General features: G+C 36.7%; 1 pseudogene; it reads right to left on the bottom strand.

Moving 5' to 3' along the window:
- Positions 1-36444: 36444 nt before the first annotated feature.
- Positions 36445-37162, bottom strand: LOC117695325 (protein phosphatase inhibitor 2 pseudogene; annotated as a pseudogene).
- Positions 37163-72089: the final 34927 nt, after the last annotated feature.

The raw sequence follows: 72089 nt of genomic DNA, 5'->3' as shown, positions 1-72089 counted from the left end.
TTTTTTCTCCTGCTTCAAATAAATCCAGCTCCTTCATAAGCAGTATACAATGTGTTCTCACTCAGTGTAGAATAAGCACACTGAGTTTCTGGGTTGCAATTGTGTTTCCATCATCGACCCAATTTTGTCTTATCTGTCCATGTGACTTTCTGTCCTTTCTCCATTGCTTCCTCAATGGGAGCTTTATTCTTACAGCCTTTTATTCATTTTATCTCATGCTTTTGTTATCCTGGATTGAGGAGATTAGAGACCATGCTAATAGTGTTCCCTGCACATTTCCTTTCACTGTTTTAGAAGACATCTTTATAAAAAAAATCGTTATATATCACTACATAGACAAATCATTTTTTTTTCTTTTCTTTTCTTTTCTGAGACAGGGTTTCTCTGTGTAGCCCCGGCTGTCCTGGAACTCACTCTGTAGACCAGGTTAGCCTCGAACTCAGAAATCCGCCTGCCTCTGCCTCCCAAGTGCTGGGATTAAAGGCCTCTGCCACCACTGCCCGTCATTTTTTAAAATTATGTATGTACTTTATGCATATGAATACACTGTAGCTGTCTTCAGAAACATCAGAAGAGGGCATCAGATCCCATTTACAGATGGTTGTGAGCTACCATGTGGTTGCTGGGAACTGAACTCAGGACCTCTGGAAGAACAGTCAGGCAGTGGTGGTGCACACCTTTAATCCCAGCACCTGGGAGGCAGAGGCAGGTGGATTTCTGAGTTGGAGACCAGCCTCATCTACAGAGTGAGTTCCAGGACAGCAAGGGCTATATAGAGAAACCCTGTCTTGAAAAACCAAAAAAAAAAAAAAAAAAAAAAAAAAAAAAAAAAAAAGGGATCATTTAATCCACTTGTTATTTCAATTCACATCATCTCTCTCTCTCTCACTCCTCTTCTTCCAGGGCTGAGAAGCCAAATTACCTTTCATTTTTAGAGCCAAAAAATTACTGACGAATCACTGAGTCTAGTAATGTTTGCAACAGGGAAACGAAATTCATCATTTTCATTCTCTTATTTTCTTTCCTTCTCTTTATATTTGAAAACCCCTTATACCACATAATACTTTCAAGATACCTAAAAATCAACCCCAATTACACTATAAAAGGGCTACATACTGCATAGTTACTCAGTTGTCTGAGCTTCATATTCCTGCCTGGAAACATTTTAGTTTCAAGTATTAAATGAAATAATATATATGGAGTGTTTAAGTATAGTGTTTTGGAAAAAAACTAAAATGTTTTTTTCAATATTTTATTGGTTATCTACAACCCTCCCCCTGCCTCCATGAGGGTGCTCTCCTACCCACAAGTCCACTCCTGCCCCACCTCTCTAGTGTTCCCCTATGCTGAGGCATCAGGATTTCAGAGGACCAAGGCCTCCTCTCCCTTTGATATCAGACAAGACCATCCTTTGCTACATATGCAGCCGTGGGTCCCTCCATGTGTACTCTTTGGTTGGTGGTTTAGTCCCTGGGAGCTCTGGGGGGTCTGGTTGGTTGATACTGTTGTTCTTCTTATAGAGTTGCAAACCTCTTCAGATCCTTCAGTCCTTCCCCTAACTCCTCCATTGGGGTTCCAAGAACTAAAATGTTAAGTATACTAACATGATAATATTGACTGAAGCAAGTACTCCCAGGTTTCCCTATCTGAGAACACCTCTGTCTCATTCCTGATAACTTCTCAAGTTCCATTTAACTATATAACCCTTGTAAAAAGAAGGGTGGTCTGACTTTTCTGAACAGCTATTTTTTACATAAACCCAGACTTCTATTCTCACTGCTTGATGAAAAGTGTGCTCTTTTGGAGGCTACAAGTCTCCAGCCTTAGTCTAATGCCTCCTGGCAAATATGGTGGTTGATACTGTCATGTTTCTTCAGGTACATAGGATCTTTTTTGAATCTGTATTAGCATTCCTTCTAGGCTCTGTCCCACAATTACCTGGCAACAGCCAGGTATGCCCAGCTTACTATAAAATGGGCTGTTTGGCCCCTCCCCACCGTCTTACTCTCTTATTCTGTGTCCCTTCTCTTCCTGCCCCTTCTCCCTCTCTCCCCATCCCCTGCCCCTCTCTCTCCACATGTTCCTGGATGCCTCCCACTCTGTCTGCCTATTTCTACTCCCATCTGAACTCTCCTTCCATGCCTGTCTGTGGCTGGTACCTCAGGAGGAAGGGATGGCTCAGCATGGGCCCGCAGTGGCACCCCTCTCCCACGTCACTATACCTAGCTCTACCAAACATATCCTTGGCTCTCCTTCCTCTTCTTTGTTTTTTTTTTTTTTTTTATAAAACACAACAATCTGGACTTTACAATTGTTATTATATAAGATAGCAGATAAAACAAACAGGAAAGTGATCATCTGTCAACTGTCATTTCTTGAAGTACAACAATACAGTGCTCTGATCCAGCTTTGAGTCATTTTCCTTCATTCCTTTTATTAATCATATCACTCTTGATCTACTTTATTTTTTTCCAATAAAACTTTTAAAGAAAATATTCTATAAAGATTCCCAAGAAATAAAATATTCCTAAATTAGTAGTCACTAGAATGCAGCATTTCTAGAGCGTCTACATTTGATGGCAATGAACTGCTTCATACTTGGTTCATGGCATCCTTTTTTTTTTTTTTAAATTGAGCCACAGCTTCATTTTCAGCTGCCTTGAGGTAGTGCTGAAATCATTCCACCATTTCAGAGGTTTAAAAAGACCTGCTTTGGCAGCAGGAAAAAAATCTAATTGTAAAGTCTAATAAGGAAATCTGTGCCTATGAGTACCATGGAGCTGATGCTGATCTAGCTGAGTGCACTTCGGAATTAAAACTTGATGGGAAATCATTGTGCTTCAGGGAACAGGACTGGCAAAGGCTTAGAGCACAATCTGAGGATCAATAGTGGAAGAATAAAATAATTGAATTAGCAAATCCTCTGGACAAATTGACTGAAGGGAGCAATGGGCAGCAAAGCTCTGACTAACTTATGAAAGTTAACGGGATCCAGCAAAAAGAAAAAAAAATGGGCTTACATCAGAGTCTGATGTAGGAACAGTGTAGCATGCCACAGAAAACACCTTATCCTATACAGTGAAATTGTTCCTCCTGTAGCTTTGACAACTAAGGTCTGATTATCTCACTTTTAGGGGTGTTCAGCAACCCCAATTCAGAACTATGTAATGAAAAAAAAGCAAACAAATTGTTTTAATTTTTGTTTCAACCATTTAGAGATTCAATGAGTTGGGGCTGGTGAGATGGCTCAGTGGTTAAGAGTATGTATTGTTCTTACAAAAGAGCCGAACTTAGTTTCTAGCAACAATTTTCAGCACCACATGATTGGGCATAACTTTTTCTCCAGAGGTTACCATGCTTTCTGCATGTCTCCTCAAGCACTGAGCTACCCCTCCCATACCTACATATAGGGTCACCCGTACACTTACAAATAAATCTTTTAAAAATGAGGTAATACAAGTAATAGCATAGCACATAATAGGAACACCATGAATATAAATTTTCCTAGTTATCTTTTAGGTGCTATAATAGAACATCTAAAATTGATCACTTATATAAAAATAGGCTCCTAATTCTAAAGGCTGAGGATTTCAAGAAGAGTCTTTAGACAGTTCTGCTGAATAAAAGGGTGGGAGAAAGTGACGGCCCACTCTCATGGTAAACTACCTTCCTTCCCCAAGAAAAAACTTCTACATGGAAGAATGGCATTAATCTGTTCATTAAGCTGGAACCCTCCTGATCCTAAGACCTGTGGACACTGTTCTATTGGAGGGGTCAAACCACAGCCAAACCACAGAAATTTCCTGATATTATCTAATATCACTTGCCTAAGACTGTAGGGGAAAAGCTAAAATGTTTCTATAGCATCATTTCTAGAACCTGAGAACATTGCCTCAGACAAATGCAATAACCAGTGATGCCATCAAGAATTCTCATAAAAATTCATAAATATAGATGATCACATATTATATTATTTTAAATTAAGATGGTTGAACTATGTCTTGTACCCTCAGTTTGCAAAAAGAATTCTCATTAAAGGGCCATCATTGAGTGTGATTTTAAAAAAGGACAGTCAGTTACCATGGAGACCAAAAAAGAATGTTATAAGATCAAAGTAAGTCATGCTTGTGAAGATGCCATAGTGATCCTCAGGTTTTTTTTTTTAAACAATTAATGGAAATTAATAACAAAGAAAAATAGAAATCACATACAAAACATATACATACTTTATAAATAGTATAAAAAAGATTTCCTTTATGAGTCATCTTTACCAGTTGCTGAATGGCAGGTCTTCTTAACCATGTTTGGCTAGTGGAAAATCTGAAAGACATAGGCATTATCCAAGCCAATCACTAAGGCTACATAGCCCTGGTATCTGTGGTCTTACATGCCAGGCCTTTTCACTTTTACTAGCAGTAGGTTAGGTTGGCTATTAGCCTGTGTCTAATTATTTAGATTAGAGGACATTAATTTCACCCATAATTTGTGTTCATTGGTACCCCATTTTAAAGGGAGAATAGGAATTTACCCTTTATAATGATAGTCAAGCTACTTATTAGTGAATGTAACACATTCTATAAAAATACATTCTTTACTGAGATTGATATGTGGTTTTGTTGTATTTCTTACTTGCATCCATGTATTGTGATTATGCTCTCTTCCATCAATTTCTCCCACCCATCCCTCTCAAGCCAACTACTGGCTTTTTCCCTGAGTACTTCCTCCTACTTTGATATGAGTCTTATGGCTGTGTACAGGTAGTGACAACTGTTGCATGTCCATGGCTATAACAGCTGTGCTGAATCTACAGAGTATTTAGACAATTGTCAATCCTTTGGTTCTTACAGTCTTCTCACGTATGCTTCTGCAGTGCTTCCCTAGGCCTTGGAGTGGGCAATATAGGCATTCTGTTTAGGGCTGAGGACATATATATCAGTTCTTCATTCTCAGCACTTTGACAAGTTAAAAGTTTCTGCGTTGACCATTTCTCCTTTTTATGCACTAATCTATGAGTCATGACTTTATGGTTCAAGTTTGTGTCACAATTGCTGTTGGCTGACTATACCATTGAAGTTTGCAAACTGTGCTTAATAATGACCAACTTATGTCTCTCTGATAATGAAAAAAAGCTGGAATTGTATTGAGATTTAGTATTGTGTTGAAGGTTTAATGTTCTTTTTGATGCCAACATTGAGAAATTTACAGATAGAGAAACCAATGCATAAGGATACTTTTTTTGTATCAACATTGGCAACAATGGCAGCAAAGGCAACTGGGAAGTGGAAGAGCCTTGATTCAAACCAATTCTTACTCTAAGACTCATGCTCTCTACCTGCCTGTAGTAAACCACAAAGCACAAAACCTGGTTGTGTGTCAATGCTTTGTTTTGCACATATGCATTGAGTTTTCAAACCAAATATTATTACTGCAAAGCCCAGGTTTCTCCACATGATAAAAGCTGAAGTAAATAGTAGCTATAGCTACATCAACACTTAATTAGAAAAGCATTTTTTGAAAGAGGCCCTTGCTATCTAACCACAAGCCCACGATTCTTCTTGCATAGCCTCACAAGTGTTGGGATTAGATGTATCTGCTATCATACCCAGCTTAACCAAAAAATTCAAGAATAACTAATTGTACTGACTTAATCGTTTCTTATTAACTGTAAACTCATGTTCTAGTCATACCAACCTGGCCATTCTCAAATTTTTCTTTTTAATTTCTCATTTGGCTTTCTATAATTATCAAGCACTCCTGGGTTTCATTCCTCTTCCCTATTTGTGAAATTGCTTTTAATCAGTTCAACAGTTCTACCTCTCAGAATATTCCTGTCTAGTAACATAGGGTGGAATATTTACTTCTTAGAAATTGTGCATGAGGAGCCATTAATTAGAATACTTGGTCACTGCATTCATGTTTGGATGTTCAGTGAGTTCATTTAGAAATATAAAACCCACTGGTTTTCTTTTACATATTATTTGAAATCCTTTTAGGGTCTCTATGGTGGTCTTCCTGTTTAGTAACAATAACAAATGGCTTGTGAATAATTTGTTCTTTTGTTTTTGTTTTTATAATGACAAAGTGTCATTTATTAACTTAGAGCCCCCAATGTCTCAGTTTGGATTTCTTGTTTGCAGTGCATGTTATCATATTTAAAATGCGTGTTATTTCATTGGTTGATGTGAAAGTGAAATGAGACCTTATAGGAACAGGATTTTTTTCCGTGGCTAGTTTACATGTATTTTGCATGTAAACTAACATGTGATGTTGAACTCTATGTTCCTTCCCCATAGCACTGGTAACTAAAACAAAGAAGTGAGTAGTTTGTGACTCATAGACAGGCCATTGAAATCTTTTGTTCTTCCCTTTTGCCATTTCTATTTCCATTGCATATAAAATGTTGGGAGAAACTTGGATATCAGCAATTTCCTTAGTTAACTGAGGTTTTCAAGAGCTTTCTCTAACTATTGCTGAGATACATGCATCACTTATTTTCTTAGTCATGATTTGACCATTTTTTTCTCTCTCTGACCTCTCTCTGATTCTCTGTTATCTGTACCAGCCTTTTAGAAGTGGGTTTTTGTCTTTATATTTCTAGAGCAATGCATAGGTAGACTCCTGCTCTACATGCACTCACACACTGATAATAAATGTAAGTAAAGGGAATGTCTTGACGTTAGCCCAACTGCAATCTCTTATCTAACTTCATCACATTTTGCCCTTCTGCTTTGTTTCACATGAGGGCCTTAAGCTTCCTGGTATGTGTGAGCTGCCTAGTGCATACTGTTCAGACATTAAGTTAGCTTTCATTTTTTTCATTCTGTGGTGATGCATGTTGACTTTTACTGCAGCTCCATTTTCCCATTTTCCTGGTTGCATTGTAAGAGAGAGTACTTAAGACTTGTGCTTTTCAGTACATAATCCTGACATCATACTTCAGGAAAAATAGTAAGAAATTAACTCTATCTCTTCCTGCCAAAGGTCTGGAAGTCATTCCTGCCAAGTGTCTGGAAGGCATTCTTGAGCAAATAGTTATCTTTTGGCCTGTAGAGTGATTATAGCATATGACCAGTGTGAGATAGGCCCTGCCTTTATGTGAAGAAAGGTAGTATGGGGCAAAGAGAGGAGTATAAAGGATAGATTTTGGTTTTAGGAATATCCTTGATGTGCTCATGCCATGGAAGATGTGTAGTCAACGAAATGAAACTGGGCAACTATTTTAGCCTTATTCTTCGAACTCTCTCAGGGCTCAAGCTAAGAGAAAATGGCCACATATCTTTGAGCATGTATGAATTTCTGCAGGCTATAGACATGCACTTCCAAGCTGGAGCCTTTATACCAAAATTGAGATAGGTTCTCTCTCTCTCTCTCTCTCTCTCTCTCTCTCTCTCTCTCTCTCTCTCTCTCTCTCTCTCTCTCTCTCTCTCTCTCTCGTTTGTGCGTGTACGCATTTATGTTGCACAGATTCATAGAGAAACAAGTTCAATCCTTCCCTCTTTCAGTTTCAAGACATAGTTATGGTTGTAGTCAGTTTCTTCTTAGTTAAAATAGTTTAAAAGTTTAATCTGAAATGATGAATGTCTAATATCTTTTATGTCCGGGGAATTTCTCTGGAGGCTCTTGCTCCATCTCTGCATGCCCTGTTGTACACACACTTTCCTATCAGATTGTGTATGTCTCTCTCACTCTTTTCCATTATGTTTCTTCATCCTCCCTCATTTCTATAGTATTTTTATGCCTTCTACATAAAAAACACTTTGGCAGTGGTACTCATGTTATACTGAAGTTAATTGAAGTCAAAGATAATAACAATTATTTTACTTTAATATTGGTGTTGTTTCTGCCTGGAATCATGCCTATGGAGCAATACCAAAGTGAACCAAACAAGAAGTATAACATGAGGAACTTGCAGACTGATGGCTCAGTGAGTTCTATACCTAAGCAGCTTACATAAGCTATCCTATATTTCTTAATGTAGATTCTCCTGGTTTTTGAACTGAGGTCTCTCTTCGTCCCTTCAAGACCCCATCATGCTGTCTGATTATGGCCCTACATGGTCACAAGGCTCTCTTTTCAAATCAAGCTCATCCTGAAGGATAATTTGGTGTTAACTTCTTTTCTAGGAACCAACCTATTCTTTTGTTATGGCAGTTGCTTTCTGACCACAGGTTTAAGGACCACTGTGGTCTATTGAAGAGACTCTGCAGTTTCTGTATTCTTTATTAGTATTCTTAGCTTTTATATATACATACATCTTCTTTTTCTGTATAGAAAATTCCTACCACCATTTACTGGGAGCAGGAGCTGTCTCTGACTCTTTTGCCTGCTTCTGAGACCCTTTCCTCCTTCTTGGTCACCTAGTCAAGCCTTAATATAAAAGGTAATGTGCTTAGTATTATTGTATCTTGTTATTTTGTCTTTGGCTGATATCCCTGGGAGGCCTACTCTTTTCTGAAGGGAAATGGAGGAGTGGAATGGGAGGAGAGATGATGTGGTTCAAGGGCTGGGAGGGGAGAAGGGAGGAGAAAATGCAGCTCAGATATAATATATGAGAGAAAAATAAAGAAATAAACATAGTGAATAAATCACCAAGCTTTCAGGAGGCAGGGTACTTTTTTTTTTTTACATATTCTGAAAAAGAGTAAAATAAAAAATAATTTCTGAAATTAGATACTATTGCAAGAACTGCAAACATGTAGCAATAATTGATTCCTACTCACCAACAAAGAAAATGCTCTGCCTACTCTTGTGTTTCTAATGCCTTTTTATTTTATTTTATTTTATTTTATTTTATTGCCATTGCCCTGCTCCTCCCTGGAATAAGAGCTCTTGCTGGAAAACTGCTAGAGCACTGCTATTTCCTGTTTTTTTAATTAAAAATGCCTAAGTGTGTGTTAAAGCAGAGAGTGGCAAGAGAAACGGAAAGAGAGCACAGCAGAATGGATAAGCCTTCAGGGCTTCAGAGCCGAGAAGATCTGAACTCCTATCCGAGCTTGTTTGCTTCTGCTTATTTTGTAATTGAGCTTTCAGTTTCCTCATCTACAATATAACAATATTAATAGTACCAATTTCAGAAGATTATTGTATAGAAGCACATAAAGTCCTTCTCATCAGTACCTGTCCATATAATGTGAGTTCAATCAATAGTTGGAGTTATTATTTCTGCAATTGCTGACCAGACTTCTAATGTGGAAACAACCTCAGGGGCCATCATGCTGTTTGCTGCTTCTGTAAATGCTCCAGGCTGTGGGGAGATTTTTGGTAACTTTACAATCATCTATTTCTTTTAATACAGACTGTCTCCTATGATAGCTTCTTCACACAGCTTCCTGTTTTCACTACATTTTTTTTTTTTAAAGAATCTGTTGTGAAATGCAATCTCAGGTTTAAAAAAAAAAAAGCTTTGATTTTTTTTTTTTTACTTCCAATAATTCTGTATAACCCAGATCTGAACTTGAGATTAGTAGAGTGGCTATTTTCCTTTTGTACCATTAAAAATTGACTTAACAATTTGCAACAAGGTTCAGCAGAGAAAAAAATCTCATAGCTTCTGATGTTTTATCTCCATATATCATGGTATTTTTTTTACACAATTATCCTTCCTCAGCTTTTAAACGTTCATTTGTGAATTTGTCTTTCTCTTTGGGGAGCATTTCTTTCCATCCCAATGGTTATTTTTTTTATGAAGGACGTGAAGGGTCAACATCATTTCAAACCTTTTCTGAAACAGTCAAGGTTCCCAATAGAAAAGAATAGTTGAATTGTGTCTTATGTAATTGCAAGTGACAAAAGCATCCACAGCAACATAGAAATAAAGACTTGGCTAGGATCACCTACGTGCAGCAGGTCAATAAGTGATTTTTATAAAATACAAGTTACTAAATTGTAATTTATTAATACTGAAAGAACATTGTGACTCAATTTTCCTACCAATAAATACACTGGAGAATATCCTAGGTCTGCCTATTAATAGCATGCTATATAGAACCTACCATATAATGAAGCAGCCTGCATTCAAATATGTTAATTCATTCTGTTCATTTTGCAACCAGATGTCTATGTAGACTCAAGGACAGAAAAGAGCAGTTACCTTTTTTTCTTTTATAAAAATCATGCATTTGAGCCTTAGAGAGGTTAAGTGCATTCTTACCCAAGCACACAATTATGGAGGTTGAACTTACAAAATTATATATTGGTGTGTATATTTAAATGTTCTAGCTGCACTAAATTAGGGGATTTGTGATAGTTTAATGTACGCATACAATGTATACTGATCAAATCAGAAAACTTTCCATTTCCATCTCTTCAAGTGCTTTTTCATACTTTCTGATTAGCATATAATTACATATTTCTGGATTATTGTGAAACATTACAAGTCATACACAATATGTACTAATAAAATCAGTAAAATTTATACTTTCATCTCTTTAACATTAAATTTTGTAGTGGTGGTACATGCCTTTAATCCCAGCACTTGGGAGGCAGAGGCAGGTAGATTTCTGAATTCAAGGCTAGCCTGGTCTACAGAGTGAGTTCCAGGACAGCCAGGGCTATACAGAGAAACCCTGTCTTAAAAAACAAAACAAAACAAAACAAAACAAAACAAAACAAAACAAAACAAAACAAGAGTATTTGAGATAAACTCTTCTGGCTATTCATAAAATGTAAAATATAAAATAACAAAATACTGTGTTAAAGAATACTAGAATAGTACTTACATACGAATTATCTAAACTCCTAATCTCCCATCTCTTTCTACTTTGTTCAGTGTTTATTTCATTCATGTTACCCCCTTAGTGATTTCTCTCTTCATTCACTTTTTCTATTAGGGTTTTGATGTATACAATTTGTAAGAAGCATATTATAATCACTTCTATTCCTAAGCTTATTATATATTTATTGCTTTATATTTTATGAGTTTTTGCATACATTCATTCAGTAGTTGGACTTGAATATATTACTATGTTTGTAAAATAAAGTTAAATTTGTCTTTATTTTCAGGTTTTAAAATTATTTCTTTTATTTTTACATGCTTATTACATAATTACATTATCCTCCACTTAGTTTTTCTCTTTCCAAACTCTCCCATATACCCCTCCTTGTTATATTTCAAATTCATGACCTGTTTTTTTCATTAATTATTGTTACATGCAGTTATGTATATGTATTTTAATATATTTTCTTATATAGCCTGCTCAGTTTGCATAGGGTTGGTTGTATGCATATTTTCAGGGTAGAACATTATTATCAGATAAGCTATTAGTATCCTCTTTCCTGGAGAAGACTGTACATTTCTTAGTTGTTGATAGTTGTTTGTGTAGGGTTGAAGCCTTATGCATTTTGCTCTTTCCGTATTACCATGTCTATTGTGGTCCTTCTTCAGATCATAGTTAAGCAATCAATATTGGTGAGATTTTATGAATAATTTCTGGTATTCCTGCAAGACACAATTGCATAGTAAACTCTCTGATATTCTGACTATTACAATATTTCTGTTTCCTCTTATGCAGTGATTCCTGAGCCTTATGTCTGGGAAGTATATTATATTCATTGGGACTGGGTTCCAGAACTCTCCATTTTGACTGATAGTGGTTTTCTGTAATGGTTTCTGTCTGTTCCAAAGAGACATTTCCTTGATAAAGGGTGAGAAATATACTTATCTTTTGGTGTCAACAAAAATGTTGCAATTTTTGTTAGGAATTATGCTGGTTTGGTGATGGCTATAGGTTCTCCAAGATCTATGACTTCCTTAGCACTCAGTAGTTCCTTATCAGTTCCAGGTACGGTTTCCCACTTGTTGATCAGGTCTTAAGTCCAGTCAGAACTATTGGTAACTAGTCAGGCATGTGTGCCATTACTGCACCTTTAGGGTTATCATGAAATGCTTTTGGTTATTGTGGTTCATAGGAGTCATATCTAGTAGGACTATGGGTTGTTTCTATCCTTTGCTAGCCTGCATGGTACGTTCTAGTACAATGAAAGCTATTCTTCATGGAAGAGGTTCTCAGGTCCAATCCAGTGCATATCATCTGGGTTCTCTGTCCCAAATTCATGCCATATTCAGAAATTAGGATAATAGCCTATAGTTCTGTAGGAGTCTCTTGGACAACTCAAGGTTTTATTAATCTTTTGATAACTTTGTAAAATGTTATCATCATTTTCAGTGTTTCTCATCACGCTTTCCTACCCTCTCAACTTTGTTTCCTCTTCTTCTATGAAAAAAAAATTAATTTGTGCTGCCCGTATCCTCTTGGATAGGAGGACCTGCACTGGAATAGTGTCATCATGCTGACTTTGGCTTTCCCATAAGCAAACAATTGTCAAAGCAAGGCCAAGAATGGAAAGGGGGTTAAACGTGGGTTCTAGTATATTCAATTTAAAAATAATTATTTTTGAGGATTTCATACATGTATATAATAAAATATGATTATGATAATATTTCCATTTTATTCCTCCAACTAACCCTATATCTAAACTTCATGGTCTTTTATTCTGCCTTTACATGCATGATTGTAGAGCCACCCAATACTGTACTGGAAACCTACCTGTGGTTTCATGTCCACTGGAGAATGAACTTTGCTCTCTTTATTTACCGAAATTTATTGTGGTTAGAGATGCCACAATTGGGAGGATCTGGTCCTGGGGCTTGTACTGGAACTCTTTTGGGAACTGAAATGTTGGTTATTTCAAGAACACGTCTCTGAAGCAACCTTCCATATAATCCTGGGGTTTGACCTCTCAGAAGCTATGGAGCTCTTTTGCCTAATGTTGGCCTTTCTCATCTTCTTTGGCATATGGAACAGTAGGTTCTGCTTCCATCTCTCATAATTCTTTTGCCCATATGTCATTTGCCCTGTATGCTCCTTCTCCCGTATCTCCTCAGGAAGTTTGGGGAACATGGTTGGCACTTACATTGACTGAGATATTAATAAAAGTTAAAAATGGAAAATGGTCTGTTATCATGTAAGAGCTATACCACTATTGCCTCGTTTGCCACATCTTGCCTGACAAGGTTGTATAACAACATGAAGGGTTTAGTCCTGAGAAAGGACGATGCTTTCTTTTCTTCCTAGCAGCCTACATAGCACCTCTGGTACTGTGAAAGATAGTCAGCAGGAAGAAACATTCTGTTCAGTTTAAAAAGATTTCTATATCTTCTGAAACCAATGTGTCTTACCATGTAGTTATGGTGTGTAAAAGAGAGTCATGGCAATAGCTTGTGTTGTTTTGCCTTGCACTAAAATTTTTGTTTAATAACTTATGCATTTTTAGAGTAACATTGCTTACTAAGGCAAGATAAATTGTGTTCAAGTTCTTTTTGGAAAGTTGTATCGTAAAGCAGGTTTCTGTAAAGCCTTTTCATACTTCCTCCTGCTACCACCTCTACCCTCATCCCTGCTTAATGCTTGTCTTAGAGTCAGTATTACTATGATGAAACATCATGACCAAATGCAACTTTGTGGGAAAAGAATATATTTGGCTTACATTCCCACTTCACAAATGATAGTAGAAAAATGTCAGGGCAGGAACTCAAGTAGGGAAGAAACCTGGTAGCAGGAGCTGATGCAGAATTCATGGAGGAGTGCTACTTACTGGCACTCTCTCTTTTCCTCTCTTCCTTCCTCCCTCCCTCTCCCCTCTCTTATTTTATATATTTACATTCCAAATGTTGCCCCCTACCTTGTCTCCTCCACCCAACCCACCTTAGTCCAATGGTTGGCCTGTAAGTATCTGCATCTGTTTCAGTCAGCTGCTAGTAGAGCCTCTCAGAGGACAGCCATGCTAGGTTCCTGTCTGCAAGCACAACATGGCATCAGTAATAGTGTCAGGGTTTGAGGCACGCACTTGAGATGGATCCCAAGTTGGACCAGTCACTGGATTGCCTTTCCTTCAAACTCTGCTCCATTTACATTTTTTTTATTTTTTGGATATTATATTACATTTCAGATTTTATCCCCTTACCCCATTCCCACCACCACCCAGGAACCTCCTATCCCATACCCCTACTCCTGCTTCTATGAGTATGTGCCCCCACTTACCTCCCCCACTCCCACTTCCCCACCCTTGAATTATCCCCTACTCGGTGTTCAGTCTTCATGGGACCGAGGATCTCCTCTTCCACCTATACCCAACAAGGCCATCCTCCCTTACATGTACAGATGGAGTAATGGGTCCCACCCTATGTGCTCCCAGGATGGTGGTTTAGACCCTGAGGAGCTATGGTTGGTTGATATTGTTGCTCTTCTCATGGGGCCACAAACCCTTTCAGCTCCTTCAGTCTTCTTTCTAACTTCTCCATTGGGAACCCCTTGATCAGATCAGTGTTTAGCTGTGATCATCTGCCTCTGAATATGTCTGACTCTAGCAGACTTCTAAGGAGACAGCTATATCAGGCTCTTGCCATTCTGCTCCATTTTTGTCTCTGCATTTTCTTTTAGACAGAAACAATTCAGGGTCAAAATTTTTGAAAGTAAGTGGGTATGATACAACTCACAGACCTTATGAAGTTCAACAAGTAGAAAGGCCCAAGTGAGGAAGCTTTAATCCTACTTAGAAGAGGGAAAAAAATAATCATGAGAGGCAGACAGAGGGAGTGACTCGGGTGGGAGATGGGAGGGGGAAGGGAAAGTGGAGCAGGATCAGGTATGGGGGTGGGGCAGGAGAAAAGTCCAGAAAGCCAGAAGAATGAATGGAAATATGCATCTGTAGGGGGCGGAGAACCTCTAGAATGTACCAGAGAGGCTCCCAGGACTCAATGGGGTTGACCTTAGCCAAAATGCCCAAGAGTGGGGAGATAGACCCTGAAGAGATCACCTCCCTCCAGTAGATAGACAGGGCCCCCAGTGGAGGGACTGACTCTCTTAATAGCTTCCTCAACCTGCTTTTTATAGCAAAAATGGCACGATTCAATAAGTTGGGCCCTTCCACATCAGTCATTCATGAAGAAAATGCTCTAGAGACTTGCCTACATCCAGATATTATGGAGGAGTTTGGTCAAGTGGGGATCCCTCCCCTCCAATGACTCTAATTGTGCCAAGTTGACATACAATTGGCCAGCACAATCCTTTAAACTTCCACCAGTCTTTATTTTCCATACATTCTCTGATCCTTCAAGTTTTATAAGTTAGATTTCATACAGCTTTTACACCTTTCCTTTAGCATTGCCCTCCCCTTTACCCTCATCTTCTCATACTCCCATGACCTTCTCTGCTGAAGTCTTTCTGTGCTATTCCCCTCAGTATTTGACTACTTTCTTCTGTTTATATTTAATCTCCTATACCTCCATTCTTTAACATGTGTTCCCTTAAATGACCTTTTTTGACTTTGCTGACTTGCACTCCAAGCTAAATACATAGAAAAACAGATTTAAGCTACAGTCTACATATGAGAAAGAACATATGGCATTTGTCTTTTAGGACCTGAGTTACTACAGTTAGAAGAATGTTCAGTTCCATCTATTTACTTGGAAATTTTATGATCTCATTTTTTATTTACAATGGGTAATATTCTATTCTGTTTATATACCATATTTTCCTTACTCAATTCGTTTTTGGTAAATAGGTTGGTTTCATTTCTGACTACTAGAAAAGAGTTACAATGAACATGGATTTACAAGTCTATGGTATTCTCTTAAATCTTTTGCATAGATGCCTAGGAGTGGTATAAATGTGTCATATAGTGGTTCCATTTTTAATAAACTTCCAGACTGATTTCCAAAGTGGCTGCACAATTATTTTATTCACTGAGCTCCCAATCCCCAATGTCTTTATATTGAACACTTTGTTTTCCATCATTGGAGGTATACATTTCATTTTTCTCATTAGCCTTTTAATTGGATAGACTATATGCACAATTTTCTTAATGTTGATGCATGCTTGTGAACTATAATCATGTTAGATTTGCATTATTATTCCCCTACTTTTATTTTTGTGTCATTTCAGTTAGGAGTATATAGTAATAATGTCTATATTATTGGTGAGATTTACCTTTGTTTCCTTGAGGAAAGTTTAGTATTAGAAAATGCTATTCTTGACTATTCTATTTAAAGTAGGTTGCTACTTTATTCTTTTTTATTGTTGTCTTGGGTTACTATTGCTGTGATTAAAAAAAAACATGACTGAAAGCATCTTATGGAAGAATGAGTTTATTTCACTCACAGTTCCACATAACAGTTCATCAACAAAAACAGTGAGAACAAGAACTCATGCAGGGCAGGAATCTGGAGGCAGGAGCTGATGCAGAGGGCATGGAGGAGTGCTGCTTACTGACTTGTTCAGCCTGCTTTCTAATAGACCCCAGGACCACCAGCTCTTGTATGACACCACCCTCAATGTTCCATCAATCACTAATTAAGAAAATGCCCTACAGCTTGATCTTATGGAGACATTTTCCCAATTGAGGCTCTCTTCTTTCTGATAATTGTATCTTATGTCACATTGTCATAAAACTAGCCAGCATGTAGTATACTATTTCTTTCCTTTATAATCGTAATGCAAATTTTGTAATGTATACATTTATATTTGAAATAGTGGGTCATTTCTTATTGAATAATTATTGCTCCATAACTAGTGTTTTGACATTTATCTATCTCATAGCTTTTTTACAACTTGCATTCAATTTTATAAATTATATTTATTAAATGTTGGTGCATGAACTCTCCTTGCTATGTGTGCTTTCCTTTCTTTTTTGCTAAAGCATGTCTTTAATGTGATATCATTAGTTTGTGGGGTGAGATTTCAGTTATCAACAAAGAATGGAGGAAGTAAAACTTGTACTCTGTGAATAAGTATTTGAGATATGGGAGAAAAGTAAGTAATGAGTAAATATATTTGGTAACTAACAGGTTCTCATGTGAATATTATTGGACAGAAGGTCAATTATACTTGGACGTAGGCAACGTTTCCATACATTCTTAAGGATAAATTGATGAAGTTGTGAAATACACAATTGCTACAGGCAAAGCAGACACAATAAAGGCAGTTTCTTAAACAAAAATAACACTTAGGAAAGACTTTCTGTAATGAGCAGGTCATCGTGCCTTGTTTTCATGATGACATAACTCTAAAGACAATGAAGTCTATTAAATGCCCTTCATCTTCTGAAAAAAGATATTTGAACTTATCATTAACTGAAACAGCTCTGGTACATCAAACAGAACTTTATTCCAATAATGAAAGGATGTAATTAGTGAAATGGTAGTTTCATTTTCCAGCTGGGATAAGTTACTATGGTCTGGGTAAATGTAAAGCTTCTTTGAAATGTGTTCTTTGAGAGTAAAATCCTCAAAAAGCCTTTTAGGGACCCTCATTTATACAGATGCCAAATAATCTTTTTAAAATGGATGACCCATTTTTCCAATGCAGTGTTCATAAGCAAATACATAACACTTGACAAAAGTTGAGTGTGAAAAATTTTGTTTTATTCTGCACAAAAGACCAGAGTAGACATTAATTTAAATAGTCACAAAGAAATATTAACTCATAGATCAGGTGTACAGTGGGAATTATATGAAAGTAAAATCTACACTCATCATTTGTGGGAAAGGTACATGATTCATGATTCATAATTCTAACCTAGAAAATTCTCAACATTTCATTCACAACAAGATCCTAATGAAATTGTTATCATTATTTGTATTTCTATGCCATATTGATTTATAACAATGAAGGATTTTATTGTGTTCTACAGTTGAAAGTTGGAATAAAAATTAGTATATGGCATATTTTACAAATAAAATGTACTTTATGTCACCCAAGTCTCTAATTCATAGAAGAAACTAAATAAACTTTAACTCTCCAATTTTATTTAGAGGCATTAAATAAAAAAATAACACAAAGGTAGGTTGCATGAATCTTTCTTTTTGCCATGTGCTTTGAAGAACTACATCTCTTGACATCCTTTTTCTCTAGGTTGAGGACTGAAATTTAGTAGCTTCTTCAAGGTTTTGAGATGAGAACTCAGTTTTAAGCAGCATTTGAACTGCTTTTATCTTGTCTTCTGATAATGGGTAGGGTAATAATTATTTTCTTGTCTATATTTTTTCTGTTTTTGTCATGCTGGGTATAACTTATGGTCTTACATATGTGAGGCCATTATATTTCTCTGTCTCATAGTGAGTCTCCTACATTGCCTTAAAAATCCTGTTCTGCAAGCAACTGTTTCTGAAACCTTGGGTAATAATGTTTTTTAGGAATAGATTCATTGAAATATGATTCATGTACTATGATATTTATACAAAATTTACTATGTTCTTATTAAATTTCAGTTTGTGTAATGAAATGTATTTTGAGTTGCATATATTAGGATGGCATTTACATTATTTCCCCTCCTCCTCCCCTCTCCCACCCAGGTCACTCCCTCTGTCTGCCTCCCATGATTATTTTCTTCCCTCTTCTAAGTTGGATTAAAGCATCTTCACTTGGGCCTTCTTTATTGTTAAACTTTATAAGGCATGTGAATTGTATGCCACTTACCTTCAAAAATTTTGACCCCGAATTGTTCCTGTCTAAAAGAAATGTGGGAACAAAAATGTATCAAAAATATAATTATTTTATTACATTTCAGAAATAATAATTATTATTTCAAAATAATTCTTATTATTTTGTCTTTCAAGCCAAAGACAAAACCAGAGTCTCCTATTATAAATTTTTGAAGGTTGGGGGTAGTGGTGAGTAAGTAGGTTAAAGTCTATATTGCTTTGTGGTCAGGTTAGGTTGCCTCTGTTGTTCAGGTAGTGGAAGAAAGAGGGAAGGACTAGCCTACAAGGTCACTTCATGTAGCCTATCAGCTACACAGAGGTGTGTCTACAGGTAGACACTGTAGGGCACGTGGCTTGGCCTTTTTATCCAGCTATACCTGGAAGGTCTGTGATCTAATAACCAGTAATACAATTTTTTTGTCTCTCAATTATCTAACAGAAAACACTTTTTAAAAATGGACTCAACTCAGCAATATTTACCAGTGTCTATATGTCTAGGAAATCTTGCAGCAGAGTTCATAAATCATAGTCTTAACAGGAACATCTGAAGGGCTGGTACTTCCCACCAGCTGGATAATGCATGGAGTAGTCAGAATTCATTTTGTGTTAATCACTACTGTGTGAATAAGTGCTGTTAAAGACAGAATGCTTATAAAGGATTCTATTAAACATCACTGACATTAACACATATTATAGTTTACCCTATGAGAACATAAAGATGATTTTGCCTTATCATTAAAAAATGTTCAGTGAAGGGAAAGGTAACCTAGCATGTAGGAAAAATTAATCTACAATGTTGGCATGGCCAAAAACTCCTTGATATGAGAACTGACTCTGCTCTTGTATTAGTTTTCTACCTGTTTTAAAGTTAGCATAAACTTAGTTGCTTAGAACATTTGTCTCAGAGTTTTGAGCAGAGAAATATAATATGCTTCTGAGTGAGCAAATATTAAGGTGCCAGTATTTCTGTGTTCTTTCCAGAGGCATCAGACAGCTTTAAAGCTGTCTACATTCCTTGGCTTATGGCCTTCTTTCCCATCTTCTAAAGCATTTGTGTTGCATCTTTCTGCTTCTGATTCCTTAACTATGTCACTACATAAACACAGAACACAGACAGGGAAGGGAATATGTGTCCCCAGAATGGATTATCCTTTAATCTGAAGAATGAAGGGCAGGAGTCTCTCTTAATTAATGGAGGCTATGTGACCAGGTACAGAGGGTTTGGGAGCAGAATAGAGAACCGTTGTGGTATAAAACATGCAGATCCATTCTCCTGCTGTTTCAAAGTTGTAAATACCAATGGGAGACAGGTATGTTCATCCTCTTAGTAGCTTCCCAGCTCCTAATAGCGTGCAGAAGTTGTTATCAGCTCTTCACCTTTCCTGTCTGGAGTTTCTTATCCCACCTGAGGTTTTCTTGGTTATTAGCCCTTCATTCCAGACCTGAAGGACAGATAAATGAAGCAGGGAGGATGTGTCTTTAATTTGGGAGTACTGCAGCAGCCAAAGAGTTGTTCCTGAAAGATGTTGTGTTGATCTGAAATTTCCTTAAGGTTTTCTGAGAGCTGGTGAGGAAGAGAGATTAATTGATGCAAGGAGACTCTCTGTCCAATTGTTTTAGTCCTGAAAAAAGATGCCCAGGATATCAAGAAAAGGAATGAGTTAGATAGCTTGTTAATCCTTCATCAGAGGTCATCTGAACTGATGTTAAAGATCTGTGGGCTCAGAATACTCTGACTGCTTTCAAGCTGGCAAAAGGGATGGTGTAGTATCTAGTGGGGACAATAAAATTTAACAGTTGGGAAAGATAGACAGGCAAGCCATTTGTTGACAGCATGCATCCTTGGTGTATGTTGAGGTAGCATTTGTAACATACAAAAAAAAGAGACTATCAGTAGTATTACAAGTATTACTAAGAGTGTAGTTAAGAAAATATATGGGATCAGCTTGAAGAAGCTAATGAAGAGTCAGCGCCCCTATTCCCTGGGCTTGGTGACTAAGGTTGTTGGGAGCCGGCTTTAGTAGAAAGCGGCTAGATCAACTTTGCAGCAATCTGGAACCATATACCCTGACGAAAGATTTGGTTTTCAATAGCCTACAACAGCTGAAGCACACTCTGATATCCCACATATTGTGTGTTGCTGTTTACTGCCCCCAGCTGCAAGGTGCACGTGGTGGCCACGCCTGCAAGGCATGCGGTTCACGTGCTGTCCACGTGCTATCTACGCCATACATGCTTATAAGGCGCACATGCTATCCATGCCTGCAAGGCATTGTGGTGCACGTGCTGTCCACGCTATAGACACCTGTAAGGCTTACATCATATCAACACCTGCAAGGCACGTGGTATCCACACGCCTACAAGGCATGTGGCAAAAGCCTATAAATAGCTTAGAATTCCCTTCAATAAATGAGACTTAATCAGACTTTCTGTCTTGTCTCCATTCTTCGCGTCTCTTCCCCTTTATCCTCTCTCTCTCTCTCTCTCTCTCTCTCTCTCTCTCTCTCTCTCTCTTGCTAGACACTGACCCTCAGACCAGAGCGGCAGCTTGGGCCAAGACACAGTGGCTGCCAAGCGTGGAGCAGAGCAGGCCGCAACATTTTGGCCCACAAAGCAGGGCAGTACGGGCTGTGACAGTTTGGCGTCCAACGTCGGGCTCCAGTAAGCGGGACAAAGGTGGTAAATGTTGGACTGTCTTTCTAGGGAAAAGTAGTGGTTTTGTGGGAATAGAGAGGATTAGCTAAGGGTTAATTGCATAGCCATAACCTATTAGTAGAAATCTGTATAATTAATATCAAGATGAAGATATAAATTCTTAAATGGCACCAATTTACTTTGATTACAAATTTTAAGGTTTTCATTGGCATGAGCTTCTTAGTGATATAAGAGTGAGATGAATATTGTTACTCTCATAGTCATTGTACCAGTACAACACATTTAGGAATACAAAGCTTAGACCCAGTCCTTCTTTAACTTTTTTTTAACTGATTTGAGATGGTCAGCCTGTGAGTTAAGGGACTATAGCAAATTCATGACTTGGAGTTTATTATAAGGGTGTTCTCTATGTTTTATTTAGAAATAGCTGAGTGGAGTTAACAGGTAACAGTCCAGATTACCTTACATGGATAGCTGGTTTTCAAAACATCAGAAATCCTTAGAATTGACATGACAAACATTTCAGTATTAATGTTCATTTTCATTAGAGACCTGTCTGCTCCAGACAGCTTCCTATATTGAATTCTAAGAAGAAATTGAACATCCTTGGAGTTACTCCAGTTGTGGTGAGACAGCCACTAGGCAAGAATTTCCACTTTCCTTCTTCAGACAAATTACTGTCCAGAAAAGGACACACTTGCAGAATAGTCGACTGATTATATCTGCCTAGACAGAGTAATCAGCCCTTAATAATTCTGCAGCACTAAAGTCTGTCAGATGATCCTGGGCCAGAAGGCAGAAGAACAGATGCTCCAACGTTATGTAGTAGAGGGAGTGTCCAGGTGTTCAGAGGTCTCTATAAATTGGCTAAGTTTTAGATGCTATACTTTGTGCTTCCCACAATTATAGTTAACTCAGTCATTCTGGATTTCTGACGGGGTTGAAAACTTATAGCTATTTACCTTGAGAGAAAAGATTTGAGTGGATGGTCGTCAGCTGACATTCATCCTAAAACCAAGGAAAAAGCCAGGTTCAGAACTAAATGTTTTAGTTAGGATAGATGACAGAGGTGCTGATTAGTCAACAAAAGGATGGACTGGGGATTAGGATGATCTTGTACCTCACTGGTACAAATAGGCATAATTATGCTCTAATTGTATTTTGAGAGAAAAGTTTCATTTTAACAGGAAGGGTGATGTGTAGGAGGAGCTAAGTTAGGATGAGTACTGAGAGGAAGAAAAGGAGTAAGAAGAGGAGAAGAAGAAGGAGAGGAGAAGCTAGGTGATGAAAGAGAGAAAGAGGGGGGAGACAGGGAGGCAGATGTTCATGTATCTCCACCAGTCAAAGATAGTTGTTATATCTAGGTTGGGTAGTGGGTTACACCTCTGATTGAGCAATGCCAAACTTATAAAGCCTATGATTAACATTTTTTTTAAAATGTATAAATGCAAAAAGGAAAAGGGGGCATGGGATAGGGGCTTTCTAAGGGGGGAACGGGGAAAGGGGATGGCATCTGAAGTGCAAATAAAATATCTAATAAAAAAAAGAAAAAAAGAAAAAAAAGGAAAAAAAAAAGAAAATATATGGGGCACTTTTGTCTTTATTATAGGAAGATGGTTGGTAGAAAAATCATCTAGAGAACCCTTAGCAGGCTTTATAATAAGTGTTAGCAAGATTGATGATTTTTGTCACCATGGCTATTGGTTTGGTGGAAGGGCTTTAAACATTTTTTCACTGGCTATCAGAATCTGTCACCAGGTCTTCTATTAAAACCTCGTGGGAAACATTAAGCGACAAAGTCATTGAGAAAAACTTTTAACACCCCAATTAGCATGAACTTCATTTAATAAGGTGAAATGTAATCATAGAGTTGCAGGACCTTGTACCAGAGTTCTTTGGCAGGATAAGGTAACTGTAGTCACCTGGTCATTACAGCAGACTCCCACATAAGGAACAAGCACTTGGAAGCTTTGTAAGAGAAGTCAGTTAAAATCAGCATCTAAATGATGGTTTAAAAGAGTCATAGAATCCTATTAGATCACTTTTACACATTTGTCTTACAAAATCCTGAAGACACCAATTGGTTATTCTAAATAATTTCCCAAACCTCTGATGTTGGTGACAGAGTATATGTCAGTTTCTATTGATCAGGAAACATAGGTGGTTAGGGTCCAGAAGGATATATTATAGTTGTACAAAGTACTCTTCCAGAAAGAAATAGTGTTTCACAATTGGTAAACACATCTTTTAGGTTTGACTACACTATTTCAAAAGATATGCTTGTTTTTCTCAGACATGAATAAACTTGTGTGATTATTACCTGAATGATACTGGATAATCCTGGCATGAGAATGCCTACAGCCTTAGTCATATCTGCAAAGTTCCTGTCACCATGTTGTAGGATATACAGATCTTTAGAGCCCTGTTATTAGAGCTCTTTGGAATGAGGTCTAAGAAAGACCACTTGCTACTCTATTTTAAGGCTAAAAAATATGCAACATCTTTTGATTGGCATGTTCATCACATAATATTCTTGTCTAGTATATGTTTTCCACTCTTCACTATCACTAGTATAATCTAGTCTTGATTTAGGGAGAGGTGGCATGAAATATCTGTTCACAGCAGATGAACAGTTGTCAACAGGAAGGAGGATGTGAAGGAATGCATACAGTTTTGAAGTTGATCTTTTAATGGTAAACATTGAGGTTTCTCTTTTTAATGTGACCTGAGTCATAACAGGTAAGCAGTTGCCTTCTGTTTTCAATTTTCAAGGCTGAACTTCTATCAGGAACCCATTTAAGCATGACCATTTGCTGTTACAACCAAGCCATGTGCATTTTGAAAGAGAGGAGAAATGTCAATGGTGATAGGAATGCATAGAAGATATAAAGCATCACAAAATATGGATACAGGAACACCTAATAAAGTTGTGAAAGAAGACAATCCAAGTGAGATCCAGGGCAGATATTATGCCAGCAGAGTTGAACAAAAACATTTGAATTGAAGAATTCCAGTAAGAACATGGAATACAAACTGAAGTTTCTAGTTTGTTTTGAGAACTGATGATTATTTCCATAACTTGTTTGCATTTTCTTTTGCCAATAATCTGTCTTTGATCAGCAGCAGTAGTTCCTGTATTGAGAGTGGGCACATGTGTTGCCTCACTGACCCATTTCCAATGACTATTTCTCAGCAGCTTGTTCACTTGTTCAGGTTACATTCCCTGGTTGGTCAGAGTCAATATAATGTTTGTAGTTTATTGTAAATGTTTTATGACATTTTTGAGGCATAGATGCTTATAGAATCCATATACTACTGGGCATGTAGCTTCTTTGATAATGTAGATTCTGTTACATTTTTATAATGGTTGAGCTTGGACATAGTGCAGGCATTGTGAAAGGAACACACATATGCTTGCACTCGGTAGACCTAGCCTAATTTTGTAGGCGTTTTCTGTTGCCCATATGTGGTAAAGTCTAGAAGTCAATCGTGCCTATTACAGTAGATGAACAAAATCAATTCCTGACTCAACATCATTACAAAAAGTGATTTTTTCATAAAACCACTATTATTGATTTGGTGCCACAAAAATAACTTTGTGACAGGAAATAGAAAGTTAGGTTTTCTGTTCAATTGGAACTTTAAAATATTGCCTTTATGTACCATTTATAATGCAAACTTCATGCAGAAGGTAGCTGCTTACCTGCTTTGACTGACGTTATACTGGAAAGGAAAACTTCATCATTGTCATATGCTTCCCTTTCTTCACACATGTATCATGGAACTACTGTTCCTTACTGCGAATTTAAATATAAGAAGTATCTGTAATAGGAGCCAGAGTTTATAGGAATGTTTAAAGCTAGGAGTCAGTATTTTCTAGAATGGCAGAATATATATATATATTCTATAGGCTATAATCTAACTAATATATATATATATATATCTTGAGACAATACTGGGAATATATATAATATATATATATATATATATATATATATATATATATATATATTCTACAGGCTACAATCTAACTAATCGAACAATGACAGGCTATGACTGAAAAGTTCACTTGTCTAGAAGTTGCTCAGTCCACAGGGCTGGATGTCTCAGCTGGTCCTCAGCTTATGCCAGATCCCAGAGAATTGGGTTCTAATGTCAGTGAAAGAACAGATGTGCTAACAAGAAAGAGCAAGAAAGCAAAGAGCAAAAGCTTTCTTCTGTAAGCTGACAGAAATGAAAAGGAATAAAGGCAAGTCAGATCTTCAAGTCTCTATTCCCAGTATTGTCTCAAGATCTAACTTGCTAGGCTCTTCACATGCTCACAAGCTCTCCACAGACATGATTCCCAAAGTTCCATTATATCACCAGTTCTGCTAGTCTCCTAACCTGTTCCTGTTTCTCCTTACCAAACTCTCAAATAAGCGGATTTACTATCCTGCCAGGCTCAGGCTCTCTCTCTCTCTCTCTCTCTCTCTCTCTCTCTCTCTCTCTCTCTCTCTCTCTCTTCCCATCTTCATATATTTTCTTTCTTCTCCCCACCTCTTTCTCATATACACAGTAATATATACCACCACAAACACCACCTGCACCACTACCACCATCAAAATAAGAGGAATCAATAATCATTCCTCATTGATATTTCTCAGCCACATTAGTTTCAGTTCCCCAGTAAAAAAAAATATAGACTAACAGAGTGAATGAAAGAAAAGCTCTATCCTTCTGTTGCATCCAAGAAACACAACCTCAACTGAAGAATAGACATTACCTCAGGGTAAACAGTTGGAAAGAGCTATTACAAGCAAGTGGACCTAAGAAACAATTTGATGTAGCCATTTTAATCTATAGCAAAATAGACTTTAAACCAAAGCTTATCCAACATGACTTGATGATAAAAGTCCTATTGAGAATAGAACTAGTGGGAATATACCTTCACATACTAAAGGCTGTATATGAGTTTCTAGTTTAAAAACTGCTTAGTAGACTTTTGAAACGTAGAGAACAGGTGATTTATAGGCCATTTGATTTGTTTGGTACAACTTTATTCATTTTACCATATTTAATGATTTAGTAACAATATTGATATCAATATAATTTACATTTTATATATATTTCATGTTATATAAGAATTCTCAAAAGTTCTTTTAGTCAAGCTGTTTAATAATTCTATATCCCATCCCCTCATTATCACCAAATTATATCTTCATTTCATATCTCATGCTTTCCCTGAGTTAATACTACTTTTTTTAAAAATTTTGTGGTTTCTATTACAAAGTATTAAGCAGATACATCTTTTAATAAAAATACAATAAAATAATTTAGTATAGAAATAGTGAAAAATTTAGGATCCATTGTTGTAGAGAAGATTTTTATAACTTCAAAATCATAGTGATTTCTAGAAAAGACACTGTTCCAAAAAAAAACCCTAGTAAAAGAAATAAAGAATGTTGGATAATTTTAGCCCTCCAACGTATAAATGCTCTATGTGGTCTTCAAGTATATCAGAGTGTATATCATCTCAGTGTCTCTATATATGTATATAATTTTGACCATATATTACTTATAGTCTATATCTAATATCTGAATAATGTAACTATATAACCAATAGTGATTACTGAATATTTACTGTTTTGCTAGTTTTACATTTATTTTATATAATTGAGTGTGTGTGTGTGTGTGTGTGTTTACTTTGGTGCTTGACTGAACAACCTGTAGGAGGTAATTCTTTCCTATTCTATGTGGTATTTCAGAATTACTTAGATTTTCAAACTTGGATGTAAACATCTTTATAGTTGAGTCCCTTTATCTTTTTTTAAATTTTTGATCACTACATTATGTTTTTATCATACGATTTTGAAGCGTGGATTTGTATCAAAAGTTAATAATGTTTAAGTATACATGAGAAAACATTTCCAATTATTTTTAGAATAGAGTATGGGATTATAGGTACTTATTTTGACCTATACTAGACATTGAACTGTAATGCCTTGGGGAGTAGAAGAATGAATTATACAATTATTAATACAATTATACAATTATTATTATTTTTTATTTGTCTTTCTATTTCTCTTTTTCTTCTTTTCCTCTCTCTCTCTCTCTCTCTCTCTCTCTCTCTCTCTCTCTCTCTCTCTCTCTCTCTCCTTTTCTTTATTTTTGAGACAAGATCCAGCATTGTATCTCAACCTCTCTATCAACTCCTGTGTAAAAGAAAGGACTAACCTCAAACTGTTTGGCCTTCTAGCGTTTTCGCCTAAGCTCTCAGATGAATGGTGTGTTCTCCCATGTCCAGTTATAACGCATAGTTTTAAGTGAAAAGAAATGACATAAGCTAGAAGTTTAAAAGGTGACATGACAAGAAAAATGGGGAAAAAATGTAAATCTTAAAATGTGAGTAAAATTGGGATACAGATCTAAACAGAACTCTCAAAAGAGAAAACTCCAATGAGTGACAAATACTTAAAGGATTCAGTATTCTTAGTCATCAGGAAAATGCAAATCAAAACTATTTTGAGATTTTATCATACACCCGTCAGAATGACTAAGATTAATAAAACAAATGACAGCTCATGCTGGCGAGGATATGGATTAAGGTGAACACCCCTCCATCACTTGTGGGAGTGCAAACTCATAGATTCACTATGGAAATCATGGTCGCAGTTCCTCAGAAAGATGGGAACTAATCTTCCTCTATATCTAGCTATATAATTCTTAGGCATATATCCAAAGGACTCTACATCCTACTACAGAGACACTTGCTCAACAATGTTCATTGCTTCTTTATTCGTTTTATCCAGAAACTGGAAACAACTTAGAAGACCATCAATAGTACATTTATGCAATGGAATATTTTATAGCTATTAAAAATGAAATCATGAAGTTTACAGGTAAATTATAGAACTCGAAAAGATCATCCCAAGTGAGGTAACTGAAATATAGATTAGTAAATATGGTGTCATTTGCTTATATGTGGATGTTGGCTGTTAACTCATTGATAAACTAGTTACAGTCTATATAACCATATGGGAACAGGGATCCAGAAGGGGGTGAAGGAGGCAGAGTCACCAACCAGGGAAACTGACACCAGAGACCAGCATCAAATGCAGATCTAATGTATTATGCACAACAAGCATTTTTATACAGCCTTTGGACCAATGGGAAATCATGAACTCTGGGGTAGCCAGCCATCCTACTGTTACTATGGGGAGGTGCTAGGCTGCCAGCACCCAAGGGAGAATTGCATAAAGACTGGGGAATCAACCAGCACCCTGTTCTAGACCCAGTCTAAGGCTCACTAGCTTGCTAGGATCCTTTTATGTCAAATGGTATGCCAGTGGACTTAGTCACAAAGCAGTATGGAAGCCTGCTCACCACCCACCAGGACCTATGCATGGCTCCCTGCACTCACAGAGGTTAGGTAGAGAAGAGAGTAAGGAACAAGGCAGAAGGGATGAATATCCCTAGGAAGAAGGAAGAGAATAGATAGTTACAAATGGAAGGGGTAGGATTGGAATGGAAGAATTAATCAGGGATGAGGAGTGAAAACTATGGTGAGGGAGAAAAGATGGGGAGGAAAGCTAAAACTAAGGGCCATTAAAGGAGTCATATGGAAACCTAATACAGTAAAGATATCTTATAAATATATGAAGGTGACCTTAATGAAATTGCCATAATGGGGGAGACCGAACCCTAAGAAGTCGTCTTTTGTTACCAAGTAAAGCTTTCCATGCTATTAATGGGTTACATCTAATCAGTCCCATACAATATGCATAGAGTGAGAGACTTTGGAATTTTCAATCTAAATGAGATCTCTCTATCAAGTCCCCACTTCAGAGTTCAGTAAATTATGCAAATGAGGAGGTGGAAAGAGAGGGTTAGAAGACTCCAAGAAAACAAGATCTTCTGAATCAAATGATCAAAGTTCCTATGAACTTACAGAGACTAAAGCAACATGCATAGGGCCTATATGGGCCTTTACCAGATAGGGTACTAGATCTAAAAGAAGTGAACATACACAGATATCCAGAATTCAGTAGCTATCCTTTAATTGGTAGCTAGCTATTTGCAAATGAAAAAAATTTCCAAGGGAGTCTCACTTGGGAAGCAAACTACTCTTAATGGTGGTTCCCATGCCTAGCAGTAGATAGCCATTGTTGAGGCCTATTCCTGTTATCATAACTATAGCCATTTTGTATTTAGTTTCCATTTTGCTCATAAGGTGAAATTAAGTTCAGGTTCTCAAATTCTACTTCTTAGAAGAAATTACCCATAGCTAACAATGAAAAGGCCATAACACTATGGTTGTAATGCTCATGCTGTTATCTCAATACTCTGGAAATCTCTTGTCCACTACCTTTTTTACCTTACTGAGGACCAATCACCTTAAAGCTTAGCTGATAATACTCTGTCTGTTTAGCCAAAATGTAGTACTGCCTCCACTGTTATCTTCTGAGCTTTGGAATCTGTTTATTCCTATAAAAAAAACCTGCCCTAAGAACAGACTTAGCATTACAGTTTGGCTCCTGAGTCCTCTGTGGTCCTGATCTGTCAGTTTTGGGTATGTATTCAATAAACTATTCTTGCTTAACTGAGATCATTGTTTGTGGGGTTTGTGTGGTAATTGCAGCCAAAACAAAATTAACTCAATAGAATCTGTTGTAGGTTCATTGTCTCAGACTCATAAGTAATGGCACTTAATAATTAATCTATATTTAGTGTAAAAGTAAATTTATTTGCCAGATGTAATTCTTGTCTTGGAGGCTTACTGCTGAGTAAGTTTACCTTTCTAGATCTTTCTGAACTCTAGCTGGGTTGTTCTGGCCATTCTGTCTTGCTTAAACTCTTTTCCAAACTGACTGATTCAAACTGGGTTCTCTCCTTGACCTTAAACTAACTCTGGTAACTTGCTCGAATCTCTGGCTCCTTCTAATTCTCTAGCTTCAACTGCCTCTGCTGATCTGCACTGTACTGCATGAACTCACTGAGGAAGTCAACTCCACTGCACTGCACTCGCTTCACTGACTCCCAACTCACTGACTAAACTGTTTAAACTGACTCCCAACTGACTCCCAACTGACTCCCAAATGAAATGCACAACAAATGAAATGACTAAACTGACTCTAACTGACTCAACATAACTAAACTACTCTGTAATAAACTCCTTCAAATGGAATTGCCCTGAACTGAACTCTCTGTGCAGTGCTCTTTATAGCTTTTCTCCCGAGACTTGGGCATATCCTATCACTGACTCTTTCTGTTAAATCTTTCTCTGATTTATCACTTTGTCTGCCCCTCCATTAGACATCATTCTTTGGGTTTAAAGGCATGTACTAAAGGATTGCATACAGAGAAACTAAAGGTGTGTACTAATGACATGTCTGCATTACAGCCAGGTCACAAAGACATAGAAGATCTTTAGATATAATTAGTACAGCCATGGATTAAAATTCCTGTACAATTTAGTTTTTATTTTTGTTTTTCTACCACACAGGCCTTTTGAATTTATATTGTGACTTCCAGTTTTGATTTTTAATGTGATTTCCAAGAGTCTGAAAACCCATGTGTCTTTGTGCCTATATGGATTTCTTGTGCTTTCTCTTTGGGTCTTTTTCTTGTTTGTTTTGTCATATTCCAAATTATTGTTTCTTTATTTATCTTATTTAAGTTTATTGTTATTCCTTAGATGCCTATTTGATTTCTTTTTTCTTTTTTAAAAAGATTTATTTATTTATTTTACATATGTGAGTACACTGTAGCTGACTTCAGACACACCAGAAGAGGACATCAGGTCTCATTACAGTTGGTTGTGAGCCACCATGTGGTTGCTGGGATTTGAACTCAGGACCTCCAGAAGAGCAGTAAGTGCTCTTAACCACTGAGCCATGTCTCCAGCGCTTATTTGTTTTCTAAGGAGAGACAAAATGGGCATAAATCTGGATGTCCAGTGGAACTGAGAGGGAAACCACAATCAGAATACATTGTGTGAAAAAAGTCTATTTTTAATAAAAGAAAAAAAGAAAAAAATGAAAAAGTGAGTTTTTACATATATATTTCAATCCAGAGACTATAAGCAACCTTGGGTTTATTGTTTTCTTTCATCTTATTATTCAAAACATGTCATAGTTTACAAAACAAGCAAAGAGGAGCAATATCTATCTTTTTTGCAGTTTTGAGTAAGAGCTTTACATAGAAGAGATCAGGCAGTAAAGAGGGGGTTTCTATGGGAGGAGAGGAGCAGAATTGTTGCAGGAAGCCTGTTCAGAGTGCCTAAGGTATATCAAATACAGGCTACAATGACAGACTATGTGAATAGGAAGAAGAGCTGAGGTTTTACAAAGGCAAAATTTAGACCTATCTGCTATTATAACAGCCGTGTATTAATATTAGATGCTCCATTGGATGGAGTTGAAATGCAGCATAGAAAATACACAGCTGTGAAGATGTGTTAATGAAGAAGGGGGCACTATTCTTTTATTAAAATGGTGTCACTGTGCATCTTTTATTTAGATGATTTTTGTAATGCTCACTGTGTATCTTTTATTTAGATGATTTTTGTAATGCTCTCTGCTACAAACTGAAGCTCCATTGATGATGGGTGAGAATCCCAATGATCTACCTTCATTCTGACTCAGTGAAACTAATTCTTGGATTTCTAGCCTTCAGAGCAGTGGGATAGTAAATCTGTAGATATCTTAAGTTACTAAATGTATGAAAAAAAATCTTATGGTTCTTAAGATATCCTCTCATTAGTCAATTATGCCCAGAGCTTTATCCCAATTTTTCTTTAAAGAATACACCTCCTCTAAAATGCTACAATTTTACTCTCCATAGCTAAGAGGTTAGTAGGTGACATGTGATTCTATTTTCACATCTGATAATTAGTGTTTTCATAGTTTTATTTTAGGAAATTGAGTGATGCATAATCCAAAACAAAGCAAAACAATGTAGTTGAACAGGAGGGCTTGCTGAGGATGATACCTCTGCTCCCTCTCCCTAATGGGCAGCACCATTCTGAATGACAGGCTAGTAGAAGAGTTTTCATAAGAATATTTGCTCTCAGGTAAGCTTGAAGAAACTGTTTTTCCCATACAGGCAACTATAATGCCATTCAGAGCAGAATCTCCCATGTGTATATAATGTTTTTATGGATGCAAAGCAGATTTATATCATATTTTATTTAATGGTTTGTAAAATTGTGTGCATATTAAAGAAACAGTGAATCAAAGTTAACCGGTGAAAGAAAGGCAGTGTAGATGAGGGTTCTTAAGTCAAGCAGAACTTTTCCAATATTAGGATGCTGCTTTCTACTTGACAACCATGTTCTCTCCTTGTAGCATGTGGGTTCTAGTTCCTAAGGCTTGGAGTTGAACATATTTTATCTGCTGACCCATCTTACTGTTCTCACAGGTTCTTATATGTTTTGGGATATTTCTCCTATAACCTAATCCTCTCTTTTCTTGTCTCTCCCTCACCTGATGCTTCCCTTTGTGCTTCTTAGTGCCCTAGACAAAGTTGCTTCGACTATCATTATTTTATCTATCTATATCATATTGAGGTACCACAAATGAAAGAAAACATCTAACACTTCTCTTTCAAACAATTACAAAATACTCTGAATATTACTGTCCCCACATGCATTGATTTTCCTTCTAAACATTCTACTATGTACATGTTTTCTTTATTTATTCCTCTATTACTAGAACCCTAGGTTGGTTTCATGCCTTAAATATTGTAAACAGTATTACAGTAAACCTTGATGTGTAACTATATCTGTGATAAATAGACTTGGAGTCCTTTGAACAAACACTTGGGAGTGGCATATCTCCTTGTTGTGAGGGAATCTGAAGTAATCACTGAGACACACTGCCTCTGCTCCAAGTAAATGGAAGTAGGCCTGAGAGGTAACAAATGCTACCTTGGAAGGACTTGTTATGTGAATGCCAATGTAACAAGTTCTTTTGGGACCAGGAGAAGAAAGTTGTTCATCATATGCTTAATTGTGTCTCACTTACTGTTATGATGATCAGAGAAGTCATTAATGGAAGTCTACGGAACTGAACACATTGGCTAGTTCTTGAAGAAAGGGGTGGGATTAGAATGAGGGATTTAGAATGAAAGGGAGCATTTAATGTGGGTTCACATTTTAAGCAGAAGAGAATCTTTTCTTTGGACTTTTCACAGGAGATGTGACTCAGCCCTAAAGAAGAAATGTTCTTTCAGAGGACTTGGGATTAATTGGTTCACAAACATTGATGACTACTAGTTCCAGAGACTCTCATGCCTTCTTCTGACCACCATATGCACCAGACACATATACAGCTCACATACATAACACACAGGCAAAACATTTCTGAACACAAAACAATAGATCTTTAAAAAGCCTTAATTTCCCCTTTTTCCTGTTCCTGCTTGACTCTCTCCATCGTTGTTCCCTTTTATCCACAAACTCACATTTATATATATATATATATATATATATATATATATATATATATATATCCTTACTAATGCTCTTTATCTGTAGCTTTGCACAACACAAGATGGGACTTTTTTTTTTAAATAAACCTTAAGTTTCTGAAAACAAAATTGGGTGGTTGTTTCATTGACATTGACAATGAATACTTGTAAATTCCTGGAGTGCTGTGATCATGATCAGAAATTATCTTCATATGCCCTAGTTTAGAAGTAGTAGACTTTTGGTGATTATTTTATACTGAACTTAAGGAGCCTAATCCACAAGTAGTTCCTAAAGTACAGCAAAATTCACATTGACCTTAAACATAGTAATTTAACATTGGAACTGGAATGGCCTGTTTGCTCTCTATACAGTTTATATCTTCTATAAAGGCTTTGTAGATAATAGGCACTCACATAATATGTTGAAGAAATGATAACACTTAATATGAACTGTAAATACAGATATAAATTCTACAATTACTAATTGAAATGATTATGGTACTTAAAATTTTGCCTTTAAGAACTCAATTTTTTACTGTTAAGCTTTGAATCAACCTTCTCTGTAGTTACGTCATTATTGATTATCCTGTTACACCTCATAAGTATGTTCAATTTTTGTGTAGCAACTAAAAGTATTAGTGATTTATAACTTAAAACATAAATATTAAAATATTACTCAGAGAACATATAGATAGTCCTTTGTAGGAGGAATATATATGCCCAAAGACTTTTGTCATGACATTTTATCTGTCTCTTTTCTTGCTTATAAACCATCAAGGCAGCCATACAGAGCTATAAAAGTATATATATACATATATATATGTATATATATATATATGTATATATACATACACATATATATATACATATATATATGCTGTTATTCTCAGTATTCCACAAATATTGTATTTCTAAATTGAAGTAATCTCAAGATAGCTAACACAACTTAGGGTGTGCTGTGAATTGTGTGAATTATTAGGCATTATAATTTGCTTTCTGTGGAATAAGAAAGTGAAGCAAATTTTGACTGTATTTGAGAGTTCTGGCTTTCCGTGCTGTTCATTATCTGGTGTTTTATTTTTTTTTAATTTTAGTACATTTTATCAAAGAAAACCATTTCTTCCAAGTTATTTGTGTTTAGTAATGATGGTTAAACAGAATAAACTCCATTCCATCTTCCCTGATTCCTCCTGAATGAATGTTACATACATCCTACATTGTATGTAATATATCTGCTACTACAGAATTTTGTGTCTTGCATAATTGTGCTGGAAAATGACCTTAGCTTTATTTATGAACTAGATTCTAAGTGACAGAAAGACTGTCCTCTAACAGGGTTTATTTCACATACTGGAGTACCTTCTACTGAGTTCTGTCATTCAAAGCAATATATAATCCTGACAGCAATAAAAATATTTTCTTCTTTTAATAATATTCTTCCCACGTTTTTGCCATCATGATAGTGAAGTAGTTCAATAAAAGCCATTTCATATATATATAATATACATAAGTTATTTTAAAAGTCTGTTATATAACAGATTCATTTGATGCTACCAAAAACTTACAATATAAATAAATGTCTACCAAGGGAATCACTAAACTAAGACACACAGTAACTACATTCCATTTCAGGAAGAAAATCCAAAGAATTTCTATTATGTTAGAGGAATTGTGTTCATTTGGCATAGTGTGCATCATCATATTCCCTTTATGCAGACTCCTTAGAATCTTTACATTTAAAAATGTTCAGGTATAATTCTTTTTGTACATTGAAGACCAATCATTTTCTGATTTTATATAATGTTTGCATTGTGCAAAAATCCCTCAGTTATTTGTTTTCTAAGGTCTAATGTCAAATGAATGAATATCATTTATTTACTGACCAAACTGTCAGTCAGAGAAGTACAGATACCAAGCTGCTTAGCTTCCTGCCATAGTATAGCTACTACTAGACCTGTTTCCTTTATGTATTAGAAATAACAGGTGTCAAAGTGAGAATTCAGTACTGCAGCAAATGACAGAATATGTATGAAGAGTTCCTCATGTCCAAAAGTTTTGCCATCCTGTAATACAATCTCTACAACTGTATGTGTATAGGCGAGTCACTAGGAAACCAGAGTAGGTTAAGACAGGTATATTAACAAAGTGAACACTGAGATATCCATGGTATTAAAACATTGTTTGAAGTCTCCCCAGCTTACTAAGACAAGCAGAGCAGATGTCAGTGTAACTTTAACGTGGTCATTTATTTCAGTGTTGGTGGGAATAGGGAAAACCAGTTTGGATTAAATCCATTTTCATTCCTTTCCTTTTAAGGACAAAGGAAATGAACAAGAATTATAAAGTTTATTGATTAGACAATAGCACAGATGCCTTCTCAATTGGCCAAAACAAGCTAAAGATAAATGTCAAAAAAAATCTCTTTGCTCTTAAATATTGATCCACCTATATATCCCATTTTATAAATAGGCTTTTGATTGAATCAATAAAAAACCATGAAAGTACCCCAAATATTTTATAAGGAGCACCACCATCTAGAATGGACAAAAATGAATTAGTTTCTCCTATGAAATTATTTAATATAGTAATTAAAAATAAAAAGCTATATAATATCTTATAGAAATTAAACCAGTGCTTTTATAAAAATTAGTTTTGGATTACTGACATTACACTGTATTTGTGAAATATGAGGCACAAGAATATATGCATGAATTAGGCATTTCCTGTCTACTGAGGCTCTATGTTCTTAATTCTTAACTATATATAAATTATGTGTATTTTGTTAAGTCATGAATAGTAAAGAACAAGAAGCAGTATAGTATAGTAACAACGTTTGTATTTGACAAACGACTGATAGGCCGAACACATTTCTTTCATGAATTTTGTGATTCCAGTTGCAGATGGTTACTTGATCCTTGATGGAACTCTTCAATATCCATGCTGTCTCAGTCTGTAGTCACTGCCATTCCTTCATCTTCATCGTCATCATTTTGATCTTTTGAAATTAACAGTCTGGCTAATTTAATATTCAGTCCTTCGTTGTAGTGAAGCTTCCTTTTCATTTCAAACTGACGCTTCTTTTCCAGCTCTTCAGGGGTGAGGTTATTATCTTCCTCTCCATTATTTTCTTGTTCTAGATTCATATCCTTTGGCTGGGAGACTTCATCAACAGCTAATTTTCTAGTAATGAAGTCTGGACTCAAAGTTTCACTGCATTCTGAATCACTATCAACATCTTCATTGTAAGCTATCATATTGCGGTAACAAGTGTTTGGCTCATCTATTTTCATCAAACCATAGTCTTTGTCAGCTGGATGATATGTTGCCAGGATGTTCACTTCATCCCACTTCTGGGATTTTTTACTCAGCTTCCCTTCGAAAGTCCGGCGGGGCTGTTCGGCCGAGGCCACTCCTGGTGAAGCCACAGAGGTCTTGTTCTTCAGGATTCCCTTGATGGGCCGGTGAGAGGTCATTGAAGCCGCCATTTCTGGTTGGTGCAGCTGGTGTAGGGTCCTGGAGAAGAAGAAGTTGGTCACTGCAGAGACCCCCTCCGAGCAGCCGTGGAGCCCAGTCTAGTCTAAAGCAACCACACCAGCTATCGCAGAAACCACTGCCTGGGTTAGTGATGACACAATGACTGCCACGTCACAGCTGACTGTGCGGAAGTCTACTCTCCACCTCTGCAAAGTAGTCCCCCCACGGGCCCTGCAGAGAAGGCCTGCCTAGTACCCAATAAAAATCTTTTCAATGGTTGGTGGTTCAGACTCCCCAAGGGGGGCAATGAGCAGAATGTAAAATGAATAAGATAATGGACTGAACCTCTGAAATAGTAAGCCAACCCCAATGAAATGTTTTCCTTTATATAAAAAAAAATGAATTTGGGCTGGAGAGATGGCTCAGTAGTTAAGAACGCTGCCTGTTCTTCCAGAGATCCTGAGTTTAATTCCCAGCAACCACAAGGTGGCTCACAACCATCTGTAATGGGATCTGATGCCCTCTTCTGGTGTGTCTGAAGACAGTTACAGTGTACTCATATAAAGAAAATTAAAATATTTTTTTAAAAATAATTTAATTTAAAAAATCTTTTCAATTAATAAAATACTAATACCATTTTAATCACTGGTCTCTCCTAAAGCTGAGTACAGGAAGGTTTAGAGAAAGCTCAGTGAGAAATATCCTTCACCTCAAAGAGAAGAAGTAACACGTGGACTGATTTTCCTGTAAAGTAAACACTTTAGCTATTAGATTTCATCTCTATGGTAGGCCCCCTTCCTACCATTGCCACTAATCTTGAAACTACCTTACCATTCAAGCTGGTTTGTGCTTTATAAGAGAGGTATTTTTAAAATTCTTTTTTGATCTTTATGATTTTATTTTTAGTTATTTCCTTCAGTGCATCATAACTAAATTAAAATGCCATATGTATAGTTCCTGATGCACATGAAAATAAAGGTACTCTTAGGAAGATAAATTATACCATCAATTAAGACAATGCCCTCAAATTTATGGAGGGATTTCTGTGTGATTGCAAATAGCTAGTTTTTTGGGGGTTTTGGGTTTTTTTGTTGTTGTTTTTTTTTGTTTGTTTGTTTGTTTTTTTTCCCCAGTGGAAAGTTGAATCTTTTTATTTATTACCAATAAATGAATCTAAAAATTATTAGGGTATGGAATTTATGCTTTCTAGATACTAGATGAAGGTCACAGTCCATAGTATAACAATTGTGATACAACTCTTTTTTTTTTATTTATTTATTTTTTATTAGATCTTTCATTTACACTTCAGATACCATCCCGTTTCCCCATTCCCCCCCCTTAGAAAACCCCTATCCCATACCCCCTTTTCATTTTGCATTTATACATTTTTTTAAGAAATGTTAATCATAGGCTTTATAAGTTTGGTATTGTTCAATCAGAGGTGTAACCCACTACCCAACCTAGATATATCAACTATCTTTGACTGGTGGAGATACATGAACATCTGCTTCCCTGTCTCCCCCCTCTATCTCTCTTTCATCACCTAGCTTCTCCTCTCCTTCTTCTTCTCCTCTTCTTACTCCTTTTCTTCCTCTCAGTACTCCTCCCACCTTAGCTCCTCCTACACATCACCCTTCCTGTTAAAAGGAAACTTTTCTCTCAAAATACAATTAGAGCATAATTATGCCTATTTGTACCAGTGAGGTACAAGATAGTCCTAATACCCAGTCCATCCTTTTGTTGACTAACCAGCACCTCTGTCATCTATCCTAACTAAAACACTTAGTTCTGAGCCTGGCTTTTTCCTTGGCTTTAGGATGAATGTCAGCTGATGACCATACACTCAGATCTTTTCTCTCAAAGTAAATAGCTATAAGTTTTCAACCCCATCAGAAATCCAGAATGACTGAGTTGACTATAATTGTGGGAAGCACAAAGCATAGCTTCTAAAACTTAGCCAATTTATAGAGACCTCTGAACACCTGGACACTCGCTCTACTTCAAAACGTTGGAGCATCTGTTCTTCTGCCTTCTGGCCCAGGATCATCTGACAGACCTTAGTGCTGCAGAATTATTAAGGGCTGATTACTCTGTCTAGGCAGATATAATCAGTCGACTATTCTGCAAGTGTGTCCTTTTCTGGACAGTAATTTGTCTGTAGAAGGAAAGTGGCAATTCTTGCCTAGTGGCTGTCTCACCACAACTGGAGTAACTCCAAGGATGCTCAATTTCTTCTTAGAATTTAACATAGGAAGCTGTCCGGAGCAGACAGGTCTCTAATGAAAATGAACATTAATACTGAAATGTTTGTCATGTCAATTCTAAGGATTTCTGATGTTTTGAAAACCAGCTATCCATGTAAGGTAATCTGGACTGTTGCCTGTTAACTCCACTCAGCTATTTCTAAATAAAACATAGAGAACACCCTTATAATAAACTCCAAGTCATGAATTTGCTATAGTCCCTTAACTTTTTTTGGTTTTTCAAGACAGGGTTTCTCTGTGTAGCCCTGGCTGTCCTGGAACTCACTCTGTAGACCAGGCTGGGCTCGAACTCAGAAATCCACCTGCCTCTGCCTCCCAAGTGCTGGGATTAAAGGTGTGCGCCACCACTGCCCAGCTAGTTTTAATAATTGTCCTTATTATCATTTCTCTTTTCTCACATACACCCACAAAAAACCAAAGCACACACACAAAAACAAAAAACCACACACATATCTGTGTCTCCTCATTTTTGCTAAGCACAGCTAACTGCCAAATTATAAAATAGTTTTTTAGATGAAAAAAAGCTAAATATTGAATACACATTGCTGATAATTGTAACATTTTACTTTGCAATTGACATCATCCTGGAGTGATCTTTCAGATCCATTATGACCTTAAAGCTCTGCAGTCCAGTTCCTATTTCTGCCCATGTTTGCTTTGGGTTTTAAAGTCATAAGTCATTCGTTGCTTACAAAGGAGGCCAGGATTCACATAAGGGCATTGCATATTTCTCTAATCCTAGCTTTTTGATTTTTATAAATAGAGCTGTCATCAAGGGAAATAGCCTTCTTAATAATTCTGGTAGCCTTTTTTTTGGAAAGTATAGATGTTCTATTTGTTTCCAAAGAGAAAATCATCTTGCCTCTGCCTGCTTAGGAGACTTTGATTTCCTGAATGACTGATCTGGACTTCTGCTTTAGAACAGATCATCTCCTTTAGAATAGATCTGTAACATAAAGATTTCCTGAGAAATAATTATATCAGTCTGGTAACAGAACAGGCTGTCATTACTCACTATGCTGACAAAAATTATGGTGACACTCAGAATTCTCGGAAAACCTAATTATATCACAGCACTACAGTAGCAAGCAATTTGAGGAATAATGTTCATTGTCAAGCAATAGATAGCATTAGCAGGTGAGCAAATGCCCCCAAAAAACTTTAAATATTTCATTGCCATAAAGACACCTTGTTGCAAGTGTTCATGATCCTGAACAACATTACTATTCAGCTACATAAAACAGAGCCTAATGAAAGATGCTACATTATTCCCTCACCTTCCTCCTGATTCAAGACTGAGTTCTAATCTCTTTAGTCTTCCTTAGTGGTCATTTTGTTGCTGTACCATGTTTGCAAACTTGTTCCATGTCAGTTTTGTATTTTTGGTAAGACAGGGGTGAGGGCAATAATTGTTCTCTGGAGCTTATAGGAGTTATTTTAATATCTAATAGAATAATTGTTGTAAAACCACTTTGGGATTCACTCTCATAAGTATTTTCTTTTTAGCTCATCATGTATCTTCCCTTATAGAGTAGGGGATTCAAAAGAGACTCATTTCCTCTCCACTGATGCCTACATGTTTCAGTTCAATACCTCTCACACAGAGCAAACAGGATGAGAAAGTACTGACAAATCCAATTCTCCCAGAAAATCAATAACCTTTGATTTAGGAGTAATTCAAGCTAGCTTTGTGGAAATAAAGAATAAGATGGAATCAGCCCCTAATGGGAGTTCCTAAAGCATAGTTTGGATACCCACAGGTATCTGGAATATTAAGCCTATCTTCAGATGGCTCCATGTATAAAGCACACATGAGCCACAGGATGAATTGAGTTCAGATCATCACACCCCATATAAACATGGGGTGTTTGTTATGGCCTAGTTGCACTATCAATACTAGAGACAATGGATCCCAGGAGTGAGTTTGTTATCTAAAGTAGCTATATCAGTTTTGGGGTTCAGTTGAAAGACCCCATATCAATCAATTAGATGAGAGAGAGACAACTGAACTCAACCTAAATATTCAATATACATGCATACACATGTGCACTAATGTGAGCCCACATATGTGAACATGTGAACATGCATATTTATATAAAATATATTATGCCATTATTTGCTTCCTCCTCCTCTAAGCAATGTAAAAGTTCTGCAGTAGCTAGGTGGTATTCAGGTCACAGCAGCACAATGTTTGTGTACAGAAACATACATAAGAATCATACCACATTATAGTAAACAAGGTATTAAATATCTATCCTTCCCTCTCTCCCTCTCTTTCCCCCTCTCCCTTCCTTCCTCTATTGTGTGTATGTGTGTGTGTGTGTGTGTGTGTGTGTGTGTGTGTGTGTGTGAGAGAGAGAGAGAGAGAGAGAGAGAGAGAGAGAGAGAGAGAGAGAGAGAGAGAGAGAGAAAGAACAGGACTTCAAATGTTCAACTCTACCATACATTTGTTTTTTATTGGATATTTTATTTATTTGAATTTCAAATGTTTTCCCCTTTTCCAACATACCCAAACTTATGGGACACAATGAGAGCAGGGCTAAGAGGAATATTCACAACACTAAGTGCCCTCCTAAAGAAATTGAAGAGATCCTACACTATCAACTTAACAGCACACCTGAGAACCCTAGAACAAAAAGAAGCAAACACACCCAACAGGAGTAGACAGCAGGAAATAGTCAAACACAGGGCTGAAATCCACCAAATAAAAACAAAGCAGAGGATACAAGGAATCAAAAGAACCCAAATCTGGTTCTTTGATAAAATGAGTAAGATAGATAAAACTATATTCAAATTAACTAAAGGCCACAGAGACAGTATTCCAATTGACAAAATCAGAAATGAAAATGGATACATACCAACAGAAACCGAGGAAAATTAAAAAAATCATCATATCCTACAAAAGCCTATACTCAACAAAGCTGGAAAATCTAGATGAAATGGATAATTTTCTAGACAGATATCACTTTCCAAAAGTTAAATCAAGAACAAGTAAACTATCTAAACAGGCCCATATCCCCTAAAGATATAGAAGAAGTCAATAAAAACCTCCTAACCAAAAATATCCCTGGGCCAGATGGATTTAGTGCAGAATTCTACCAGACCTTCAAAGAATACCAAATACCAATATTCCTCAAACTACTCCATAAAATAGAAACAGAAGTAACACTAACTAATTCATTATATGAAGCCATAATTACTTAAAGAAATGTTCAAAGTCCATAGTGATTGGGGAAATGGAAATCAAATGACCCTGAGATTCCAGCTTACACTAATCAGAATGGCTAAGATAAAAAACTCAGGTGACACCAGGTGCTGGTGAGGATGTAGAAAAAAGGAACACTCCTCCATTACTGGTGGGATTGCATACTGGTGAAAACCACTTTGGAAAACAATCTGATAGCTCCTCAAAAAAAAATGGAAATAGATCTACTGAACACCCAGCAATACCACTCTTGGGAATATACCCAAAAGATGCCCTACCATCCTGAATGAGATAACTCAGACCCAAAAGGACATGCATTGTATATACTCGCTAATAAGTGAATATTAGCCTAAAAAGTCCAGAATACTTAGGATCCAATCCACAGAACTCAGGAAGGTTAACCAAGACAAAGGGCCCAAGTGAAGATGCCTCAATCCAAGCTGGGCAGGATAAGAAAGCAATCACAGGAGGCAGAGGGATGGAGGTGACTGTGTGAGGAGAGGATAGAGAGGGGAAGAGGGATCATGATCAGTTGTTGGAGGGGGTGAGATAGAAGAGAAGCCCTGAGGGCCAGCAAAATGAATGGAAATATGCAACCTTGGGGGATGGGAGATGGGGAGCCTCTAGAATGTACCAGAGACCTGGGAGGTGAAAGACTCTTAGGACTCAAAGGGAGAGACCTTAGATGAAATGCTCAACAGTGGAGAGAGGGAACTTATAGAGTCCACCTCCAGTAGAAAGACAGGACATCAAGTGGAGGGATGGGGTTGCCATCCTACAATCAAAAATTCTGACCCAGAATTGTTCCTGTCTAAAAGAACTACAGGAACAAAAATGGAGAAAAGACTGAGAGAAAGGGGTTCCAGTGATAGATCCCAACTTGGTATCTATCTTGGGGGAGGTCCCAAGGCCTGACACTATTACTGATACTATGGTGTTCTTACAAACAGGGACCTATCAGGGCTGCCCTCAAGCAGCTGATTGAGACAGATACAGATACTTACACCCAACGAGTGGCCTGAACTCAGAGACCCATGTGGTTGAATTAGGGAAATTCCTAAAGAAGTTGTGGAGGAGGGTGACCCCATAGGAAGACCAGCAGTCTCAACTAACCTAGACCTCTGAGATCTCTCAGACACTAAGCCACCAAGCAGTCAGCTTACACTAGCTGGTATGTAACCCCCCTGACACATACACAACAGAGGTCTGCTGGGTCTGTCCTCAATGAGGGAAGATGCACCTACCCTTTGAGAGACTTGAGCTTCCAGGGAGTAGGGAGGCCTGGCTCAGGGTGGGGTTGTGTAGGGATTGGGTATCCTCTTGGAGACAGGGGGGAGGAGGATGGGATGAAGAACTCTGGAATGTTGGGCCAGCAAGGGGGTAAAGACTGGACTTTAAAAAAATTAGAGTAGTTTAAAAAAATCATCCTTCAGAGATTACAGTCTAACTATTTACTGAAGACTAATAAATGTTCCATTGAAGATTTTCTCTTTGTGGTTCATAGAGCCACAACATTTACTTTACTTTGGAGCTTGTTAGTAGTAGAGAATTTCAGCTCTTTTACTTTTGTGCAAGATCAGAAAGATTAACATGAACACTAAAATTTGAAAAGCATTAAGTTATACAAGTATCCTTTCAGAGAGAATAAAGCATTGAAAGAAAACTGATAAATCGTTTGATTTATAAGCCTAAGCTATGATCAACAAATCTTCTAATTGCTTCTGGTTATTACATTCATGAATTTATAAGATGTACAAATTCATAATGAAAATTGGAACGTTTTCTGGAAAAGAATATGCAACAATATCTAATGAAGGTAAACCACATGCATGTTTTGTTGACTGTTGTTAAGAATACATATTATGCAAACATTTAAATATATCCAAATAGTCCACATTTGAGAATACTGGTCTGTTGGTTGTGCTATCAAAGCATTCAGGAAAAATATTGGTAAGTTGTTTAAATATGTAGCTGCTTTTCATAATAACACTATAAAAGAAGAATGTGGATCTCAGCTCTGTACTAATAAGGGCATTTTCAAAGGAGTATTGGAAAATTAATGTTGCATGGGGCAGTATAGAGTCAGATTTATTCTTCAAAGCATGTGTTCAATAAATGACATAGTTCCTTCAACTGGACCTCAGCACTTTATAGTCCATTCTGCTATGCATTCCTCAATGGATAAATATGTGGATGGTGATGCCCTCATTAGCTAATAACTTCTCAAGTCTCCAACTCTCAAAACTTTGGGCATCAAACTGTGAGAATATCAGTTTAATCCAAACCATAATACAGTGGTTACCTGTCTAGAATAGACATGGTTGAACAAAATAAATTATGATGTGTTGTTATTCCTCCTGAACTTAGCACTTCCTTTCCATCTTGTTTCTTATAAAAGAGAAATGAATTTCCAGGAAATTGAATATTCTGACTCAATAGATAGAAAACATAAATTATATATTTTAGAGGAAAGTTTAACATTGTAAGTGGTTCAAGGACATATGTAGATGTGTTTTTCCTCTTCTTTTATTTCATTGCTGTAGCAAGGATTCCCAATACCCTGTTGAATAACATGAAGAAATGACACCTAAGAAAATATAATGTGGGGCTGAAGAGATGGCTCAGAGGTTAAGAGCACTGAATGCTCTTCCAGAGGTCCTGAGTTCAATTCCTAGCACCCACAAGGTGGCTCATAACAGTCTTTAATGGGAGCCAATGCCCTCTTCTGGTGTGTCTGAAGAGAGCTACAATGTACTCATATACATAAAATAAATAAGTCTTAAAAAAGAATATATGATGATTTATCATTGATCTTAGAGGGTAAGTTTTCAAGTTTTACTATGTTTATATCCATTGTCTCATATATTATATCTTGTAATAAAGTATTTTGCTTACTATTTTTTCAGAAGTTTTATCAGAAAAGAATATCAGGTAAAATTTCAACACTGATCAGAAGTATGTTTTGTCCTGTATTTTTGTTGCATACCACATTTATAGATTTGCATGTACCAAACCATCTTGGGATAAATATCAATGGACTATTTTATTCATTGTAGACCTTTTTTATCTTTATCTCCTCTCTTCTCTCTCTCTCTCTCTCTCTCTCTCTCTCTCTCTCTCTCTCTCTCTCTCTCTCTCTCCTCTTCTCTCTCTTTTCTCTCTCTCTTGTTTTTTTCTTTTTTCTTTTTTTGAGACAGAGTCTCAAAACTGTCTTAAAACTCACTATGTATAATGGACTGGCTTCTTACTCACAGAGATCTGCCTGCCTTCTGAGTGCTGGGATTAAAATCTTGTGCCACCATAAACAGCTCTATTTTTTATTGCTTTTAGTTTACCAATGTTCCCTAGATGATTTTTATACCTATATGTTTTAGGGATATTACCCTATGAGTTTCCTGTATATCACTTTTATGGCTTTGATGTTGAATAATGCTAGACCCTCAAAATACACCTGCGGGTATTTCTAAATTAGAATTTTGGAAATATTTGAAGAAGACTTGGTATTAATTCTTTGTTGAACATTCCATAGTCTTCAACAGTAAAGAATCAGTCCTGGTACTTTATTTGAGAGCAAATTGTTGGTTATGGCTTCAATTTCCATGTTATTATTCATTTGTTCAGATTTTTCTATTTCTTTGTATTTTGTTTTTTGGCAACTTTTATGTTTCAAAACTTTATCTATTTTCTGTTGATATGAAAATGTTTCCAATTGTCTTTTACAATCCTTTGTAGATTTGTGATATCCATTACAATATTGCCTGTTTCTTTTCTGGTTTAAGTTATTTCAGCTAATACTTTTCTCTAAGTCTGCCTTAATGTTTTGTAGATTTTATGATGATTGTTATATTTATAATTATATTTATATAAATGTATTTCATTTACTTGCATACATATTTTATTCTTCTTATTAATTTTAGTGCTTTAGTTTTCAGGTTTTTTTGAAGTATATATGGTTGATTATTTCCACTGCTTTATTTTTTTTTTTTTAAATTAAATTTTATTTATTTATTTATTTATTTATTTATTTATTTATTTATTTTTGTGTGTGTTGGGGGTTGCATTTCACCATGGACCTGTGTAGATCAGAGAACAATTTGTGATGTTCTTGCTTTCCCTACACTCTATGGGTCTCTGGCCTTAAACACAGGTCCCCAGGCTTAGAAGCAATTGTCTTTAACATCTAGATATCTCACTATACCCTACATGTTTTCCTTTCTAAAAAAAAAAAATTCTTAATTTTTATTTATGTGCATTATATTTTCCCTTTATGTATGTATATGTCACAAATGCATTTGTGTATCAACAGAGGCCTGAATAGGGCATCAGATCCAGTACAACTGGAGTTAGATACAGTTGTAAACCTCCATGAGAGTGCTGGGAACCAACCAGAGGTCTTCTGCTTGAACAATAAGTGCTTTTCACTGCCTTTGTATACTTGATACTCAAGAATTCAGAAAGTACACTAGAGAGATGACTTAGTAGTTTGGAGTACTGCTCTAGCGGAGGATCTGAGTTTGGTTACCAGCAGCCATATGGAGTCTCACAATAGACTGACCCCTTCTTCTTGCCTCCAAGGGCACCAGGTACATGCATGGTGAACAACATACATAGAAACAAAACACCCATAAATATAAATGTTGTGTTTTAAAATATTTTAAAGAAATTACAAAATATGTCAATTGAAGTATTGTAATGCTAAGTAATGTCCAGCAATCTGGGCACTTGAAAAGCTGAGACAAAATATTGTGAGTTCAATTTAGGTCTTACACACATAACAAATTTCAGATGAAGCCCCTCAGAATGTTCCTAATGATCCTGTTTAGAGTTTGGATGTATATCTTTAAGATGGTATCCTTTATAAAAGTCTATTATTTCATTGTCTATGTTTTATAAGTAGAAAAGTTAATAGAGTTGTTCTTTTATTACATTATTCACAGTCTAGCAGAATCCTAATCTAATCTTCAGTATTTTTAGGATAGCTTTTAATTGCAGATACATATATACTCATTTATCCATAAAGAGATTTGTGACATATTGTTATATGCCTCTAGATAGGGCCATTTTACAGTACATCTGATCATACCCATGGCTTCAAACACTGTGAAATAATTTATTGTGTATCAAATAATTAATGCCTTTGGAAGGCAATCTGATTTCACTGTGTGATTTATAATATGAGGAACCTAATATACATGCATTTTCTTACAATGTCAAGTGGAAGGCTTGCTCCTGAATATGGTAACTTCTGATAGGAAACAAAATCCCATTTTAACCAGTCCAAATAAAAATAGTATTTATCTTTTACAGATATACAAAGCATTATATTTAGATTCACAAGGATTTGTTTTACAATGACTCTACTATGTGATTATATATTAGAGCTGATTACATGTACTTACACTAATTATGCAATAATGCATCATTACAATGATTATATAAACAGATCGACTGAACGTAAGGGTATTTTCAAATAACAAAGGTAAGAATCTACTATTATAAGACAGCCAAATCAAAATAGTTTCAAATGTCTTCTCATTGATAACATTTCTGGGGTCTAATTTGTACATTATTCTAGACTTTCCAAATTTCCTAATTCTATTCTATGATCTACAAATTCAAGCCTTTTAACTAATAGCCAAGAAGACATTCTATATTTAGATATATATTCAAAATATAATTCGATAAGGGTTCATATCAAGTCTAGTGAAGAATTTTTTTAAGTCAGTAAAGAATGCCAGATTTTTTTCAGGTTTTTGAGATAGATATATTTCTGATAAGTAATGGAGAAATGATTTTTTTTCTCATGGGAAAATTTATTTGAAATAGCATTACTTAGTTGTGGTTTAAGTAACAGTACCTCCCCTTCTCTATTTCATGGGAAGAAGCTAAAGAACATAGGTAGATGTGCTGGCTAGTTTTATGCCAACTTGACACAGGCTACAGTAATCTGAAAGGAGGGTACTCTAATCGACAAAATGACTTGTAAGATCTGGCTGTAGCGATTATTCCTAAAAATGATTGATGGAAAGCCCCAGTCCATTGTGGGTGGTGCTATTCTTGGACGGGTAGTCTTAAGCTCAGTAAAATGGGCTGACCAAGTCATGATGAGCAAGCCAGTATGCACCACCCCTCCATGGCCTCTGCATCAGCTCCTGCTTCTAGATTTCAGTCCTGTCTGAGTCTCTTCTGACTTCTTTCAATACTCATCTATAATATGGAAGTATAAGCCAGATAAATCCTTTCCTCCCCAGATTGTTTTTGGTCATGTGTTTCATCACAGCAATAGAAATCCTAACTAATCCTAGTTACTAATCAGTCAAATAGTTTTCATTTTAGTATTTCTCTGTAACAAAGTAAAGAGCCCTTGGTATTTAAGAAAGTATGTAGCCAAGTGTTTTATGAAGTAATCAATCCTTCAGAGCAAGGAAATGTGGGAAAAGTTGAAACAGAGGTTCATGTTCCTGTTACACAGAAGAGTTGGGAAATCCTTGCCAGACTAGATCTCTGTTTCAACATAACAACTAGAATCTTGACAGGAAAAATATTTTCAAGCCCTATAGCTATCAATCATACTATTAAGATTGCCAAATGTGTCACGGGTTTTTGTAAAATAAATAAATAAATAAAAAATAAAATAAAATAAAATAAAATAAAAAAACTTTTAGCAAGACAAAATTCCAGCATGGAAGAACTAAGGTGGGCATGAAGTTCTACCTGTAGCTGAAGAACTATTGGTATTTGATTCCTGCTCTGATAAGGAGAGTCAGTTTACTGCAACAGAGTGACACTGGGCACACTGACCATACTGCAGAGCAGGAACCACACACAGGAATAGTTGGTCAACTCAATTTAGTCTTCATGGGTTGTTAAAGAATATAAGCAATATAAATTTCATCAAATTCTCAGAAAATAAGGAAAATATGTTTCAAGAGAATAAAAGTTTTTAATGTTTAATATTATTTCTCTATGACAGATTTTATGACAGAATAGTATAGGGCCATAGAATGTGACAATTTTAGAATTTTGTATCTATACTAGAGAACTGTTCTCCATTGAGTTGTAACAATTTTCACTGTTGCTACTAATGGTGAAGCTATCAGGGAAGCTCTTGTTCAACCATCAACATTTTTCCCCTAACACATCTTTCTTTCTAGTCTCTCAAAAACAATGCATTTTCTTTTCTTTTCAGAACAATTGTGGCCCTGCCCCATTCATGTGTTCTTTACTTTCAGTTTATACTAAATTCTTTGTTCTCAGAAAATTTTATAATATTTTGATTATATTTAATCTCTCTCCCAAACCCTTCCCAGATCTACCTTCCCTTTCCATCTATTCAACTTTTGCTTTTTTGTGTTGCTCAGATATTTTAGGATGTGTGACTTTCTACTATAGTTTGGTAAATGTAGTTACAGGTGGCTATACTCTTAGAGAATACTGACTATCTTTCTCAGGGAAGCTGAAAATTGGCAGGATCTCTGTAGCCGGGGGTGGGATTTTGGGTCTAACTCCTATCTCCATGCTGGGATTTGGTCTCACTTGGGCTTGTGCTGGTCTTCTGTATATTGTCACAACCATATTCATTTGTGAAACTGCCCTGATATGGACCAGAAGACACTCTCTTCTTGTAGTCATCCGCATCTTCCCCGGCTCTTACACTATTTCCAGTCTCTCCTTCAAAATGGTCCTTGAGCCTTAGAGTGAAAGACTGGGGTATGTATATTCCACGTAGGGCAGAACATTCTTCAGTCTCTGCATATTGACCAGTTGTGGTTCTCTGGTTAATCACTATGTACTGCAAAGAGAGGCTTCTCTGATTGGGGTTGAAAAATTCATTACTATATGGGTATGAAGAATAAATAATTTGGAGTTGCTTTAAGAGAATATTATTCACCTTAAGAGAATATTATTCACCTTTTATTAAAAATGACAGCAAAGCTTTTTAACAAATACAGAACTCTTAATAGCAGAAGTCTTAAATTTGAACTTGTGAATAATTTGTTCTTCAATTTGGTTTGTCCAATAGATTGTCCATATTTGAGATACCTGGTTATAGATTTGTTATCTTCTGGCTCACTCAGTAGCCTCTGAATTGATTCTGAAGCTAATCTTTAAAAAAGACTATTTAGTTTGCCTTCCTGCCTTGCCATCTAATTTCAGGCTTATAATTTTGACCTTGGCTTGGTTAGTTTTATATGCCTGTATTTATTCAAATGCATTCTTCCAAAATTAATTAATACTAGGTATACTTCCATTTGTTACTCCCCTTCCTGGCATTATGCCCAGACCATCATTATTTCTAATGTTCTGTATTTCTTATATCTTAATGAAGTGCTACCTACTTTGTTTTATGTTTTGAATATTCATTTATTTTCTGAAAGTAGATGTAATGTTTTTGTGATGATCAGATGATTGATAAATATAGTGTGATCAATAATATAATAATGATATATTGTACATTATTTATGGCAGATTTTCACTATATTATTACATGTAAATTGCAATTCATATAAGCTCATAGAAGTTAGGTGACTTAAGATTATGACACTTTTTTATTAGATATTATATTTACATTTCAGATGTTATCCCCTTTCCCTATTTCCCCCAACCCAGAACCCCCCATCCCATCCCCCTTCCTTCTGCTTCTATGAAGATGTGCCCCCATCCACCTCACCATCCTCGTATTTCCCCACACTAGGGTATCTAGCCTTCACTGGACCAAGGATCTCCTCTCCCGCCTATGCCTGACAAGGCCATCCTCCCCTACATATACAGCTGGAGCCATGGGTCCCTCCCTATGTGCTCCCAGGCTGGTGGTTTAGACCCTGAAAGCTCTGGTTGATTGGTATTGTTGTTCTCCCCATGGGGCCAGAAATTCTTTCAGCTCCTTCAATCTGCTCTCTAACTCCTCCATCAGGAACCCCATGATGAGTTCAATAGTTAGTTGTGAGCACCCACCTCTGTATATGTCAGGCTCTGGCAGATCTCTAAGGAGACAGCTCTATCTGGCTCCTGTCTGCACATGGGATGGATACCCAGGTAAGAAAGAAAAAAAAAGCAGCCCTTGGGAGGCAGATGCAGACAGATCTCTGAGTTCAAGGCCAGCCTGTTATACTGAGTAAGTTTAAAGACAGCCAGGGCTACACAAAGAAACCCTGTCTCTAAAAACAGATAAACAAAACAACAACAACAACAAAGATTACAAAGACACAATTTTAACTTCAGAGTCCTTGCTATTCATTGTTATAGTTCAAATGTATAATGTCCCACAAAGGTAATTTGCTAGAATCTTAGTTTTCATCTATTTATACTATTGATTTGATCATGGGATCATTAACTTCTTTAGTGATAGGGAATTAATGCTCTGATATAGTTATATTGAATGGGCTATTTGGTTTTGGTCTGCCTGGAAGAACTCCTTGAAAGGCATTTTTTATTGAAAATATATCTCCTGATACAATTTTTTCCTACCATGTTTTTTTCTCCCTCCACTGGTCCCAGCTTTCCACATGTCCTCAATCACCCTCTGTTTCCTTTCAGAAAGGATCAGGGCTTCAAAAGAAAACAACCAAACATGCCAAAACAACAAACAGCAAACAAAAGACCTCAAATTGAGGATGGACAAGGCAACCCAGTACGAAAAGAAAAGAGTCTCAAGAGCAGGCCAAAGAGCTAGAGACACAGCCTCTACAACTATTAGGATGACCACAAAAGAAGCAAGTTATCAGCCAGCCGTAACATATATATGGAGGGCCTGGTGTAGACCCAAGAGGACCAGGTTCTTGCTGCTTCAAACTCTGTGAGCCCATATAAGTCCTGCTTAGTTGATTCAGTGGGCCATATTCTCTGATGTCCTCCATCCACTCTGACTCTTACAATCTTTCCCCTCCCTCTTCTGCTGGGTTCCCCAATCTCCAATGAGAGGGGGAACCTTCAATTTAGGCTGTATCTTCATAATGTCTGGCTGTGGGTGTCTGTATCTGTTCCCAACTGCTGCCTGCCAGAGGAAGCCTTTTTTTCTGATGATTGGACAAGGCACTGATCTAAATACAGCAGAATACCATTAGAAATCATTTCACTGATTTTTTTTGGGGGGGCGGTGATTATGATTGTTTCTATTGTATATCACCTGACTATCCAGTTTCTGGTTCCTGGTCATTCAAGCAGTACAGACTCACTCTCATGTTATGGATCTCAAGTTAAATCAGACATTGGTTGGCTACTCCCACAAGTTCTGCACTGTCATTACCCCAGCACATTTTGAAGGCAGCAAAGGTTGTAGGGTAAATAGTTTTGTGGCTTGGTTGGTGTCCAGGTTTCTCTTTCTGTACCCTGCAGAGTATGTCCCCACACCAGAGAATTTGGAAGGTAGGTGTGAGGGTTCCACCTTGACTTTTCTATATTCAGTGAACTGTGGTAGATGTTAAGCAATGAGAACCCACTTGGATGTTAAGCAATGAGAACCCACTGTCAATTTGTGAAGAGCAATGCTCTGTTCTATCATCATCCTGGGTTATTTGAGAAGCTCCATGGGGATCCTCTTGCCTCAAAACTCAACCCAATTTAACACTGGCCAAGCACTGGAAGGATTGCTTGACTGTAAAGGACATCCAGTTCAGATTCCATATCCTACATTATTAGGGTCATCCTCATAGATTCCAGGAAGCTTCCACTGTATTAGGTTTCCATACTCTATACCCCCCCATTCCATCTTTCTACCCTGTACTATCTCCCTTCATTTACATCTCTCCTGCCATCTGTCCCTCTCTTGTTTCCACCTGCTGTGCCATCCCGAGTCCATGCACAAAATATATTTTATTTCTTTTTTCCAGGGAGATACATTTGTTCCCTGGAGGACATTTTTTTTAATGGTAACTCTTACTCCTATACCTGTTTGAATTTCTCTACTTCTTAGCTGTCATAAGGTAACAGCTTTGTTCTGTTATGGACTTCATCCATGATGTTTCTGTCTGTCGCATGCTTAAAATGATGGTGCCTTCTGTTCCCACACTAAAACCCCTGAAACTGAGCTAGCATTAAAGTTTCTGTCATTTGGGTTTTCAGTTTTTTTAAGTAACCTAAATAAAAATGCCCCCAAATAACCACAATATAAAATGGACACTATTCTGCCACATGTATATATGCGATAATTACATAAACCTGGAAGGAATTTCCTCATGCCAGTCAACCAAGAGCTTGTTCTTTATATTTGGCATTAAGGTCTTAAGGACATGGGAAAGAAGAGAAAGGAACAGTGAAAGCCAGAATGGCCTTGTGGAGGTGAGGTTAAGTGGCATGGTTAGGAATGCAGTCATCTAGGCATGCCAGGGTTACTAGGCTAGCCTCAAGTAGAAAAGAATGTTTTAGTAACAATAATTCTACTTAGTTGTAGGTAGTGGCTGGAAATGCTGGTGGTTCCTCCAACTGTGGGTTGGGTAGCTGGGAACTCTGAGAGTTCCTCCACAGGGAAGTTAAGTGCAGAGGCTGTGGCTCACTAAAGGCCTCTCCACAGTTCCTCACAACACAGTCTCAATGACACGAGAAGTCCATGGGTTTTTACTGGCTTTAATGTCATGGCAGATGGTGGATGGATCTGGATGCACACCCCCCCCCCCAAAAAAAAAACCCCAGGCAGGGCAGACCTGAGTTAAATAGGAAGACAGGGGAGGGGCTGGGGAAGAATGCTTAATTGGCTCCACCCTCTGGTCTTCAGGTACCTCATTAATATGCAAATCTCTCTAGGCTCTCTAGGGCCTGAAGCCTGTTCCTCATGATTGATGGCCATAGACCTCTCCGTGGGAGTGGCTGTTGGAGGGCTAAAGCTAAATGAAAAGAACCAGGTCCTGGGAGCAGAGCTGAACTCCTGTCATCCAATAAGGTTCTGGGGTTCCAAGCTCATGCTGACCAAGCACCCAGCTGTTTCTCACAGCCCACTGCCCAACACTTAGTGCATTATTAACATGAAGCAGACACTGAGATGAAATATTGGCAAGTATCAGTTCTCAGATTTCAGTGAACATGTGCATCTCTCATGTTGCCAATATGCTGTTTAAGCTGGAGATGGACATCATCTAGATGTGGTTGGGGGTCTGTATTTCTAGCATTCTAACAAGTGCTATGGATGGTGTTGCTTCTTAGACTCTGCTTTCAATAGCAAGGACATGTATTGCCAAATTATTATATTGTACAGACTGTGAAATAAGCTAGGAACAGTCAGTTTACTTCACTGCCACAGTGAATCTGCAAGCCCCACCTTTTCACCAGGATACTCAACTATATTTCAATTATCTTTTGAAGAATAATATGCTTCTAGACTCCCTTGGTACTTGTCTCTACTTCCTTGGTTCATTTGCTTTACAGCTACAATTTAACGACTTTTGTATTTGAAGTCACTATGAATGTCTGTGCCACATTTACCTCTTCTTTCTCTTAGCCTTTCATTGACATATAAAGGTAAACATTTGTTATTAATTGACTGTGTGTGAGGCTGTAAATGCAGCAGAAGCATATTTTCCTCTAGGCTTGGGTTATGGCCTCTGGCAGAAGCCTTATTTGGCATTGCATTCTTAGACAAATATGCAGTCAGCAATTTACTGCTAACTGTATGGAAAATTGGCATGGTTTAGTTATCCACATTCAAGGAAGTCTGTATTTTCCTTCAGCCTAAAGGAATTATGGCATCCCTTATATTTTTAGTGACTTGGAAAGAAGGGAAGAATTATCTTTATTTGCCATTTTTTTTTAATTTAAAAGAGCAGAGAAAAATGTGTTATAGCTACAAGTAGCCATAGAACTCCATTATTGAAAATTCTTTCTTTTGTACTAAAGTAATTGGATGCTGTGGTGCTGCCAAAGGTCTTACTCACCTTTCTGCTAACACTGAGCCTATGATATAACTCAAAGATTTCTGTCAACACATCTAGTGCCCTTTTACTGCTACTTTAAACCCATCTGGTTGTTATACCTCTAGGATATTTTCACATATTTCTCGGATTTTGAATTGTGTGAATCTGTCTTGACTCACAATATAATATTATTTATACATGCATTGGCTTTCTATCATTCCATTTTTCTATGCCTTCCCTAATCCCAGAAATGAATTAAGATAACTTGAATCCTCAGTACAGTAAAATAAAAGAGAAAAAACCCTAAAACCATCATATGTTATGGTAAAGTCCAATTTAGAACATGTATTCATTCACTTTTACAATGCTGACATAAGAACATTAGTCTTATTTATACATGTAGATGGCTAGTCCTCTGCCTAGAGCTCCAATTTGCCATGTGCATTTTTTTATTTTGTATCAGTTTTATTGATGTGTAGGAGTACCCATGAGTCTAAGTGGATTGTGATCAGGTGTACAGAGGTCAGAAGAGAGTGAGGTGGAGGAGATTCCTTTTGTATGCTACTGAATTTGGTTATGGGACTAAACAACTTTCCAGCCTCTTGAATCTAGAGTTTGATAAGTTCTCTCAGGCAAAAGTTTGAAAAGGACAGATATATGACATTGTTTGTGGATTACAACATATTTAAATTTTCTGTGGCACATATGTGCTGCTACTTTCACATTTTCTATTATATAAGCTGTTTTTGAAAGGTTCTGACATAGGTGAAGTAACATTTTGTACATGCCATATTTTAAAAACCTTTTCATATATAACGAACTAAAGTACATTAGCTACTACAGTTAAATGCCAATGGGGATAATTGACACTTAAAGTTTTGAGTCATTATTTAGGTGATAAATAATTTTCAAAACTGCAAAGTTAGAAGGCAATCTCATTGCCAACTAATTACAAAGGCAATATCCCCTCATGCATATAAGAAACTAGAATAATATGCCTGCTTGTTCCTTTTAAGGGCTATCTGTCAAATGAGTGATCCTAAAGTGCATATAGCTCTTTGATGTGAACCCTCAGATTTTAATTGTTAGTTATTTGATATGTGGATTGGCTTTTCCTTTTTCACAGCAGTATTATTAGACTATAGCCATGGAAACAAAACCCCAGAGTCTGCTTAAGTATTTCTTTGGGGACTGAAACCATTCCTGAATGAAGTTTTTGTTGCTGTTGCCACCGCTGTTGTTGTTGCTTCTGCTGTTGTTGTTGATGATATTGATGTTATTATTTTGTTTTCACACTACATCCTTCCAGGAGTAACAGAATATGTCTACCATTCAATGTTAGTTGTGCTAAGTGAACTATACTGACAGGTATGTGCTGTGCATTATCAAAAGCCACGTTGTGGAAATATACATATATATATATGTGTGTGTGTGTGTGTGTATGTGTGTGTGTGTGTGTGTATGTGTATATATATTTGTATGTATATATGTATGTATGTATATATATATATATACATATCACTCATGAGCATTAGTATATTAACAAGGTTTGTTGAGTTCTCAATGGTAGCAAAATTTTAGTATAAAAGTGAGCATATTGTAAATGTGTTTATAGAATTGGAGAGGTGAAATACAGACAGAGAGAAAAGAAGATAAGACAGCAAGTCTTTCTTGTGTATCTCCCATTAGTTACTATTCTGTTTCTTGGATTATATTTAATTAGATTAGCTTCTATTTTTAGTATGATATTAAATTAGAGAGTTGTCTTATTAGCAAGGTTAAAAATATTCAACCCACTTAAGAAATCTTAACTACTATTCTAACTTCACAGGACTGGTTAGTAAAGTTATCTCTATAATTATGCTTTTCCATAAAATCAACAAAAACACTAGAAAATAATCAGAGCTCTAGGATATCCACAAGTAACCATATGCAGAAAATTTATGAAGATAAGTAAATTTTGGACAAGAAAATCAAAGTTGATGATGTTAGAACCCAGAAACCTCAGAAATATCGTTGGTGAGAATCAGCATGCTTTCAATCCTAGAGTGCTTCAAAGGCAATTTTAAAAGACCATTCCCATCACCACCATGCTGACAGTATTTCCTTGCCTTGCACCTCCATGGAGAATAATCAATTCTTGCATGGTATAATTATTATAATTAACTCTAAATGGACTGCAGAAAAATCCGGCCGCTCATGTATTTGCCAAAAAGTTTAACCTTATGTTTATATGAAATGGAAATACTAATTAACAAACAAACAACTGAGAAGAAAATTTGAGAGAATTGTTTGGGAAATAAGGTATTTTCCCATATTAAAAATATATACAAATATTTATTGTATTTTGTTTGTAAGTATATATATACATATGTATACACACATACACTCACATGCACATATACACAGGCACACACACACATATATATACACACATAGGCTTCATGTATATGTCTAGCTTCCATGGAGGCCCGAAGACTGTGTCAGATCCTCTAAATCTGATGTGACATGTAGCTATGAACCACGATATAGTGCTAGGTCCTCTTAATAGTAACAAGTGCAGCTGGGTCTGCCTGAAAATGCTTTTAATCCTAGGACTCAAGAGGAAAAGGAAGGTAGATCTATTAGTCTGGGGCTATCCTTGTCTACAAAGGGAGTTCCGGGATAGTTGGGGCTACACAAAGGAACCCTGTTTTTAAAAATCAAAACGAAACAAACCAAACCAAAAGGAGTAACAGGTGCCCTTAACCACTGAACCATCCATACCTCTCTTCAGCTCTTCAAATTTTTATTCATATCTATTTGTTTACTACTTATTTATTTAGATATTTATGTATATGTTGGCATGTGGTAGGTGACCCCCAACCTAAAAATCTATGGGTTGCAAAATTGGACTTGATAAAATTTTACAAAAATGATGACACATATTGGATTGGTGAGAAAGCAGGTGAATCTTGGAGGGATTAGAGTTGGGGTTGAAGATGAGCAAAGTATGGCATATGAAATTCTCAAATTAATGAAAAGGAAAAAAACCCATGAACAAAATAAATGATAGCATTGGGTTAAAAGTTACAGAGATTAATTCTGTTTTTCCAAACTCACCCCTTCAAATATCTACATTTTACATCAATTTCTCAAAAGTGCCTTTTACCTAATAGAACTAGGACCTCCAAATTATAAGTTTACTATCTACAGTTACAGCTAGTAAATAAATATGATGGTTGGTTTTGTTTTTACAGGTGATTTAGAAGCATTCATAATTGCTTAAATCAATAAAGCGACTATACAAAACTATTAAGTATTTATAAAAACATGTCATATCCTTGGTAGCTTTGTATATTTCGTGATTCTTTACTAATTCCCAGCTACCATATGACTGTTGAGACTAAGATACTACAGGACCTTTAGAGTTTCAAATATAGTTTATACCTATGTCCTGGTAGACAGTGATAAGATACATTACTGAGAGCAAGCAGAAAGCCAAATGTCCAATCAAAGAAAATTTTGACCCTTTGAAAGATGCTTAGCCTAAGAAGCCCAACCTAGGGATTGAATATGGAATAAAATGACTTCACCTGTTTCCTGCTTCATTGCCTGTATATCACAAGGCTGGTTACCCTTTCACCAGACAAATATTTTTAAATCATTTTATGTATTTATGTATTTATTTGATTGGTGTATTGTGTGTGTGTGTGTGTGTGTGTGTGTGTGTGTGTGTGTGTACATGTGCCATAGTGCACGAATGAAGGTTAGAGGAAAATTTGTTATCTCCATTCACCTCTGAGTTTCAGGGATCAACTTCAGATAATAAGACTTATTGCTAAGCGTCTTTACCTGCTGAAAAATTCTGTAGACACCTAGAGGAATTTTTTAAGCAAAACAAAATCACATAATATAAAGAATAATTCTAAAGTGGAGTACAGTTCATCAATACATAGTACATCTTAAGTAGTATACAGCTATTAACTACATGCTGCTTGTTACAGTGTAGCACTCCAATAGAAAACTTCCATAATTAAGCACTTATATCCTATTACCTTTTCCATGTAAGCTCTGGCAATCTCCAATCCATTTGCTGTCTCTATAGCACTACATGTCTTGAGTGTTTCATATACATTAATTCATGTACTATTTCATATTTCAATATTTATTATTTCATTATGCATGGACATTAAACCATGTAATTTGTGACTGTTTCTATTTGGCGTTTTTGAGTTAATATTATGTATTTGATGCCCATCCTCATTTTTGTTTCTACCAAGTTCCACAACCATTTCCATGTCACCAGTGTTCCATTGCCTTTCCCTCCCCTTCAACACCTTCTTCCCACCTCTCTTCCTTTCTAGTTTCATAGCCTATGCTCATACTGTTCCCTACTAGCATATAAGATATGCACATAAGCTATGCTCCATGCAAGCATTTGTCCTTCTTAACCTGAGTTACATCATTTAATATAAGACTTTCATAAATTCATTTTTTCCTTTGCAACAGAATAAAATCTCATTGTATATATATACCTTCTTGTAAATTAGTCATTATTCTGCTGAAGGGTATCTAGGCTGTTTCTATTCCCTGTTATTGTGAATACTGTAGCAATAAGCATGGATGTGCAAATATTTCTGTGGTAGCATAGAGAGTTCTTAGGAATGACATAACTGAGTCATTTGGTAGTTATATTTTTAGGTTTTTGAACATTTTTATTACAGATTTCTATCATGACTGAACTATTTTTTTACCATCCTACTATCATTAAATACTAGTTTTCTTTTTCATTCACGTTTGTTATCCTTTATTTTTGTTTGTACCTATTCCACTTCTCTGATGGTTAAGAATGTTGATGATCACTTTAAAAACTTATTTTCTGGCTATTTTCCTTCCCTTGAGAAGTGCCAACACACACACAAATAAAGATGTAATTTAAGAAAAGTTCTCAAGATTCGAAGCTTAAATTTGGATCTGCAGTAGACAAATGAGAATCTATATAATATTTAAAGTTTAGCACTGTAAGCATTAAATTTTTTGTTTGTTTTTTGAGACAGGGTTTCACTGTTTAGCACTGGCTGGTTTTGAAATCTCTCTGTATAACAGACTGGCCTCAAACTCAGAGATTTGTCTGCCTCTGCTTCCCCAGTGCTGGAATTAACAGAGTGGGGCACCATATCCAGCTTTATTTTAAATCTCACCCTTTCCTGCTCAATTAGTAATACATGGCTTTTATTATATCCATCTTCGTTTATAATTTCAAACATTAAGGAATTAAACACACTCCAGTTTTATGTTAAATATAGAAACTTAAACCAGAGCAAGTTCTCTGTACCTAGCAGACAAATGGCACAAAGCAACACAAATTCTAGTTTTTTTCAGAAGTATTTATTTATTTTTATGTGTATGGGTGTTTTGCTTGCAAATGTGTGTCTGTTCACCACATGTATGTCTCATGCCTATGGAAGCTAGAATAGAATACTGGAGCCTCTGAAACTGAAGTTACAGATGGCTGTGAGCCACCTGGGAGTGTTCACAATTAACCTGTATCCTCTAGAAGAGTGCTAGATGTTCTTAACTGCTGAGCCATCTTACTTTTTGATAATATATATTATTAATAACACATCCTAGCTTTAAATAATACATATTCTAATCAGAATCTAGAAACAACCCAGATGTCCCTCAATGGAAGAATGGATACAGAAAATGTGGTACATTTATGCAATGGAATACTACCCAGCTATTAAAAACAATGATGACTTAATGAACTTTGTAGGCAAATGAGTGGAACTAGAAAATATCATCCAGAGTGAGGGAATCCAGACCCAAATGGACATACGTGACGTATATTCACTGATAAGTGAATATTAGCCCAAAAGCTCAGAAGTACCTATGATATAACTCATAAACCATAGGAAGATTAACAAGAAGGAAGGCCAAAGTGTGGATGCTTCACACCCACTTAGAAGGAGGAACAAAGTAATTACAGGAGGCAAAAGGTGGGAAGGATCTGGGTGTGAGAGGAGAGGGGGAGAAAAAAGGGGGAAGGACCAAGTATGAGAAGAGACAGTAGAGAAGTCCAGAGGGCCAGGAGAATGAATAGAAATAAGTAGCAGTGGGAGATGGGGAACCACTAGAAAGTCCTAGATGCCCAGGATTTGAGATGTTCCCAGGACCCAGTGGGGATGACATTAGCCTAAATACCCAACAACAGGGAGATAAAACCTAAAGAGACTGCCTCCAGTAGATTGACATGGCCCCCAGTGGAGAGATGAGAATATCCACCCATCTAAAACTTGTTAACCCAGAATTGTCATGGTCTAAAGGAAATGCAGGGGAAAAAATGGACCAGAGGCTACCCCACCATGTGATCCATTACATCTGCAGACACCAAGCCTGACACTATTGCTGATGCCAAGATGTGCTTGCAGACAGGAGCCTGGTATTGCTGTCCTCTGAAAAGCTCTGCCAGCACCTGACTAAGACAGATGTAGATGCTCACAGCCAACCACTAGACAGCCTGGGGACCCCAAAGAAAGAGTTACAGGAAGGACTGAAGGAGCTGAAGGAGATTGCAATCTCATAAAAAGAACAATAATATTAACTAATTGGACTCCTCAGAGCTCACAGGGAATAAATCACTAATCACAGGGAGTAATCAGTAATCACAGGGAGTAAAGAGTACTCATGGAGGGACCCATATGTAGCAGAAGACTGCTTCATCTGACTTCAGTGGGAGGGGAGGCGCTTGGTCCTGTGCAGGCTTATACCCCAGAGAAGGGGAATGCTCAAGGGGTGAGGTGGGAGTTGGTAGGTGGGTAAAGGGAGCACCCTCTTAGAGGCATAGGGGGATGAGGAGAGGGGGATGAGGTGGAGGGTTCATAGAGGGGAGACCTGAAAGGGGGATAACATTTGAAATGGAAACAAAATAATTAATAAATAAAAAGAAAACAACAGACATTAAAGCAGTATTTTATACATATTTCTTTTGTCTAGGTCATTTTTTCATAATATATGGTAGTAATGATAACCAGAAATAGAGGCACAATGATACACTTGGCCATAAAATACTTTTTCTTTTGTACAGTTTTTCTGAAGAATCACACCATTACCTTTAAGTGGCACATAAAATTTTCTTAATCAGACAGGCTGGCCTTTGAACCAGTTTCACTCCCACAGGCATATGCTTGCAGTGGTTGGTCTTACTGCCTTTGAAAGTATTATTTTAGTGTCCTAAATCAGAAACGTCTGTTCCTATTAAAATCTTTACATGTTATGCTATGTCATTGACTAGAGTATCTTCAAGTCATTCTCAAATTGCAGGTTTTCTAATGTGATAAAGATTCAAACCTTTTCACACATTCTAACTTTGAACTATTAAGATAGTCTAGTTATGCATACAATCTGTATTAATTTGCCAACCTAAATCCTATTTGCTCAACTGTTCCAATTTTGGATATTGGAAAAAAAGTTTCTCAACTTCTGGAACTCTGCTTCTATTTGAAGTGGAGTATGTAGTGTCATTCACAGGACAAAATTCTTTACTTAGCTCATAGAGAACTCACAAAGGGCTCCTTGGAGCATTCAGTAGATGATAAAAATTACATTTTTATTTAGTTCTTAATTTATTCACCATTTGTAATTCAATATTCTTAATTTTGAGAAAATTCCAAAGATTTTTCTCCCAGCTCTTGAGTTGACCATAGTCTAAGAAGAAAAATTCTTTGACTTTCTTTATAAACAGAGCATGAGCCAAAGAAAAGGATGAAGAGATTTCATCCTGGCAGTGTGAACAGGAAACACTTTTGACATTTCTCATAACTATGTGATGCAAGAATGTCTAGACAGTTCTTTTAGGAAGTGGGAAATCATAAGTCTTTGGTCAGCTTTGTATTGTGTGCCTTGTTGGCTGTGGTGTGCAGGGAAGCAAGATAAGAAGCAAACAAAGTAGGAAATAATTATAATCCAGCTATAATATGAGGGACATGAGCAAGTATGACCTCAATAATTCAAACTAAAAATAAAGGTGTGAAATAAATACTCTGTAAAATAGAATAATCAGGATTTATTTGGGGACAGTTGGAACATATCCCTACAATTCTTTCAAGTTGAACAATAACTATACAGAGAGGGTTTATTTTTGCCTCCTCAGTTTGGGAGAGTTGTTTCCACCAGCTAGAAATTGATAAGCTGTTTCAAAAGCACTCAGCTTTAATATGTTAGGGACCAATTAATTAACATTAGACATCCCCAGCCCTGTCTCCATCTATGGTTGCTTTCATATTTTCTCCAAGTGGCTTTTGGTTCAATTACACAGTGGAGTCTTGTTTCTGTACTACAGCTGCCTTTTGACTACTTGTATTACTTACTGAACTTATAAGAAGGTTCTTGGTTGTTTGGGTAAAATTGAAGTGCCTAAGAGGTAAATTTTAAATGACTAAAATTAGTTTCCAGCTTGTTTTTGAGTGAAATAGTATTTAAGTTACCAAGAGCTCTGATTCTTTTTTACAATGGTCCTGGAAATCACTTAAGATTCGTGGAACTCATCCTAAACTTTGTGATTCACACAGTGTAAGTAATGTGTGAAAAGCACATCTAGGATATCCAATGCATCTGGTTAAGAACCGGTCCTTCAGGCTTGCAGATATCTTACCTTAGCTGTGGTTCTAGAGAATTTTGTTGTTGATGTTATTGTTTTAGAAGTTTGAATAGGGGAACAAAATACTCACGGGATCAAATACATAGACAAAGTGTGGAGCAGAGACTGAAGGCTATCCAAAGACTGCCCTACCTAAGGATCTATCCCATATACAGTCACCAAAACCCAGACACTGTTGTGGATGCTAAGAAACACATGCTGACAGGAGCCTGATATATCTGTCTTCTGAGAGGCTCTGATAGAGCCTGACAAATACAAAGGGGATGCTCACAGCCAACCATTGGAATGAGCGCAGGGTCCCCAATAGGGTCCCCAATGGAGGAGTTATAAAAAGGACTGAGGAAGTTGAAAGAGTTTGCACCCCTATAGGAAGAACAATAATACCAACCAACCAGACCCCCTGGAGCTTCCAGGGACTAAAGCACCAACCAAGGAGTACACATGGAGGAACCCATGGCATCAGCCGCATATGTAGCCCAGAATGGCCTTGTTGGGCATCAATGAGAGGAGAGGCCCTTGGTTCTGTGAAGGCTTGATCCCCCATTGCAGAAGAATTTGAGGGCGGGGAGACTAGAATGGGTGGGTGTGTGGAGGAACATCCTCACTGAAGCAGAGGAAAGAGGGATGGGATAAAGGGGTTTCCAGAGTGGGGACCAGGAAAGGGGATAACATTTGAAATGTAAATAGAGAAAATATCCAAAAAATAAAATAAAGTTTGAATAGTCCATTGGTGCATGTGTGTGTGTGTGTGTGTGTGTGTGTGTGTGTGTACACATTTGAGAATGTCAGTGTGTTTGAGGGAGCATGTGTGTATGTTTGAGTGTCTGTGTTTGAGAGAGGGAGGGAGAGAGAGAGAGAGAGAGAGAGAGAGAGAGAGAGAGAGAGAGAGAGAGAGGAAGAGAGAGAGAGAGAGAATGGGTGTGTATATGTGTGCAACAAACACCAAGGGGTTTGTTAATCACTTGAAATGAGCCCTTGTTTTAGGTTGTTCTTAAAAGCATAAGGGTATTATAATTGTGCAGGATTCATGAACTATCCCCCATTTTGAGGCTGAGCAACATCATACAAAACAAAGTGAACACATTGTAAGAACCTGGGTATAAACCAGTCTTCAGGAAATGACAAGGTCATTGCCCTCTTGAAACCTCACCAGCTGGGATTATATGCACATGATCTTTATCAGATAAGTCTCTTTCCATTCTGTCATGGATGGGGCAGGGGACCATTGCACCTTACCCTTTTCTCTGTAGGGATTTTTGGTTAATGGTTGCTGGAGGAGACATTGTCTTTAGTGGCAACCCTTCAACCATGCTTCTATAAGAAACCTTAATTCATCTAATTGGAACAACAGAAGGAAACAGATAGAAATTAGTTTGAAAGAGAAAAGAGATAAGTGAGCTTGGGGGAGGATCACATGACAGGTTAATAGCAATGGAAATGATCAAAATGCATGCCAGACTGAATATATAATGAACAATTAATATAAGCTTATAAATACTTAACATCCAGGTATTAAACAATTTTCAAATGTCAAAGAAAGAATTTTTATTTGACATTTCATCTGTGTTTTCATCACCTTAAAATTATATCCTACATATATATATACACACACATATGTATAAATATATATAATAAATCATGATTTATTAGGTATATGTATATACACATACATACACATATATATGACTTTGGGCAATATATATATACACACATATATATACATATATATATATGTATATATGCATATATAATGTCCAAAGTCTCAAACATTATTATGTGTAGGGGTCATAGCATTTATCCTTGCTACAAACATTTTTTCTTCTAATTTTCCTGATAACAGAATTAGAAACTGTTACCAAAAGAGATATGAGAGAGTCATTTGGTAACCTTGGAAGGTACTTTGGAGACATCATTTTTAAAACAAATGCCATATGGTTTTTGTATTCAATCTGGAGGAGATGAAAGCTTTTCCCACCACTTTGGAAAGGTGTATGACATGTATTTTCAGTGCTGACAGCACCCTGGCTGCAACCTACTTCTTATGATGGCACCTGCCAGGGAAGCCCACACTAGACAAACATCTGGGAATTAGTTCTCAAATGTAAGATAAACTGCAGTATTTTTCCTTCAGAATTGCTAGTTATGATCTGTAGATTGTACTGAGCACTATCCCATGGTGATTAACATATGTCTAGAATGGATAACATATTCGCTGTACTTCAAGATATTGAACTGTTGCATCAGAATTCTAAATACTTTTGGAATACACTCAAAGGTACAGGTAGGTCTATGATATATTGAGCACCTTCCATTATTCTCATGCTGATGTAATATCTATGCTTGGATCTATTCTATTTTCCTCATATGGCAACAAGTACTAATCTGTTTTACTTTCTGAGGTATAAACATTGACAACAAACTCAAATACTTTAGCTATTTTGATCCATTAGAAGACCCTTGATGCATTTTGGAATGCATTGTAGAAAACATCTCTTGTTGTGAATCTTCTCAGAAATTTGTCACTGAACCATGCAAACTGACTATACAAACTTTCATGTACTGACAAAGCAGTATATAAGACTGGAATGAATAGAGCAAGTTTTCTATATTTTGGTAAGAAAAGTTAAATTTGAGTGCTAGGTATAGTGGTACATGCCTGGGATTCCAGTACTTAGGAGAGGGAGGCAGGAGAACTGGTAGTTGAAGGTTAGCCTTGGATATTAGTATATTGAAGAACAGTTTGGGGTATTCAAGTCTCTATCACCAAAAATGAAAAACATACAACAAATATGAGTTTAAAAAAATCTTTAAATACCCTACAAGTGATTGTACAATCACACATATGTGTACAAGGATACTGACCAAGGTTTTGATGCTTCCTTTTTCTGTATGTGACAGACACACAGACTCTTTCTTACAGTTTTTAAAATATCATGTTACATGGTCAGTCATAAGTAGTGAAATTAGTGATGAGGTGACTTCCTCAATGAGTACATGAGGTTTTTGTTTCTTGTTTCTTTTTTTTTTTTTGTAGTGTTTTGATGCTGAAGATCAGAATTCTTGCTCAGAATTTTATTTTTTAAGCAAAGTGCAAGGAGTTCTTTTTTATTTTCCATATTCTGTAAAACCACCCACAGCTTCAATTATGTCTGATTGTTAACTGTGGCACTGTTCTCTGTCATTTTTCAAAACAGAGCAATTTCTCTGAGACTCTGTATAAAGGGTATTATAAGTCTAAAATCTTATAGCAGGTAAATTAATCTCAACTTATTTATTGTATAAGACGTATCAAAACAGAAAGAAAATCTTTATGAAACATATTTTGATGAGTTTGGAGTGAAATATAAAATGCCATAATGCAAAATGATTAAGTGTACAGAGCAAAGAAAACGTTGTTTCTTGAATATGAATATTGTTACATGGTATTTATTCTCCTTCAATTTTGCATACTAATGGTGAATAAATTTCCAGATAATACAGAATATGCATATAATGAATATGAATAGTGTGGTATGGAATATCAAAACAACATGTAATTGTTGTCATTCTGTACATACGGTTACAAAGATTATTTCTGAGACCAACAATCTTATCTGCATTCTCTGCAGATCCTTAAAATAAAGCATAAGGGGAAAATGTCATGGCCTATTCAAAGAAACAAGAGAAAATAAGCCCGTTAGAAGGAGTTTGGGAGACATTTTCAAGTAGTAGTATATCAATAACCTTAAGTTTTGATGGAAATTAGAATTTTTAAATAGCATTAAACCTTGAAGACTGACATGTGATATTGTAGCAAAAATTATAATTGGAATATGCAGCTGTGATGTAAACTTGACATTACATTCCTGGTACTGTGGTGTGTGTGTGTGTGTGTGTGTGTGTGTGTGTTTTGTGTGATTAAAGAGAAAAAGAAAGAATCTTGATCTTACAGGTTTCAACAGAAGTTTGCCTATGATGGGCAAAATAAGATTCTTTACAAGTAAGGGTTCCTTATCTGGGGCCAGGGGCAGTGATTAGTCTTGAACATATGTGGGCAAAAGCTAGGGGAACTACATGCTTGCTTAAGCTCATAGTCTCTAGGATCTCAGTGAAAGGCAGTAGTGTTTTTGTAAGTACTATGGAATGAACTGCATTGGTAAATTCCCATGAAGACACCCCAATAGCCAGAAATGGGATCCTTGGAAGAAAATTTGGTTTCTATAATGTCATGAATGTGAAATTATCACAATGGGAATCAGTGCTCTTTTCAGAATAAAACAGAAACATGGAACTTTCTTCCCTTATTTGAGAACTGGGAGAGAAGAGAGAGAGAGAGAGAGAGAGAGAGAGAGAGAGAGAGAGAGAGAGAGAGAGAGAGAGAGAGAGAGAGAGAAACAGTTTAGTTTGGATAAGGAAGCAGATAAGCAGATTGTGCCTCTGGCCCATTTCTGTGCATGATTTTATGTTTTTGCTTTTAAAATAGTGTTTGTGTTGAAAATGTTTCCTTCACAAAATTTATTGAAGAGTATATATGCATTGGAAAGAATTAGCTTGTTGATTTTGTGGAACTCTAGGTATTCACATGTGGATTGCATATTCAGGTCCTCATGGACTGGCTCACTTTCTTCCAGTTTTCTGTAAGGTTCCAGACAACCAGTTTGCATACTGGAGGATTTTTCATCACCCTATTCACCCTATTCATCACCTTCATTGTCTGTCTCAACATGACAAAACCCTTTTGTGGCTGAAGCACCTTTGACACTAACTCCCTCCATTGCTTCATGACATTCTTTGACATGTATTGCAAGTACTCTGTTTTGTCCCCATGAAAACCTTTAAAAAAATTAGAGATAATTAGGCCAGCAAGGACTTATAGTTACTAAAGCTTCCTTTTCCCTTTTACACAGATTAGTAAATCACATCAGCTTGTGAAGTTGAGATCCTTTCTATGGGAGGAGATGAGAAAATTTCCACTTATGTTAGGGATAAAACGTGAGAGCCGTGTTGATTCTGATGTGTTGCTAGCCTATTTGAGTTTCTAGCACAACCTGTTTGTAAAAACAACTGCCACTTCAAGATACTTTTGCTCTGTGTGTATTCCTTTATGTGACACTGAGCTTCTGTTTAGCACATGTTTAAGTTGAGAACATAAGGCTTAGCATAAGATTTCAGAACACTTCTTGACTTAGTCATAGTTTCTACCTTCTGTAGAAAAAAAAAAAAAAAACCCACAACAAAGAACCACCCAATAGAGAAACATATCATAAATTGACTGCAGCTTCCAAAAGCTCCCTCTAAGACCACCATCCCCTGATAGCTCATATTATTTGAAGTATTTCTCATGATGAGAGGGATCTTGGCTCCATTTTATAATGATATCTCCTGAAGGACAAATTTGACAGCTAAACTGAGTATGAATTTAAGAGAAGAGAAAGAAACTAAAGTGAAACTCAAACAAATGCTATCTTTGGACACATGTTCCTTTAACATAATAGTATTAAATGTGTGATCTCTCTTTGGTTCTACAACTATGGAAAAAATGTTTATTAAGTCAGGGTACTGTTTCTTGGTTAGTGATTAATGTGGAAGTCTCCAGCCCACCATGGGCAATGTCATACCCTGGGCAGGTGGTCCTGGGGTGCATAATAAAGCAGGCTGAACAAACTAGGAGGAACAAGCTAGAAGTAATGTTCTTCAGTGGTTTCTATTTCAGTTCCAGTCTTAGCTTCCCCCAAAGATGGACTCTAACCTGTGCTCCACATGAACCCTTTGGTCACCAAATTGCATTTTGTCATGGTGTTTATTACAGCAATAGAAAGTAAACTAAGATTCTCCTACATCAGTCATTCCACTGTTGCACAGGTGGGCACATCTAGTGTGTCCAGTCATTATTGAAACTCATACAAGTAACATCTCAATAAGACTATTGGTCAGCTTGACCATGGTGGTCATGCTCCAAATCCTATTACCTGGAAGCACAGACAGGAGACTCTCTTTCTTAGAGGCCAAAATAGAAGTATCTTCTGTAACTATAAAGGCTAGCATTTAGGGATATGTTAGGGTTCTCTAGAAAAACACAACTGAGAGAACGAACATATACACGTGTATACATACATGTGTGTGAATATATATATATATATATATATATATATATATATATATGAATTTCTTGCTAGCATGGATAGATGTATTAGGGTTCTCTAGAGAAACACAACTGAGAGAATACACACACACATACACACACACACACACACACACACACACACATATATATATATATATATATATATATATATATATATATATTCATATAGAAATTCTTGCAAGCTGTGGTTCAGCTGATCCAACAATGGCCATGTCCCAATGGAAATCTAAGAATCCAGTACTTATTCAGTTCCTGGGCCTGGATATCTCAGCTGGTCTTCAGTATACATTAGAACTGAAAAGATGTAGGGTCTATTATCTATGAAGGAATGAATTTGTCAGGAAGAGTAAGGTCAAGCAGGCAGAGGAAAGGCATCCTTCTTCTATAAAGGGGCTACTAGAAGGTGGAGTTTAAGGTGGATCTTTCCACCTCAATAGATCTGCATTTAGGATGGGTCTTCTAACTTCAAATGATTCAATCAAGAATAACATCTCACAGGTGTATCCATCAATTTTGGTTTTGGTTAAATTCAGATATAGTTAGGTTGACCTAAGAATAGCCACCACAGGGTCTTTATTATGTAGCTCTGATCATCTAAGAACTTACTTTGTAGACTAAGCTGGCCTTACACTTACAGAAATCCATCTGTCTCTGCCTCCTGAATGCTGGGATTAAAGGCATGTAGCATCATGTCTGGTCCCTCTTTTTCTTTTAAACTAGATTGCTGAATGATATAATTCAGAAGACTGTTGTGTGTGTGTGTGTGTGTGTGTGTGTGTATTTCTTAAGGAGTAAGTCTCATGAATAGTCTGTGTGAGGAAATACCTAGTTGTCTGAATCCGTATGAGCAGCCAAATAGGAATAGAAGCATTGTTTCTTCTACTCAGATTTTAATTAATCTACATTTCTTCTCATTAGTCCCACAACAATAGCACATTCATATCCCACCTGGTATTATAAATAATCTAGATGTTAATATATACAGGAGGATATGCATAGATCATATACAAATTATCTAATGATACTTCCTACAAGAACATTGGTAGGAGTCCTACAAACAGCCTCCTATGAACTCTGATGAACAACTTTACAACAATTCTTTCACAAACCAGGAACATATTGATAGTGCTGATTTGCTGGTATCACCTTTTCATCCCCATGTAGCCTAAGAGAATGGCAAGGCTCTAAATCTTCTGGTAGAACAAAGAAGTAATTTCAGACAGGAATCTAAATTTTAGGCTAGAACAAGGAAGTAGGTTTAAGATATGAAAATGGCTTTGGGCTAGGACAGGGAAGTAGGCTCAGATATTTTGGTCATCCTGATAAGCCCTTAGAAACAGTGATCACAGGAGTGATCACAATACTCTGTTTATTGTCTTTCTTGTTCTTTGACTATTTGTGTTTATTGCCTTGCTTGTTCTTTGACTATTTGTGTTTATTGTGTTGCTTGTTCCTTGACTATTTGCATCTATTGTATTGCTAGTTCCTCAACCTAGAACTGACCTTAGTACTTGCATGTAATTAAAATGGTATAAAAGCAAAAAGGAAAAAATAAAAAACAAAAAACAAAACAAAACAATAAAAAATCAAAAGGGAGGAGGGGGGATGGGATGGGGGGATGGGATGGGGAAATGGGGAAAGAGGATGACCTCTGAAATGTAAATAAATAAAATATCCATTAAAATTAAAATGCAAAAAATAAAAACTGAAAGCCTCAGTTTGCATACATGGCCAATTGTCTATAACCATGTACAAATCTAAGCCATTTTGACCTCTCTGAATGATAACTAACTATATATAACCATCCAGTAAGTTTACACACTTGTCAGCACTATTCAGTAAAATTAAATCAATCAGTCTGCTGCATCAATAGCTGTACTTGGTCTAAACAGAATGTTACTATAGAGTGGCCAATCACTGAGAAGATCATAATCCTTCCTTAATATTTTGTAGGTT

Source organism: Arvicanthis niloticus, chromosome X (genome assembly GCF_011762505.2).
Source record: "Arvicanthis niloticus isolate mArvNil1 chromosome X, mArvNil1.pat.X, whole genome shotgun sequence".
Lineage (NCBI taxonomy): Eukaryota > Metazoa > Chordata > Mammalia > Rodentia > Muridae > Arvicanthis > Arvicanthis niloticus.
The sequence above is the reverse complement of the archived record's forward strand: the minus strand, read 5'-3'. Positions and strand labels throughout refer to the sequence as shown.